Source organism: Diceros bicornis, unplaced genomic scaffold (genome assembly GCF_020826845.1).
Source record: "Diceros bicornis minor isolate mBicDic1 unplaced genomic scaffold, mDicBic1.mat.cur scaffold_200_ctg1, whole genome shotgun sequence".
NCBI classification, from domain to species: domain Eukaryota; kingdom Metazoa; phylum Chordata; class Mammalia; order Perissodactyla; family Rhinocerotidae; genus Diceros; species Diceros bicornis.
The window spans coordinates 576,100-648,188 of NW_026691091.1; the positions used below are offsets into that span (position 1 = coordinate 576,100).

At 37.3% G+C, this 72,089-nt stretch overlaps 1 long non-coding RNA gene across 1 annotated transcript; it reads left to right on the top strand.

Moving 5' to 3' along the window:
* Nucleotides 1-24,175: 24,175 nt before the first annotated feature.
* Nucleotides 24,176-43,998, top strand: LOC131402642 (uncharacterized). Its single transcript, XR_009218845.1, has 4 exons — nt 24,176-24,252; nt 33,454-33,517; nt 42,503-42,598; nt 43,836-43,998. It is a non-coding gene; the product is annotated as an uncharacterized LOC131402642 (long non-coding RNA).
* Nucleotides 43,999-72,089: the final 28,091 nt, after the last annotated feature.

Here is a 72,089-nt window from a genome sequence, read left to right on the forward strand (position 1 = left end):
AAAATATTGAGGGCCCAGCCCCGTGGCCGACTGGTTACAGTTCCATGCGCTTCACTTTGGCGGCCTGGGTTCACAGGTTCAGATCCCAGGCAAGGACTTACTCCACTCATCAGCCATGCTGTGGTGGTGCCCCATATACAAAATAGAGGAAGATTGGCACAGATGTTATCTCAGGGCTAATCTTCCTCAAGCAATAAAAGTGGAGGATTGGCAATGTATATTAGCTCAAAGTGAATCTTGCTCAGCAAAAAGAAAAAAAACATTGAAAACTTTCCACCAAAAAGGACATATCCTACCCCACCTAATAAGGTAATTAAGAAATAAAGGACATATAAATTGGGAAATAAGAAGTAAAACTATCTTTATGTGTAAATGATATGATCATGCACATAGGAAATCCTAAAGAATCCACAAAATAGCCACTAGCTCTTATAAATGTGTTGAACAAGGTCACAGCACACAATATAGAAATGCAAAGATCAATTGTATTTTTGTATTTCTATATACTACTATCAAAAATTGGAATTTGAGAGGCCAGCCTAGTGGCGTAGTGGTTAAGTTTGTGTACTCTGCTTCGGTGGCACAGAGTTCGTGGGTTTGGATCCCAGACGTGGACCTACTCGCTGCTCATCAAGCCGTGCTGCAGTAGCATCCCACATACAAAATAGAGGAAGACTGGCACAGATGTTAGCTCAGCGACAATCTTCCTCAAGCAAAAAGAGGAAGATTGGCAACAGATATTAGCTCAGGGCCAATCTTCCTCATCAAAAAAAAAAAAGGGAATTTGAGACATACAACTAGAATATACAACTATGTACTGGGGCTTTGAGAAGGGGAATAAAAAGGAGGAAAATTAGCAGCAGATGTTAGCTCAGCATGAATCTTTGTAAAAAAAAAGAAAAATGGGACTTTGAAATTGAAGTACTATCTACAACAGTGTAAAAAAATATGACATACTTAGGGATGAACTCAAAATATGAAAAAGATCTGTACAATGAAAAGTAAATAGGACTTCCGAGAGAAATTAAGGAAGACCTGAAAAAATGGGGAGATATATGTTGTTTTAAGGATCAAAAGACTCAATATTGTTATAGTGTTCACTTTACCCAATTTGGTCTATAGACTCAAAGCAATCCTAGTCAAATTCCAAAAGTGTAAATTTCATCTAGAAAACTGTAAGTTGATTTTAAAATTTAGATGGGAATAAAAAGAATCTAAAGAGTCAAGCAAACCTAAAAGAAAAAAATCTGTATATCTTATACGATCTGGTTTCGAATCATGTATCAAACTACAAAGATTTCAGATCCTGCAACAGACTATAAAGATGCCATAATCAAGAGAGCGGGTATGAGAGAGAGAATAGACACATTGATCAAAGGAACAAAGAGAGAGTCCAGAACCACACCCAAATGGTCATTTGATCTTTGACCAGTTTGGCAATGCAAATCAATGAGAGACATGACAGTCATTCAACCAATGGTGCTGGGACAACCAATGGTGCTGGGACAACCAATAGAAATATAAGGGAAAACACCCTGACAACTACTTCATACTATAGACAAAAATGAATTAAAAATGGATCGTGGACCTAAGCATAAAAGCTAAAACTATAAAACTTCCAAAAGGAATTATAGGAGAAAATATTTGAGACTTTGTGGTTACTTCTTACACAGGAAACAAAAGGTATGTATAACAGAAGAAAAATTTTGTAAATTTGAATTTATCAAAATAAAAAATCCTGCTCTTAAAAAATGAAAAAGAAGAAAAGGCAAGCCACATCTTGGGAGAAAATATATGACAAAGGAATGGCTTGTCTCCAGGATACAAAGAGAACACTCACAACTCAGTAAAGAGATGAACAGGACAATTAAAAAGTGAGCAAAATATTTGAATAAATACTTTCAAATGGGACAAATTGCCAATAAGCATGTGAAAAGATGTTTAACATCAGCAGTCAACAATGAATGAAAATTAGAGTCACAATGACCATTGCAGACATATAAGAACATATTGTCTTAAATTTAAAAGACTAATAACTGAATATTTTCAGTTAATCTAGGTGTGGCCAAGGTCAGCGAAGAAAGAAAGAGAGGGAGTGAGGTGGGACCACTATTCATTGCTACCCGCCAGTAGCAGGGGCTGTGCGAGAGCTCTGCTGCCATGATTTAATCCTCGAGTTCCTCTGAGAAGGCCGTTATCCCTCTTTACCCAGAGGCCACGTAGGTTGAAACTCAGATCCCTCTGATTCCAGAATTCTTGGTTTATCCATGATATCACGTGGTCCTCGGGGACACACAGCAAGACCATCTGCCGTGGGATTCCTTATGCTTGCCCTTTCTGGGATCAAACCTTGTCCCCAAATTTCTGAGTGGTACTAATTACAGTTAAAGGTAGTGGAAGTGAAGCTGAATAGCTCACTACAAATCTCTGGGTTCCACAGCGGAACCAGGTTCCTCTGGGTTCAGGAGGAACTCCTTGGACCCAACGCACCTTCAAGCCACAGAAAAGCAATCACCTCCAAAAGGCGGTGTATCATCTGTAAATCTTCGACAAATTTTGTTTTTAACTCTGCTTGTTTGAAGAAAAATATACCATTACTTTTAGCCTAAGCATGTGAATGCGGAAGATAGTCCAGTGAACTGGTAGAGTACCCAGGAAGCCACCAAAGATGTTCAAAGAATTAAGTTAAATGTGACTCCAGCTTAAAATATGTTCATAGAAATAGCACATTCCTGTGACTCTGCAATAGAGTTTGAATCTTTTCACACATAGCTTAGTCACAGATTTCTTACAGCATACAGGAATAGCCTCTTGGAATGGTCATTGTTTTCATGTTGAGTGTCTTGCCTGAGAATTTTTATATTCAGTTAGGGACCTGAAGTCATATACTTCTCTTACTCACAAATAATATTTCAATATGTGATCTAAAAGATTACATCTTGTATCAACTTAGTAAACTGGAGCCGACTGAAAACAAGCAATTACTAAAAATAGCTTCCAGTTTCTTAACTAGAAAATCTTCCATGGAAATAAGGGCTGTCCTTTCACACACCTGGCTGATTTATAACTGAAGATGCTGTACCCACTTGAGATCTCCAGAAAGGGAGAGTGGACATCAGTGAGGGCTCTGACATGTCTATAATCTGCTAACAAAGAAAACTTTGAATGTTTTCTTTATGTCCATATTTCTTACACATCACTGTTGCCCTAGGAAGCAACACCGCCTTCTCTGCCTGCTGTGTTCCATCACACTCCATCTCCCTGTCTCTGTCCGTCATCTTGGTATTTACCTTCCGTTCATCCTTTCTGTTCTTTTATTCTTGCTTCCTCCTTTCCTGCTGTACTTTGGGTTAACTAAGTATTTCTTTACATTGCATTTTATCTTCTCTATTGGGTTTTTTTGCTGTAACTCTTCATGTTATATTTTATTGTTACTACAGGGTTTATAAATACACATCCTTAATTTAATACAATCTACTTTGAATTAATATGACACCACTTTGTATGTAATGTAAAATCCTTACAACAGTATAATTCCATTTAACTTCTCCTATCCTTTGTGCTTTGTAGGTTACATATTTCAATTCAATGTATATTGTAGGTTCTACAGTGCATTATTATATTACTCTAAAGAATCAGTTAACTTTTAAAGATTATTAGTTAAAAAAATCTTTTATACCTACCCACATTTTACAATTTCTAACACTCTTATAAATACAAATTTCCATTTTCCTTTAGCCTGACTTTCTTTAGCAATTATGGTGTGAACCTGCTGGCAATACATTCTTTCAGCTTTTGATCATCTGAAAATATCTTTATTCTGCTTTCGCTTCTGAGAGATATTTTAAGTGGACATAGAAGTCTAGATTGATGCTTTTCATCTTTATCACTTTAAAGAAGTAACCCATTTCTTGTGGCCTACATTGTTTCTGATGGAACGGACTCATTCTTATCATTATTCCTCTCTATAAAATGTGTTTTTTAATCTGCTTGAAGAATTCCTTTTTTAAATAAACGTTTTATTTTAGAACAGTTTTAGATTTACAGTAAAATTACAAGGATAATACAGGGAGTTCTCATAGCCCCCACACCCCAGTTTACCCTATTACTAACATTTTACTATAGGATATTCCATTTGTCACAACTAATGAATCAATATTGATATATCGTTATTAACTGAAGTCTGTATGTTATTCAGATTTTCTTGTTTTTTACCTAACATCCTAATTCAGTTCACGGATCCCATCCAGGACACAACATTACATGTAGCCCTGTCTCCTCAGCCTCCTTTGGGCTACGGTAGTTTCTCAGACTTTCCCTGTTTTGGTGACCTTGACAGTTTGGAGGATTCCTGACAGATTGGTCAGGAATCTTGTAGAATGTGTCTCAGTTTGGATTTGTCTGTTGTTTTCCTAATGATGGGACTGGGGTTATGTGTTCTTGGGAGGAGAGACACAGAGGCAGGGTGCCTTTTTCATCACACTGTATCTAAGTTACATCTCAACATGGCTTATCACTATTGATGTTGACCCCAATCACCTGGCTGAGGTGGGGTTGTCAAGTGTCTCCACTGTAAAGTGACTCTCACCCCCTTTCCATGCTGTGCTCTGTGGGAGGAATTTACTATGTGCAGCCCACACCTAAGGAGTGAAGAGTTATGCTCCACCACTTACAGGGCAGAATATCTGCGTGAATTATTTGAAGTTCTGAAGATGGGAGACATCCATTCTCCCCCATTTTTAATTCATTCTATCATTTGTTTATATAAGTATGGGCTCATAGATATCTATTTATACTTTGGGTTATGACCAAGTAACTCTATTTTGTTCCTCCAGTTGGTCCAGTTTTGGCCATTGGGAGCTCTTTAGGATGGCTCCTGTGTCCCTTTGACAGACTGCATCTTTGTGCATTTTAATAATTGCTTCCTTACTTCTGTCATTACAAGATGCACCAGCCTCATCTTCTATATTTCCTACTCCATCCCTAGAAACAGCCATCTCTCCAAGAAGCCTTTAGGATTTTCTTTTTATCTTTAACTTGATGGAATTGACCATGATGTGCCCAGGTTTGGGTTTCTTTGTGTTTCTCCTCTTGTTGTAACATTACATATTGTACATTTGTTTAATATACACATCACGCTTGCAGTGTCTGGCACATAACACGTGCTCAACACATATTAGCTATTACAATTATTAGTGTAAAAAGATCTCATTTGCATTACATCTGAGGTCCTAAGTGACCTGGGAACCAATCTCCTTTTTGACCAAAATTTCACTAACTTTATCTCTTTTATGTGTGTTCTTCTCACCCTAATCACATTTCGTTTTTGCACACATAGCTGCTGTAGTAACATCTTCCCAGAAGGCACCGTGAGTCCTCCCAGAAGCCGTATTCTGCCATCCATGTGGCTCCATTGTGGTGCTTTCTCCTGTTGACCGAATGTGCTTACAAGTCAGAAGGGTGGTTGTCCAGGGTCTTCCTGTTCCCCCTTCCTCTTTGAGGATGGCTTTCAGTGGAATATCAATAAAATGCTACCTAACTGTTTATGATATTTATTTTCTAATGTTTTTATTCCTCTACCTTTACCCGCATTTCCAGCCTTAGGTTGTTAGAAATACCTTTATAATGTCTCTGAAGGCTCTTGAACCCTACGAAAATGCTAGTAATGTTGATTGGGGTAGCAGTAAGATTATCTTACAATGGAATTTGTGAGTAGGCTTTTGAATTTTTGAATCCTGATTTAACTGAGCCTCTTTTTCTCCTCTAAGAAGACTTAGAGGGAGTTAAAACAAACCAAGAGGGAAAATGAATCAAAATATCCCTTTATTTTTAATGGGATTGGGCAAGAGATCCCAATGGCCTCAGAACCCAATGTTTAGCGAATGTGCTGGACCATGTAGAGGGCACTACTTTTTTTTTTCCCCTACTCCAGGAAGGTCTGAATAGTCTCAATTCAAAGAAAGCACAAATATCACTCCTATATATTTCCCTTTAACGTCTAAGCCTTAGTGTCAGCCATCGTCAATATAACTAGAAGAAAGACTGATTAAAAAGAATCCAGGGCTGCCAAAAGCCAGGACAGACACAGAGAGAAGCCTAGAGCTGTCTTAGTTCAACTTGGCCAGATTTCCTGTGGTCACCACTTTGCACCAAATCTTAGGGCCACAGCCTTGGCCTTCTCCATTCTGTCCACTTCCACTGTGTCATCATGTGGAAGAAGAGAAAGAAAGAGCAAGTCAGAGTCTCAGAGGGCCGTCCTGTCCAGAGTGTATTTTTACAATTTTTGAAGGAAAGTGGTGGGGGGAGATCTTCAGTTTTATGTATACAAGAAAAACGTAAAAATTCTGGATTCCCAGGAAAGGTAAGACAATAGGGCATGGTCTTGTGCAGCCTCTTTTGTTGTTCTTCTCACATTTCGGGGTCAAGAAGAGAAGATGGTGATGGGCATGCATTATAGCTCCTGCTCCAACAGGTCCACAGCCAAGAACTCCACCCTATCCCAACTAACATTATAAATCATATCTGGGTGTGTTGCCTACAAAACTATCAAGACAGTGGTATAAACATACAAATGATAATTTAAAAAAAAATGATCAGTTACTTAAATACCCCAAATTCACGGCCACTTTATAAAATTTAGTAGGTATCTCTTTCCGTTATGGAATTACTTATCTCCACAGATAAGTAAAAATTTCATCGAAGTGTATCTTCCCTTATTTTGTTACCAAGAGAAAATCCCAATATATGGCCCCTTCCCCACTTATTCTGCTCATCTCTGAGTCAAAAGCTGAAAGAACAGTCTTTATTTGGAGGCTAATTTGCTTAAGTTTCAACTTCAGCCTGTGGAATCATTCATGGGAGCTGACACAGCCACCTCAGTACCCCCGGAGCCGGGTTTTCTCAAACCCAATGCTTTCACATTCCTCATCTTTCCACGGCTCTAAGAACAGTTAGTAGAGATAAGAATAGCACAGCAATGACCCCACACCCATAAAATTGAGAAAACATCAATAACAGAATGAAACGTGAAGACTGCAGCAACTTTAAATCTACGTACCAAGTCTAGACTGACACCACTATCAGTACAGTCAGCAACCTCATCTGGACCCTCCCTTCTGCCTACTGTGTCATTACACTTTGTGAGTCGTCTCTCTCTCCTTCTCTGCCGTTTTATGTAACAGTTCTTTCAAGTATGCCCTAGCATCCTCAAACCTCCAGGGATTTCCATTTCTCAGACATCACAAAGAACACAGAAGTAAGAGACAAATTTCTCTTAAAATTTACCTTCAAGGCTACACATTTATCTGCATCTTTATATATCGTGTTTTCTGTCTTTCCTCCTTCCTGTAGGCTAATTTCCCTGTGTGTTCTCTGGATCACATCTCCTCTTACCTCCTCAGACTATTTGATTTATTCAGTTATTCTCTCTCGCTTCTCTCTCTCAACTTCTTTATATTTCCTAACATGTAAATCCATATCTGTACGTTAAAACACCTCCCCTGATCCCACATCCTTTTTTAATTATCACTCTTCTGCATGCCACATATTAAGCTTTTAAATGGGTTTCAATGCGTTAATTTTTTCCTCACTTTCCACTTTTTTGCTTGTTTTTGTTGTTGTTGTTTTTCATTGTAGTAAAATACACACATATAAGATTGACCATCTTAACTATTTTTAAGAGTACAGTTCAGTGGCATTAAGTACATTCACATTGTTGTGCAGCCATCACCACCATCCATCTCCAGAATACTTTTCACCTTGTAAAACTGAAGTTCTATACCCATTAAACAGTAACTCTCCATCCCCGCCTCCCCCAGCCCCTGGCAGCCTCCGTTCTACTTTCTGTCTCTGTGAATTTGACTACTCTAGAGACCTTATATAACTGAATCATACAGTATTTGTTCTTTTGTGACTGGCTTATTTCACTCAGCATAATGTTCTTAAGGTTTATCCATGTTGTAGCATGTGTCAGAATTTCCTTCCTTTTTAAGGCTGAATAATATTCCATTGTATGAATATGCCACATTCTGTTTATCCATTCATCTGTCAATGGACGCTTGACTTGCTTCCACATTTTAGCTATTGTGAATAATGCTGCTATGGAAATGGGTGTACACATATCTCTTCAAGACCCCACTTTCAATTCCTTTGGATGTATACTCAGAAGTGAAATTGCTGGATCGTATGTTATTTTTTTAAATTTTTTGAGAAACCACCATACTGTTTTCCACAGAGATTGTGCCATTTTATATTCCCACCAACAGTGCACAAAGGTCTCTTTCACTTTTTTAGCCACTATGATCTTGTTTTACACCAGCTATTTAATTGAAACTATTCTTGACAGGATCGCTACTTAATTCCCTACCACTAAATCCAATAGTTCTTATTCCGTCTCTATTAATCATAATTTCTCACGAGTTTTCATTCATTAATAAATATTTATTGAGTGCTTACTCTGTGCCAGCCACTGTTGTACTTACTGGGGACGTAGTAACAAATGAGACAGATGAAAAACCCTGACCTTGTTAAGGTGTGTTAAAAATAAAAAAGCAAATGGTAAGTGGCAAATGTAAAGCAAAGACAATATCTGGGAGTTATTGATGAAAAGGTATTGAAAAGTTAAATAACTGGTTAGAGAGAAATCACTGAGAAGATGACCTTTGTGTAAAGACAAAAAGGAAATGTATGCCGAATGGTACACTTAAATTGGGTGAATTTGTGCTTTGCAGTTAATATCTCAAAAAAGCTGTTAAAAAAAATAAGTGGTAGAGAAATTTACAATTCGGTTATCAGCAGGAAAATAAAGAGAAGAAGAAAGAGAAAAACCAGTTTGAGAACAGGGGAAACTTTGCATTAATTAGACAAATTAGTTTTGAGGTTATGGCGAGGAGATTAAGTGTAAGGTGCGCAGTTGGGTGACAGAAATGAGAGATGAGGCCTCAGAAGAGATATCCAGATATAAGCGATACTGAGGGGCTGCGTGGAGCCCGTAGACAGTACCCAATATGTTCTCAGAGCATCACTTAATTGCTGCTCTACTCCTGATACTCAAGATGAAGTTAAACCTCTTTGAAAGTCTTATTGACTCCTTAAAATCACCAGTTCTGGTTTTTCTATTCATATTTTACACTTGAGAGACTATAACATGTTATGAGATTACAATTGTGTAAACCTATTGCTAAATTTAATTTACTTTTTGTGAGACATATAGTCATAGTTACTCACTTAAAGTAAATGCCATTTAGTAATGGTAGGATGCTGTTTTGAAACTAATGAGAATATTCTAAAACATAACACATTCAATATGTATAATTTGTTGCTTATTGTGTTTTCAGTCTTTTGTACATTTAGTCAAATATAGAGTGCCAATTGTAGACTCAAATTCAATGCATTGATTTCAAGTTTCATTTCATTTCAACAAAATGGTAAGATTTGGTCCAACAACAAAGATTTCCAAGGATTTCTGTCCATTAAACATTTCTTCTAAAGAGCTTTTTCAAAGAGTTAATGGTAACTTAATCAAATACACATGGTTTAACATTTCTTTGCAAATCCAGTGATTGAGGAGAAAAACAAATTTGTGCAAAATGTGTTTGCCAGAACCTTTCAAAAATAGGTTAAGATGTATTTTGTTGAAAATGAAAGGCTGCTGGTTTCTCCCATCTCTATCAGCAGATACCGTTGTTGAAAAAAGGAGAGCCAAACCCAAAAATGATGGGACACTAGAACCAGATGTGAGTTCTCACACAGGAAAGTGTTTCATGATGTTCCAGACAACTAACACTACCAGCTTTGGTTACCATCAAATGGAGGCTTTGCAGCTGACACAGTTCCAGCCCTTTGGTAAGTGGTCTTGGGGTTGGCTCCAGAAGGATTGTCTCCTGCACCTGGTCTCCAAGCCTTTCTGTTATTCCTCTCTAGACTAATAGCCTTCAATATTAGTCTAAATCTTTCATCCATGACAAAAACACATATTACCTTTTTTGAATTAAACAAAACTCCACTCTATTGCATAAACTTATTACATAAACTTATGTAAGCTTAGGTTTCATTAGTAAAATGGGGATAACATTGCCTTCCTTCCAATTCATTGAGACAATTGGAGGTGTTACATACCCAGTTTAGAAGAGCGACCAGAATGAGGACTCCTCATTGTGAGTGGCCAGGACTCAAGGGTCTTTGCTCCCCAGACCCACTTCTCTCACTTCAGCACAGCTATATTTTGGAGTATTTCCCTGTGACACCACGCTTGAGTCTAATTTCTGTGGCATTCCATATTTTTTAGGTTGTAACAGAAATCCAATTTGAACTAAAGTAATGAAAATAGGATTTATTGGAAGAGTACAAAAGTAGAAGACAAAATTAGTGAAAAATATAAAGGAGGTAAGGCATCTCCTAGCATCACTGTCAGCAATCTCTCTCCCAGTACCCACCCCTCTTCCTCTCTCTCTATCTCTCTTTCTTTCGATCTCTTTGTATTTTGTCTTTGCTTTTTGTTTTTCTTTCTGTCTCAGCTTCATGCTCTTGTACGTCTGATGGCTTTCTTCACACAGCTGAGCACACAGCTGCTGGGAGCTCAGGAGTCACATCCTTAAAGAGTTGGGAGAATGTGAAGGAGATTTGTTCCCCAGAGAGTTGGACAGGAAACTCCTGGAGGGTGCCGACTGGCCTGGAGAGTCAGGTGTGTCTTCCTGGACCAACCATTGTTCTGAGGGATGGAGTATGCTGACTCACCCAGGGTCAGGGCCCACCTGGAGCCAGAGAGTGTGGAGACTGTGAGGGCAGCACTCCTCTTTTTCAAGAACCAGATGGTCAGACAGGAGATTTACCAAGGGAAGAAGGGTTACAGTTTCAGGCAAAATAATTTTTGTTTACTGTAGAAGTAGTAAAAAATACTAAGCTGCAATTAATAGCATTGTGCGTGTATGATTCAGATAGCCATTCCTGTCTTCAAATAGGCTTTCTAGACACATCAAAATGTGAAAATAGTTGAACAACACGAGTTTCTCAAATTATTAAAGTATTTTAAGAAATTAGGATAAAAAAATCCTTGCCCAAATGATGATGACAGTCTATTCACAGTTGTAAATGAGCCAAGAGAGAACGTAAGTCTGCATAGATTACTCAGAATTTTCTCCAATAAAGAGGTCAATCTGGAGTGCTCTTGTCCTCAACGCTAACCCTTGATTCTCCCCTTAGAGTGCTGAGAGCACTGGATTTCACTCCTCGCTCTCATATGTTAGAAATGAGATCTCCTCCTCCTTCTTCTATCCTCTGCTCTCCTTCACTTATAGATTAAAAGTATTTATTAAGCACACAGTAGGTGCCAGCAGGAGTCCAGGAACTGGTTTATAGTGAATAATATTACACATGGAGTTGATTCCTTATGCAGTGAGGCTAATGGAATGCCTTCTACATCCTGGACATTCTGACTAAATTGTATTGTCCTACACACACTGTTAATACATCCTTCATTATTTTCCTTGCAGGCATTTTTATACAAGAGTAGTGAATTGTTTGAACATTATCTTCCGTTCTCAAAATATTTTCAAAAGATGCTATTTCCTTTTAGTTAAATATAGTCGTGTTCAATAGTGTTTGAATCGTGCACTTCATTGGATGCTGGGGGCAATCTCAGCCACCCTTCTCTGCTTCCTCTCCATAGCACTCTTCACTGTCAGATACACGATACAACTGACTATTTATTACACTGAATGTCCATCTGCTCCACGAGAAGGCAAGTGCCACGTGGTGGGGGTTTCTCTTCTCTGTTTGCTCCGCTATCCCAGTGCCAAGAAAAGTGTCTGGTGTCTAGCAGGCTCTCAAATTATATTTGTTGAATTGGGCAAAAATAAGACACAATGTCTGTCTTTGAAGAGATTTCATCTAGTTGGGACAGCAGAAATCTAAACTGTGACAGCAGATGCAGACATGGCCAGTGGAGGGTTCTCCATTCAAACTGGAACAGGAGAGGTCAAGAGACAATCTTAGCTGTTTTCTACATAAATCAATGGGAGTAAGATTGTAGATCTGGGTGCCTCATGTTGAAAGTTATGTTTTCCTAATAACCGCACTGTCTTTGAAAAGTAAATTGTAAACTAGATTTTGTGATTTAACAGAAAGCTGTCTTTCATTATGAACTTAGAAGAAAATAATAGAAAAACGGCCAAATGGGATACTTAAAAAACTCAATCTGCATTGAACAAAAACTGCAAGGATTAATAATTAAAATGCCTTTTGCTCTGAGGAAGTCTTAGCCTTTTCCCCTCTGCAAGTACAGGAATTTAGGTCAGGCAGCTGAAGGTAATCGAGAAGGCCTCCCCCTTTGAAAGAATACTGAGATTGGGCCCCCACGCTCGGGTCTGATAAGACAGACAGTTAGAATAACTTAGTAGGAACCTTCTCTAAAAGCTGCATCATCTGGTGGGCCATAGAGAGGCTGAGAGCAGGGCTGTTTTCCAACAACCACCAGAAGATGCTAGGGGAGCCAAATGAGGAATCTTAATCAGGTAAATATTAAGACTAAACTGAAAAATTGGAGGGCAAGAAGTTTACCTTACGCCCCATGACCAGCACTTGGAAAGTGGTCAAGGATGCTTTTCCCTTGAGTTGAGGTCGCCTGCCAGCATCTACAGGTGTCCTGGCTGCTCAGTTTCTATGAACAAGTCTTATCTTTAAAAGTGTATCTTGGGATCAGTCTTTCTCACCAAGAGAGTTACTAAATTCATATTGTTTGACATCATTCTGCCCGCGTAGGAAAGAACATGGGGAAACTGCAAACTAGATGGTGAGTTTGAAGATCTCAGGTATCTGTTGCTAGGAAAGTTACCATCACTTCCACTTAGTAGAAAACACCAAATTACTCACCAAATGTAATTCATAGAATCTCAAATGAAATAACCAATATTTAATAGTGGTTATCAAATGTGAATGTGCCAAAAGAATACAAAACAACATTTTAAAAATGCATGTTTTCAAGAATTGTTCTAAACATGCACAAATTAACATACATGCACACATGTACACACATTAATTTACACTCACGCACACACATACACGTACATGCAAATACATACAAATGTACGCACACAGATATATACATGCATACATCTATAATTTGTTTTACTAGGTTTAAAGTGGAAAGATTTACATTTTTATGAACATCCCGAGGCATCCACAAGTGGACAGTCTTAGCAGGCCTGCGCCATGAGAAATCCTGCTGTGGGAGGTGGCCCCTGCCAATTCATTTGATTTCTGTGACTGCAAACACAGAAGAATGTAGCAAAATTATTGAATGCCTAGAGCAAGCCTGTGGCCACCTTGCTACAGGTCTGTTTCTACTACCCCCAACCTAGTTTCCTCATTGTGGTGGGAGAAGGGAACTAGCAATGATATGTCAGATGCAGAGAAAGTGATTTTCGTGCACAGTCTCATGTAATTCACACAGTGACATTGACACTGGTCACATCATCTTTGTTGTACAGCCAGGAGAATGAAAGTTCAGAGTGATTAATAATATGCTGGAGGCCACACAGCCTGTTGGCGGTTGAGCCTGAGGCTCTGAGCACTTGTCTGTTGACTGCCCCGCACTGTGTGCAGGGTCTGATCTCAGGAATTGATTCTGAGACCTGGTGCCATCTGAAGACTAGTGGGGTTTTGGGAGGTTTGTACTCTAAGCCTGGTGGTCATTGGACAAGGACATGTGTTTATTTATCAAGCTGTGAATTTGAGATTTGTGTGTACTTTGCTGCATGTATGTATAGCTCAATTAACAGAACAACAAACATTTGTCCTTGGAATTAGACACAGGGGTTAGAACAAACCTGTTCATGCGTGACAACAAGGTTCCTGGACTTCAGCCCAGTTTTAGAGCAGTGGTGGCTGTGCAAGTGCTGTAGAAATGAATGCAGCCTGGAAAGACTTGATGACTTCACACTTTTGAAATGTTTAGAACATGTAAGCATAATATATCTTTATAAAAACTACATCAAAGTGATAACTTTGCCAGTTTATGGAGAAGACCATTGCTGGTGATGAATTAAAAATGAGATAAATTGAGGAACAGGTGTTATTGAACCAAGTGAGCTCGCCTCCTGGTGAGTTAAATAAGACTCGACACGAGTAGAAGTTGTCTCACAAAGTAAAGTGTATTTGCAGCAAATAGGAGGCCACGAGGAATCATTTCTGAAGTCATGGCATCCCTGAACAAAGGGAAGCAGCAACTTTTATTTCGTTGGGGAATGAATATTCAAAAGGGAGAGGTGGGTATTCACTTGTAGAGGCTCAGTTGGAGAACATGCGTCCACATAATGAGGCCTAAGCTCCCCCTGGAGAGATCTTTGCTTTAAAAATAAGGCAAAGGTCGTGGGCACAGCTCCTGTGATGAGGCTTGGTCAGTTTCAGGATGGCTGGTGGTTACATCTCCCTTGAGTGCCTCATTTGGTCAGTTTCAGGATGGCTGGTGGTTACATCTCCCTTGAGTGCCTCATTTGGTCAGTTTCAGGATGGCTGGTGGTTACATCTCCCTTGAGTGCCTCATTTGGTCAGTTTCAGGATGGCTGGTGGTTACATCTCCTTAACATACAAAAGGAAAAGAAACAACTTGGAAAAACAGTTCATTGTTTCCAAACCCACCCTTGAGTTTCTGAGGAACCTAGTCAGTGACACGGGCACACAGTACAAAATGAATTTTCAAAGAAAACTGAAAAGAAATGAGAATTGATGGGGAAATGAAATTGGTGGGTTCTTTTAAAAGCACATAAAACATAGAGTCAAAAACTGCTGTTCAAAACGTTTTTGAACCAAAACCTCACCCTATGTAATTCTGTGGTGATTACATAATCAGGGAATCCCATAGAATTGCGAGTTCATATTGTCTGAAGGGTGGATACAAGACAAGTTCTTAAGGGAGATGACATCGTGTTTTTTCCAAGTAGGATCGTCTGGATATACCAAAGTTTATTTATCCACTTACCTGCTGAAGGACATCTTGGTTGCTTCCACGTTTTGGCATTTGTGAATAAAGCTGATATAAACATCTGAATGCAGGTTTTTATGTGTACCTAAGTTTTCAACTCTTTTGGGTCCATAGCAAAGAGTGCAATTGCCAGATCGTTTGTTAATAGTATGTTTAGTTTTGTAAGAAACCTCCAAACTATAGTCCAAAGTGTCTGTACCATTTTGTATACCCACCAGCAATATATGAGATTCCCTGTAGCTCCACATCCTTGCCAGGGTTTGGTCAATATTCCACATTTTGGGCATCCTGATAGGTATGTAGTGGTATCTTAATGTTGTTTTAATTTGCATTTCTCTGATGCCATGACTTGGAGCATCCTTTGGCACATGCTTATTTGTCATCTGTGTATCTTCTTTTGTTAGGTGTCTGTTAAGATCTTTGGCCCATTTTATAATTGGGTTGATTGTTTTCTTATTGAGTTTTAAAAGTTCTTTGTATATTTTGGATAACAGTGCTTTATCAGATGTATCTTTTGTGTAAATATTTTCTTCCAATCTGTGACTTGTCTTCTCATTCTCTTGACGTTGTCTTTTACAGAGCAGAAGTTTTTAATTTTATTGAAGTTCAGCTTATCAATTATTTCTTTCATGAATTGTCTCTTTGGTGTTGTATCTAAAAAGGCATCATCAAACCCAGGGTCATCTAGGTTGTTTCCTATGTTATCTTTTAGCAGTTTTGTAGTTTTGCTTTTAGATTTAGGTCTATGGTCCATTTTGAGTTAATTTTTAAAGGGTATAAGGTCTTTCTCTAGATTCATTTTTTTGTATGTGGATGTCCAGTTGTTCCAGCACCATTTATTGCAGAGATTGTCTTTACTCCATTGTATTGCCTTTGCTCTTTTGTCAAAGATCCGTTGACTATATTTATGGGGGTCTATTTCTGGGCTCTCTATTCTCTTCCATTGATTTGTCTGTCTGTCCTTTTGCCAATACCACACTGTCTTGATTAGCATAGCTTTATAGTAGTTGTTGAAGTTGGGTAGTGTGAGTCCTCCAACTTTGTTCTTTTTCTTCAATATTGAGTTGGCTATTCGAGTCTTTTGCCTCTCCATAAACACTTTAAAATCAGTTTGTAGATACCTATAAAATAACTCACTGGTATTTTGATTGGGATTGTATTGAATCTACAGATAAAGTTGGGAAGAATTGACATCTTGACAATATTGAGTCTGCCTATCCATGAACATGAAATATCTCTCCATTTATTTAGTTCTTCTTAGAGTTCATTCATCAGAGTTTTGTAGTTTTCCTTATATAGATCTTATATATATTTTGTTAGATTTATACCTAAGTATTTCATTTTGAGGGGTGCTGTTTTTAATTTCAAATTGTTCATTTTGGGTATATAGGAAAGTGAATGACTTTTGTATATTAAACATATATCGTGCAACTTGCTATATTCACTTATTAGTTCCAGTTATTTTGTAGATTTTTTTTGGATTTTCTATAGAGATGATCATGTAATCTGTGAACAAAAATAGTTTTATGTCTTCCTTCCCAATCTGTATACCTTTTATTTCTTTTTCTTGCCTTTTTTGATTACCAAGGACTTCCAGTACCATGTTGAAAAGGAGTGGTGAGGGGGTCATGCTTGCCTTGTACCAACTTAGTGGGAAAGCATTGAATTTCTCACCATAAGTATGATTTTAGCTATAGGTTTTATGTAGATAGTCTTTTTCAAGTTGAGAAAGTTCCCCTCTATTCTTAGTTTACTGAGAGTTTTTATCATGAATAGGTGTTAGATTTTGTCAAATGCTTTTCTGCATCTGTTAATATCATCATGTGATTTTTCTTTTTTTCCTGTTGATCTGATGGATTACGTTAATTGATTTTCTAATGTTGAACTAGCCTTGCATGCCTGGGATCAGTTCCACTTAGTTGTGGTGTGTAATTCTTTTTATACTTTTTCAGATTCATTCTGCTAATATTTTGTTGAGGATTTTTTTTTTTTTTTTTTTTGCTGAGGAAGATTCACCCTGAGCTAACATCTGTGCCAGTCTTCTTCCATTTTGTATGTGAGTTGCTGCCACAGCATGGCTGACGAGTGGTATAGGTCCACGCCCAGGAGCCAGACCTGTGAACCTGGGCTGCTGAAGCAGAAGGTGCCGAAATTAACCACTATGGCACGGGGCCAGCCCCTGTTGAGCATTTTTGCATCAATGTTCATGAGAGATATTGGTCTGTAGTTTTCTTTTCTTACAATGTCTTTGTCTGGTTTTGATATTAGGGTAATGCTGGCCTCGTAGAATGAGTTAAGAAATATTCCTTCTGCTTCTGTCCTCTGAAGGAGATTGTAGGGAATTGATATAATTTCTTCCTTAAATGTTTGTTAGAATTCACCAGTGAACCCATCTGGACCTGGTGTTTTCTGTTTTGGAATTTCGTTAATTATCGATTCAATTTCTTTAATAGATACAGGTTTATTCAGATTGTCTGTTGGTTCTTGTGTGAGTTTTGGCAGATGGTGTCTTTCAAGGAATTGTTCCTTGAAATTGCTCCATTTTATCTAGCCTATCAAATCTGTGGGCATAGAGTTGTTCATTATATTTCTTTATTTACTTTTAATTTCCGTGGGATCTGTAGTGATGTTCTCTCTTTTATTTCTGGTATTAGTAATTTGTGTCCTCTTTTTTTTTTTCCTTAGCCTGGCTAGAGGCTTATAAATTTTATTGATCTTTTCAAAGAACCAGCTTTTGGTTGCGTTGATTTTTCTCTATTGATTTTCTGTTTTCAATTTCATTGATTTCTGCTCTAATTCTTATTTCTTTTCTTCTATTTATTTTGGATTTAATTTGCTCTTCTTTTTGTAGTTGCCCAGGGTGGAAACTTAGATTGTTGATTTTAGATCTCTCTTCTTCTTTTTTTTTTTTTGGTGAGGAGATCAGCCCTGTGCTAACATCTGCCAGTCTTCCTCTTTTTTTTTTTGTTGCTCAGGAAGACTGGCCCTGGACTAACATCCATGCCCATCTTCCTCCACTTTATGTGGGACACCACCACAGCATGGCTTGACAAGTGGTGCGTCGGTGTGTGCCCGGGATCCGAACCGGTGAACCCCGGGCCACCGCAGCGGAGTGCGCGCACTTAACCGCTTGCACCACCGGGCCCACCCCTCTTCTTTTTTAATATATGCATTCAGTGCTATAAATTTCTTGCTATGCACTGCTTTTGCTGTATCTCACAAATTTTGAATAGTTGTATTTTCATTTATCTCAAAATATGTTTTTTTGTGTGTGTGAGGAAGACCAGCCCTGAGCTAACATCCGATGCCAGTCCTCCTCTTTTTTGCTGAGGAAGACTGGCCCTGGGCTAACATGCGTGCCCATCTTCCTCTACTTTATATGGGACGCTGCCACAGCATGGCCTAACAAGCGGTGCGTTGGTGTGCACCTGGGATCCAAACTGGCGAACCCTGGGCCGCTGCAGCAAACCACACGTACTTAACCGCTTGCGCTACTTGGCCAGCCCCTCAAAATATGTTCTAATTTCTCTTGAGGTTTTTTTTGTTTGACCCATGTGTGATTTAAAAGCATGTTGTTTAATCTCCACATATTTTGGGATTTTCCAGTTATCTTTCTTTTATTGATTTCTACTTTAATTCTATTGTGGTCTGAGAGCAGACATTGTATGATTTTTATTCTTTTAAATTTGTTAAGGTATGTTTTATGGCCCAGAATGTGATCTGTCTTGGTGAATGTTTCATGTAAGCTTGAGAATAATGTGTATTCTGCTGTTGCTATGTGAAATCATCTGTAGAAGTCAGTAATATCCAGTTGATTGATGGTGTTGTTGAATTCAACTATGTTCTTACTGATTTCCTGCCTGCTGGATCTGCTTATTTTTGATGGAGGGGAGTTGAAGTCTCCAATCCTGATAGTATATTCATCTATTTCTCTTCCCAATTCTATTGGTTTTTGCCTCACTTAGTTTGATGCTCTGTTGTTAGTTTCATACACGTTAAGGATTGTTATGTCTTCTTGGAGAATTAACTCCTTTATCGTTATGTAATGCCCTTCTTTACCCCGGATAACTTTTCCTTACTTTGAATTCTTCTCTCTCTGAAATTAAATAGCTACTCCAGCTTTCTTTTGATTAGTGTCAGCATGGTGTGTTTTTCTCCATTCATTTACTTGTGATCTATGTATCTTTATATATAAAGTGGGTTTCTTATAGACAACATATAATTAGGCCATGTTTTTTGATAATCTTTATCTTTTACTTGGTACATTTAGACCATTGACATTCAAAGTGATTATTGATACAGGTGGATTACTATCTACTATATTTTTTACTGTTTTCTATTTGTTGCCCTTATTGTTTGTCTATTTTTGTCTTCCATTCTTTTTCTGCCTTTTGTCTTTTTAATTGAGTATTTTATATGATTTCATTTTCCCTTTTTTCTTAGCATATCAGTTACACTTCTTTTTTTTTTTTTTTGCTTTTTTACTTGTTGCCCTGGAGTTTGCAATATACATTTATAACTAACCTAGTTCACTTTCAAATAACACTATACTGCTTCACATATAGTGTCAATACCTTATAATAACAAAATAACACTAGTTCCTTCTTTCCTTCCCTTTTATCTTTGCTGTTATTCATTTCACGTATATATAAGCATACATAGGGTATATTCATAAACATAATCAATTACATTGTTGCTATTATTATTTTGAACAAACTGTTATATATTAGATCCACTAAGAATAAGAAAAATAGAGCCAGCCCTGATGACCTACAGTTAAAGTTTGGTGTGCTCTACTTTGGCGACCTGAGTTCAGTTCCAGGTGCAGAAACACACCACCTGTCTGTCAGTAGCCATATTATGGCGGCTCATGTAGAACTAGAAGGACTTAACAACCAGAATATACAGCTATGTACTAGGGCTTTAGGGAGAAATAAAAAAGAGAGAGAGGAAGATAGGCAACAGATGTTAGTTCAGAGCAAATCTTTCCCAGCAAAAAAAAAATAAGAAAAATAAAATTTTTATCTTACCTTCACTTATTTCTTCTTTGGTGCTCTTCATTTCTTTATGTAGATCTGAGTTTCTGTCTTATATTATTTTCCTTCCCTCTAAAGGACTTTTAGCATTTCTTGCAGGGCACGTCTACTGGCAACAAATTCTGTCAATTTGTATTGGCCTGAGAAAGTGTTTATTTCTCCTTCACTCTTATAGGATAATTTTACAGAGTACAGAATTCTAGGTTGATGGTTTTTTTTTTTTTTATTTTTTTTGTGAGGAGATCAGCCCTGTGCTAACATCCGCCAATCCTCCTCTTTTTTTTTTTTTTTTGCTGAGGAAGACGGCCCTGGGCTAACATCTGTGCCCATCTTCCTCCACTTTATATGGGACGCCGCCACAGCATGGCTTGCCAAGCAGTGCGTCGGTGCGCGCCCGGGATCCGAACCAGTGAACCCCGGGCCGCCGCAGCGGAGCGCGCGCACTTAACTGCTTTCGCCACCGGGCCGGCCCCGGTTGATGGTTTTTTTATCTCAACACTTTAAATATTTTACTCCACTCTCACTTGCATGGCTTCTGAGAAGTTGGAAGTTGGATGTAATTCTTATCTTTGTTCCTTTATAGGTAAGGTGTTTTTTTCCTCTGACTTCTTTCTGGTTTTTTTGTTTATGTTTGATTTTCTGTATTTTGAAAACGATATGCTGAGGTGTAGTTTTTTTGGCATTTATCATATGGTTTGGTGGTTTGGTGTGAGACATTAATTTGGGGAACTTCTCAGACGTCATTGTTTTAAATATTTCTTCTCTTTTCTTCCTTCCTTCCTCCCTCCCTCCCTGCCTCCCTCCCTCCCTTCTTTCCTTCCTTCCTTTCTTCCTCCCTCCCTCTCTCTGTCCCTCCATCTTCCCATTACATATATGTTTCACCTTCTTTAGTTGTCTCACAGTCCTTGAACATTCTGTTCTGTGTTTTTGTCTTCATTCTCTTTGCTTTTTAGTTTTCAAGGATTCTGTTGGCGTATCCTCTAGCTCAGAGATTCTTCAGTCTAGTCTACTAATAAGCCCATCAAAGCCATTTTAAATTTCTGTTACAATTTTTTGTCTCTAGCGTTTCTTTTGGTTCTTCCTTAGGATTTCCCTCTCTCTGATTACACTGGCCATGTGTTCTTACATGATGTCTCCTTTACCCAGGAGAGTCCTTATCATATTAATCATAGTTTTTTAAAATTCAGTCTGATAATTCCAACATCCTGCCATGTACTTGCTTTGTTTCTTCAAATTGTGTTTTTTTGTCTTTTGGTATGCCTTGATAGCCAGACATGATGTGCCAACTAAAAGGATCTGCTGTAAGTAGGCCTTTAGTGTTCTGGTGGTGAGGTGTGAGGGGGAGGGAAGCAAAGCACTCTGTAGTCCTATGATTAGGTCTCAGTCTTTTAGTTGCCTTATGCTTCTGGACTGTGGACTTTACAAGTGTTTCTTAGTTTTTTCTCTCCCCTCAGAGAGGACAGAATGGCTATGGTGGGCTTCCTTTTGTGGAAGGCTAGAGCTGGCTGGAGGTGGGTATTCCCCTTCCCCAGGTCAGTTAGGCTCTGATAATAGCCCAGCAGGTCAAGCTCTGCTTGACTGGTTGCCCCACAATGGCAGGCCTTGTTAAGAAAAACTGAGTGCTTTGGTGTCTCTCAAAATGGTTTCTTTTCCCCTCCCCCTGTTGGAAGCCAGAGAGGATTTTTCTCTGATATTTAGTATGGAAATCTAGTTGGACTCTTGGAGGTAAATCTCACAATATTGTGGGAACCCCCTTATGACTGGGTCCTCCTGGAGTTTTTAACTCTCAGTTTTTAACTGAGCAGTTTGTCAGTTACAGTTAAGGTTTTACTACCCCAGTGCTAGTTCCCAAGTTGGTTTCCCCCGTGAGTCTCTGCTCCAGGAAGCCGTGACTGCCTGTATTCACCTGTTGTCTTTCCAGTCATAGAGCAGCAGTTTGCTCTGTGTCCTCTTTTCTCTTATGGATCCAAGAAGAGTTGTGGATTTTTCAGTCTGTTCAGCTTTTTACTTGTTAAGACGGAGTGGAATGGCAGTTTCCAAACTGCTTACTTGCAGAACTGGAATGTAAGTGTTATTTTAGTTTTCCCCACAGGGCTTGTTAGCCAAAAATGCCTTTCTAGCCACCTGTTATACCAATTACACAGCCTGACCAGACTGCCTTACTTGGGCCTAACCCTGTTCCTAAAGTTCTTCTAAGAGGATTAAGAAAGAGGTATATGGACTATCACTTGAGAAGTTTATCGTGAAAGGAAGAAGGTTTGGATGGTTTCAAAGCTTTAAACATGGAGACCTGACAAAGTATAGCATATTTCCTGTATGTGTTATAGAATCTAAATAACTTGAAAGACCCTGGAAGAGGCAAAGACACCAGGTTTTGTGAAAATGGACCAGAGTTTTTATACAGGCAGGTTTTCCTTAGGGTATGTAGACACGGTAGCAAGAGGTTGGGAAAGCTAGGGAGACCCTCACCAATAATCAAAGTAAAAAAAAGTTTACTGTAGGTATGTACTGCTCCACTCTTGGGTAGACAAGTTGTGAGATAGATGCATGTTTTGTGGAAAGCCAGAATTATCTTATGTTCAGTTCTCTTTCTGTGAGGCCCCAACATCCTAGGTCCTTTTTGTCCACTGAAATGTGTGAGCTGTTCTTGGCCCTGAGGGCAAATATCTCTCTGTTGGGATGGAGAATGGAAAAGGCAGGTGTCAAGTGCCCCAGCTGTCTATCATTTGTAAGAGAATCTGGGTAGACTGCTCCCTGCTCAACTCTTGATCAATGTATATGTTGACTCTGGCCGTAGAGACTTTCCAGAGACGCTAGATTACAATGAAGAACCATTTTGAGGGGCTATGGTTTCCTCTGCTCTGATTTCTTTTTTTGTGTGTGTGAGGAAGATTAGCCCTGAGCTAACATCTGTCGCCAATCCTCCTCTTTTGGCTGAGGAAGATTGGGCCTGGGCTAACATCGTGCCTGTCTTCCTCTACTTCACATGGGACGCTGCCACAGCATGGCTTGACAAGCGGTGCGTCGGTGCGCGCCTGGGATCCAAACCCGCAAACCCCGGGCGGCCGCAGCGGAGCGCGCGCACCTAACCACTACGCCACCAGGCCGGCTCCTGCTCTGATTTCTTGATCAATTCCTTCCTACTGCTTTCTGTCTTCCTGTAATTTCTCAAAGTTTCTGGTCTACTGGTGGGACCTTACCTTGGTTTTCAGTGTTATTATTCTGTCATTCTGAAGGTATATACATTATATTAATTATGTGTGTGTAGGGTGGCAGTTGGGAATATATATTGCCACTTGAGAGGGATCTTGAGATGAAGGCTAGGCTCGATGCACATATTCAGTTTGTCTTATTGAACCAAACATGATGACTAAATTAAAAACCCTATAATCAGGACCATAGCCCACTTAAGATATTGCCTTTATTAAAATGACTAAAGTTTTATTAAATAAGAACTGACCGTAATCTTTGCTTTCCGTAGTTACTTCTGAGAGTGTAAACTTCATCAAATATTTGAAATCCTTACACGGAAGCTGTGACTCCCGACCTGTTGGTTGGAGCCTACCTCCAAGTGCAAGCTTTGAGTTTATAAGAATGGGTACCTATAGCTGTCGAAAAGGCAGGAGGAAAATTAGATTCCAGGAGTAATAGACCCAAGACTCCTGGTTTATTCAACATGGGACTGGCTCGTTGCAGAACTGAGAAATACCTTTTTATCTCTCAAGTTTTAGGCTTATTTAACATTTCATATGGCTATTTTAGATTCCAAATATTATTATCTAGTATAAAAGAGTGCTTTATGTTTTTCTTAATTCTTAAGATGCACAGTAGTCATGAACAGTAATAAGTGTATCATTGAAGAATTATCGTTGGAGCATTGATAGGATTTAAATTCTGTATCTGTACGGTATAATATTAGGTTCTCATTTTAAGCTTTATATTTGAAAAGCCGGGTATAGCAGAATATTAATAGTAATGTAATAATCACAAGAGTTTCAACATGGTAAAAAAGTGCTAGTAGGCAAGTATGTATTTGGTTTTCAAACGGTATCTAATTGTTCTTATCAGTATCGAAAGATCCTGTTACTGCATGTGTCCTTATGTTTTATTTCGTTTCTTTTAGGTCTCTTTTATTCAAAACCTTGTATTTTGTGTAGAAAGAGTTTAACGTGTGCCTGATTTTGGTGTCTGGGAAAGAGGAAGCAAATATAATAATGGCAGCACAGAGCTACATTCGAGGTAATTTGTTTATTTCTAAGGGTTTTTTTTTTTAATTTAAATGTGTGGAATTTGAATATGAATAAAAATCAAAAGTATTAGATGGGAACTGTGGTTTCTATGTTAATTTCATCTCTTTTTTTTTTTTTCTATGTGATGCAGATGAAATTCACTTAAAATTAAACCAGAAGAGTCTGCTCTCAGTGCCGATAAACAGATGCAGGAAAGGAGCAGGGTGTCTTTCCCAGCCTCCCGTGGTGTTGGTACATGCATATCAGCCTCCAGTCCACGGCTTGGCCTTGCTGCTCAGCCAAGTCATTTTCTTTTTCCTCTTTACAATGACACTCTTTGAAAGATCAAGGAAATTAAAATTGCCAAACACCTATGTATATACATTGCATGTAAAATTCCCTTCCATGTTATAGAGCTGATTTTTGTCCTAATCAGAGATACTTATACTCTTCATATAAAACTTAACATTCATTGTTTTCTCTGAGAGGTGTGGTCACCATCTTGAGCTGTGGTTTAGGGGGTTTGAATAAACAAGAATAGTTGATAACTTATGTTAGTAGTTTGTGAATTTCCTTTACTCTTTAGGGTGAGGGAAATAGCTTTAATGACTGATTGCACCTTTCAGATGTTGTAAATTTTTGCCCAGGAGGTCATCTTTTAACTAAAAAGTGTAGCTCAATGAGTCCTATCCATTTCACACTAAAAGATTTAAGAATTTAAAGGTGATTAACTATAGGTCAGTTTACATCATTGAGACTTGAAGTAGAGAAACAGTTTAAGAAACACTGGTTAAGAGGAATCCACAGCTGTATATTTTTTTGGGTAGAAGAACTAATCACACAGAAAACTAAGCCAATATAAGATATAAACTAAGATATAGAAACTGGCTCCAGATCTCTAGCTGTGTATCATCTCCATGCCTCAGTTTCTTCATCTATAAAATGAAGATAATAATAGTTTCTACTTTATAAAGTTGTTATAATGATTGAGTTAATATATATGTAAAGCATTTGAATACCTGGCATAAGTGAGCACTAGAATACAAGTGTACTCACACATTTAAGAATATTTTAATAACAAAGATTGAAACAAAAAGGACTTCAGTTAACTCTGGGTTAACTAAAATACAAACATTTTTCTGTAAGTTTTATGATTCATATGAGGCATTTTTATAGTGCACAGCAGAATAGTAACAATCAGTGAAGAAGTCAGTGAAGTGGAGAAATAATTTGTGGGAAAGTTCAGTTCAGACATTAAACAAATTCTGGCAAATATTAAAAATAGGAAGATAATGTTATATTTCAGCCATAATCCAAATTAAGTTCTCAACATTTTCCAGATTATCAAATTACAAGAAAGAAAGTGGATTTGATTAGAAAAGGTGATTTTTAAAAATTTACCTTTCTAGCATTTATGATTTATCAGACCTTTTATCTGCGTTTTAATAACCGTTTGATACATGCCAATGTTATCCCACTGACATTATTTTCAGTATAAAATATTTGGAGTAGCATTTTTTCTGTTTATAAAAAGTGTAGTAAATTCAGAAAGAACCTTGGGTGAAAGATACCATCCTAGAAAGTGAAGGTGTTGGAAGGTTTCTAGTGAAAAAACAGGCTCCAACTTGTTTTCTTGTAACTAAGGTGCTAATCTTTAATTGAACCATTAAGGATTTTATTTCAAGGCTTGGAAGATCATTATATGATGTTCTTTGCTACCTTTTGCATGCAAAATTAATCTTAATTGTAGCAGGCCAATTCTATTCAAATGGATGGGTAATGAAGTTTGCCATTAGGTTTGGATGATGGGTTTTATACATTTAACATTGATCTTTTAATTTTCTATGGTATAACACTTTACAATTCTCCATAAGAATTCTAAACATTTTTTTCAAATGTGTCTGACCTCAGATCTCCACAAGCCTTCTTGGATGTGTCACCTCTGGTGCCAAAAGGGTCTATTTTGACACTGCAGGCGGACTTGGCACTGACGGACGCAGCGATAGCGGTAGTCGTGGGAGGCCAGTATCTTTCTGTGCTCAGGCCTGGGTAGTGGAATGTGGAGCTGCTGCTTAGCCTGTTGCTGCTGTAAGACATCCCAGAACTGTCTGTGCCTGGTTGGATCTGATCCTTACTGCTTAGTGCAATACCCTGTTATCTCCTTAAGCTGTCCTCCTCATTTCAGACAGCCTGAAGTAGTCTACAGTAACTCTTGCTGTAAGTACCCACACCACCCTTTTTGCCTTCTGGCTTTCTTTGCCGTTCTCCCTCTAGCTGTGTACTATACGGTCCTCCTTAGCAGGAGTCAGAGAAGAGACAGAGCACAATCTGACTGTTGCCTTGGTGCTCACTAGGGCCTTGGCCAAAGCGACTGGCTTGGTGAATGTTCCTTTCTTCCCTTATCACACTGGGCACATCCCTTCTAAGCTGCAACTTGATCAAAGAAGGTTACCACCCCTAGGCCCCCAAAAGGCACACATAGTATTCCGAAGTCAGAGCCTCCCTTTTCAGCATCCATTCTCAGTGGTCCTTTAATAATTGCAATCTGTGGCACTGTCCAGTTACAGAATATATTTTATTTAGGTCGGGCAGGGAACATTATTGCCTTTTATACGGGAAGAAACTAAGGTTTAGAAGGTTTAGCGATCTCCCCCCGACCCTGCCTTTAAATGATACACCCCAGTAAGTAGTAGAATCAGAACTGGATTCCAGGTGATTGGCCTCCAAGTCCAAAGTTGTTTCTGCTCTTTCACGTTGTATTTTCAAGTCTTAAAAAGTTTTTCTAAAGTTTGAAAGAACAGTAGGGTATATGCTCTTGGTGAAACTGTTATAAGTTTCAAGTATATCTTTGTTTAGTAATCAGTACAGCTTGATTCAGCTTAATGCTTTGATCAGACCCTTCCTGATCTGCCCTTTTCAGCCCCAGGTTTGCTGGTATCCCTTTTAGTCCAAGTTTTTGAATTATTTAGTATTTCTTAGATAAACCCTAGAATTTTTTTCTGAAAGGTGATCTCTTTACATTTATCTGAACCGCATTCTAGCAGCTGCCTCACCCTTTTCAGGGCTTTAGGAAAAGGATCCATTGCTCTAGGCTCACTATGATTTTCTTGAAATGTTTCCTAAGCAAGTGTTCCCTGCTTTCCTGGTTTTTCTGTTGACTTGACTTTCCTCAAGTGACATGCTCCTTTCAGTTTCTCCCAGGGTGTCTGGAACTGTGTCAGCTAATTCTCCTCTTTTCTCTTGTTCAGTCTCTAACAAATGCCTATGTATTTTAAAATCCTATATTATTTGATTTAATTACATTTTCCTCCATATATCTTTTTGGTACCTATTTATTGTAGCACTAATTCTTAACCCCCAGAATTACGTATCCAAGTAGTCTTCTCAGCTGCTCCAAGTTGAATTAAAGTATTTTAATCTTTATATTTCCCCTTCCTCATTTATGTGAGGATATTCCTACACCTTGGGACTACCTTTAAACCAAAATTCTTTGTTTTGGAGAAGAGATGAGTCATCTATAAGATGTGAATTGAACCTTCACCAAGACTAACTTTGAATTTTTTGGCTGTTGGGAAGAAAAAGGAAAATTGTACTTAATAACTTAGTAATGTGGATATCTGCCCAAATAGAAAGAAAAGTTTTTGAAACATTAACTCCTAAATAGAACTTTCTATTTAATAGCATAATTTCCTTTTTTACTTTGTTAAATCTAATATTTGCGGTACAAAGAAGACTGTAGAAGCAAAGAGAATTTAGAAATTTAGATCTGATTTTTCAGTTTTTTTTTTTTTCATGGTTTTATGTTCTATTCGCTTGGCTTTTCCAATAAAGAAAGCCATCACTAAAATATCAGATAAGTAACCATCATATCACCACTTTACTCAGTTTAAGATGTTTTTAGTGACCATTTTATTCCACACAGTGCTTGTTATTTAAAGTAACTACTTAATCTTCTTAAATCATTTTTGATGTTCCAGTCATTGAACTATGATAGAAGCAACTATCCCTCCGTTCTGCTTCATTTTATGTATTTTTGCTGTACTGAACAATTCATCAGCACCCATTAAAACTATAGTCCTGTCAAGTTCTTGCTGTTTCAGGGGATATGATTGGGTGGCTCAGGGAACTAAAGCATAGTGTTAATGAGCAGGAGGATGTGAATTTAGTTCTCATGCTTGTCAATGAATTTTTTGGATTCTGTGGTGGGTTGTCAATCACTGAGTCCAAACCCATCATCTTTTCTAGAAAAGCTTTGAAATATGCAACAAACCACTTTTATTACAAACTATCTCCCAAGCGAACATCACTTCATTTTAGCCCTGTTAAATGAATGTTGAGGTAACACTTTTCAAGACCAGATTGGTGAATGTTCTACTGGTAGTATTCACCTAATATTAATATATTCAATAACTAATTATAGAGTAATTTAATTTTCTGAGAATGTCTTGTGCTAGTAAAATATTTTTAACTCTTACAACAGTATGTATTATATTTGACAGTAAAATGTAAGATCACATTAGGAGTATGTTTGAGTTTCTAAATAGCTTGCTGTAGCCAGAGATTTAAATAACCAGTGGATAATAAAGTAACATATTTGTGAATTTCAGTTAAGTCCAATTATTTAACCAATTGCATTGGGAAAGAAAGTTAAAAGAGAAAGAGTTCCACATTTACTCTAGTCCAGGTACAGTGTTTGTTTTTTTTTGTAATGCTTTATTTAGAAGACAATTTCAAAATTCATCCTTTAGCTGTCTTGTTAAAGACAAAACCTTGAGTTAGCTACATCGTGTATCTCCTCCAGTGCAGTATTTCTTTTGGATATTTGCCTTTTGAATAATTTATTTATTCTCGCTTCTCAAAATACTACAAACAGTCTTCATAACACATGTACGTCACACTGTAAGTGGAGGTTTTCTGGTATTACTCAGTTAAATGCATGTAAATGTTTGTGCGTTGGGGACTATAAGGGAACTCCTAGGACATCAGGAACACATTCTTAAGCAAGAACACCAGTTGACGATGGATGTTTTTGCATGAACTGTCAGAATAGATGACCCCTAGGGGCTCTCCTAACCCTTAGGTTCCAGGAGTCTAGAATTCTTATGCAGGTACTATTTGGTTTCCATTTGGAGCATGCAAGGCTGAGTATGATTGGCCTACTTATTCTGGGTACGTGATAGAATTAGGAACCTGACTTAGGTTCTTTTCTGGTTACCTATTGTTGCCAATAAACTACCCCCAAATTAGAGGCATAAAACAACAACAATATTTTATTAGTATTAACTCTCATAGTTCTGAGGGTTGCTGGGCTAAGCTAGGTGGTTCCTGCTCAGGGTCTTTTATGCATTTTCCGTCAGTTGTGGGTGGGGTTGGAGTCAGCTTGATGGCTTCCTCACTCAGGTATCGGAATGTTGACTGGAACCTTGGCAGGAGCTGTCTGCCACAAGACTTATATGAAGTTTTTTCATATAGACTTCCTCACAACATGGTGGCTGGGTTCCAAGGTCCAGCGTCACAAAAGAGAGGGCCAGGTGGGGGCTGTATTGCCTTTTATGACCTAGCTTTAGAGGTCATGCAGTATAACTTCCACCACATTCTATTTGTTAGAGTCAGTAAGACCAGGCCATATTCTAGTGAGGGGAATAAGAGTCCACCTCTTGATGGGAAGACTGTCAAAGAATTTGCAGACATGTTTTAAACTGGCACATATTTTTCGCTTGGACTTTATTCCTTCAGGTTCTAGGCCTTGTCATTTCTCTGTTTTCTTTTTCCTACCTTCCTGTGGGTTCTTCAGCATTTTTTAGAATTGCGTATTGATTTATCTGTAATGATTTTGAAGGTATCTTTTTGTATAGCTTTTTAGCGATTGCTCTAGGTATTACATTATATATATAAACTGAGTGTACCGCGGTCATTATTTCACCCACTGGAGGCAAATATAGAAGTCTTACCTCCATTTATGTCTTGTTACGCTCCCCCATTTATATTATAGTTATCATAAATATTTTTCCCACATGCATTTAGAACCCACAGTGTTACAACTGTTGCTGTAATTGTCAAACATAATTTATAAAACTCAAGAGGAGAAGAAAAGCCTATCGTGTGTACCCATATTTTTGCTTACTATATTTTTTCTTCCTTTTTGATTGTTCCAAGGTTGATTGGTTGGTTGGTTGCTTGCAATCATTTTGTTTTGAGAATTTACTTTAGTCATACTTTTAGGGTAGATCTACTGGTGACAGATTTCTTATTTTTCTTTCATCTGGGAATGTCTTGTGTAAATAAATAAACAAATAGGATATATTTACTGGTATAAGATTCTGGGTTGACAGTTCTTCTGTTTCAATGCTTGAAAACACTTGCGCCACATCCTTTTAGCCTTCATGGTTTTTGGTAAGCAATTCATTGTCATTCCGTTGTTTTTCCCCTATAGGTAAAATGTTGTCCATGGCTACTTTAAAGATTTTTTCTTTGTCTTTAGTTTTCAAAAGTTTTGATGTGCCTAGCATGGATATATTTATTTTATTCTGATTGAGTTTCACTCGCTGCTTGAATCTGTAGCTTTTTGTTTCTTGCAAATTGGGAAGTTGTCTGCCATTATTTCAAGTACTTTTTTTTTTAGCTCTGCCCTTTTTCTTCTCTCCTTGAGGGAGTCCAATGACATGAATGTTAGATCTTTTGTTATAGCCCCAAAGGTCCCTGAAGCTCTCTTCGTTTTTTTTTTCTAGTCAATTTTTTTCTCTTTTGTTCTGATTGGATAATTTCTATTGTTTTATCTTCCAATTTGGTTATTGTTTCCCCTTTCTCCCCCATTCTGCCATTGATCCTGTCCACTGAGCTTTTAATTTTTATTATTGTAATTTTTCACTTGTAAAAACTTTGTTTACACTTTTCTGTTTCTTAGCTGAGGCTTTCTATCTTTTCACTTGTTTCAATCATATTTATAATTGCTCATTGAAGAATTTTTATTATGGCTGTTTTAAAATCTTTGTTAGATAATTTTAACATTGCTTTCGTCTCAGTGTTAGCATCTATTGATTGTCCTTTTTCATTCAGTTTGGCTGGGTCTGGTTCTAGACATGATCAGTGATTTTTGATTGAAATGTGGACATTTTGAGTATTATGTTGTAACACCCTGAATCTTATTTTAACTTTCTATTTTAGCTATATTTTTTTGGCACCACTCTGCCAGGGGAAGGGGGCAGGGTCATCACCTCATTACTACTGGGTAGGAATGTAAGTCTAGGTTTTTCTTTGATATCCAAGATGGAGACTCTTCATTGTTGCTGGGTCCAGTTGGGATGCCTAGTTCCCCAGTAGGCCTCCACTGATACCTCCTTGGCTAGGAAGGATAGGAGTGCCTCATTACTCATTCCCAGTTGGCCTCTACTTATGGAACAGGGAGAGGATATGGCCTCTTTGCAGCTGGGCATTAGTGAAAGTACTGACTCTCCATTGGACCTCCTCTGATGCCATCCCAGCAGGAAGGGTAGGTTCACCTCATTACTGGCAAGCAGGTGTGGAAGTCTAGGCTTTCCGTGTGTTCTCCACTGACGCTGAAGTGTGAGGGGGGAGACTTCTTAACACTCATTGGTAATGAAAGTCTTGGCTTCCTTCTTGGACTTCTCTGACACCACACGGCAGCTGAGAGGGTTGCAGGTTGGGTGCAGTTCCTTATTATAGACTCAATGTAGAAGTCTAGGTTCCCCACTAGCCTTTACAGGAGTGAGTGGGGGTAGGGCCACAGTTTTCTTTTCTTGAGTGGTTCTTCTCTAAATTTTAAACTGTCTAAATTTTGAGTGGTTGTTGTCTATTGTGTTTTGCTAGGCTATCCTTTTCCTGGTCCTTTAGCTAGAGAGAGCAGGCTTTTGTTGGGGCTTTTTTTAATACACCTACTGGCATTTCCTGGTTTTTGGCTTCTTTAGCTCTAAGTCTGGTATATTGGAGGCAAAAAGGAAACTCAGGGAACTTACCAAGTGTTGTTCCTAGAATCCTAAGGCTCCTAGCCAGTCTGCCTTTCCATCTTTCTGAGGCTTTTTATTTTTGTTATGTGATGTCCAGGGTTTTTTGTTGTACTTAGTGAGAGAAATAGGGAAACTTATGTCTACTCCACTTCCCCATCCATGTATTTTAAAAGGTTTCCCACCTATTTACTATCCTGTATTAAAAGTAATGCATACTTGAGAACATTTCATGTAAACAACCCATTGAAAATGTAGATAATGATGATTCGAATAGCTTAGAACAGTGGTTCTCAAATTTAAAGTGCATTTAACCCCCTGGGGGGCTTTTTAACACTGATTGTTGGGCCCCACTCCTGGAGAGGAGTGAGAATTGGCATTTCTAACAAGTTCCCAGATAATGCTACTGCTCTGGGGACCACACTTTGATAATCACTCCTTTAGAGAAATGCTGAAATGATGACTGATCATTAATTTTAAATGATATTAATAGCATATGCATTTGCTTTTAATAAAAACAGAAAAAATGCAATAAGTAAAATAAACTGGATATTAGATCTAAAATATTTAAATGTTATTTATAAGATGACAGTCATATTTTTAATGAAATTTGTCTTCCCATTTTCCAGCACTATTGTATGTGGCATTTGAGAGGGCAAAGGAGTACGTATTTTATTATAAACAGAACAATATAGCAAAAAATGAGAGGTATGATGATCAGTTGTTTTGTGAGCATAAAGTAATGCCTATTTTATTGGACTCTAAGCAAAGAGTATTTGAATGGGTATATTAAACCCCACTCCGTGGTAAGTGTATGATGTGCAAGAACTTTTTTTAAGGCTCAGAGTTGATATCAGAAAAGCTCTTTTACATTGATCTGAGCTAATGATGCGCAACCTTGTTATTACTGTGCACATATTATAATATACCTTCCTCTAAAGTTCATCTTTTTTTTTCTTGAGTTAGTGAATATAAATGATACTGGAATTAAAACTACTCCCATCAATAGTATGACCATTTGCCTAGATCAAGGTGAACTTAGAAATATTTTTCCCAGAAGATCACTAACTATAAAAAAGAGAAATTAAAATAGTGAAATGTCAGACTGCGATCTCTTAGACATTATTCTTCCTACAGAAGTTGTTCTAAGTTTTAATAAAGAAACTTACTTGTGAATATTCATCAGATAATGGTTCTTATTTTGTAGCCAGATATATTAGAGTTATAAAGTATTTCCTTTTCTCTTTTAGCTCTGTTGGCTTAGCAAAAGCAGCTCTAGAAGCAATTAATGGATTCAACCTCTTTGGCAACCAGGTAAAAAAAACAGCAATAGTAACAATAAACTGTGATTGTTTATTTGAATTATGTTTTTAATTAATTTGGCCATTCATTAACCAAGTTGTTCCTTATGATCAGAGAATGTCTGAAATTTATGTGGCAGACCATGGTTGAACAGACTTTCCTTTGAATATGATTTGCCGGTTAAATTTTAGTTTTCTAACTAAAAAACATTGCTTAATTAGAAAAAAAAAAAAATCTCTTCATAAAGAATTCTCATTGTCTTTGTTCCCTAGCTTTTTCCTCAGGTCTCTTGTTGAGCTTTCACAGTTTTAAATATTCCTAGCCTTATATATCATATATTTTCCATATTAGTTCTCATGTTGGTTTCAACTTAATGTAAATCTTATGTAGAGGGGAATTTGTGTAATATGTGCAGCCAAAGAATTGGAAATTTTAATCCTAGCTTAACCCTCAACTGGCTGTAATTATATGTCTAAATCTCATTTTCTTCGGGATAAAAGAGAAATCCTAAGGGTTGCCTTAAATTTTCTTAAAACAAGATCTTTAACAAGTTTCTGCACCCAATCAAGTGACCGTGGATTGAGTTGTCAATGAAAGGGAATAAAATGTAGGAATACAGGTTATTACTCTGGATCAAGAACTAGGCTAATTGTCTTTAGCAATTTTTGTAAAGATTCTTAAGATGGGAGGGCAAAGGCGGTTTCCAGCTGATATTATAATTAACCTTAAGTTATTAAAATGCTTGGTGGTCTAGTGGTTAAGATTCAGCACTCTCGTTGCTGTGGTCTGAGTTCGTTTCCTGGTCAGGGAACCTCACCACCCATCTGTTGGTTGTTATACTGTGGCAGCCATGTGTTGCTGTGATGCTGAAAGCTATGCCACTGGTATGTCAAATACCAGCAGGGTCACCCGTGGTGGACAGGTTTCAGGGAAGCTTCCAGACCAAGGCAGACTAGGAAGAAGGACATGACCACACATTTCTGAAAAAATTGGCCATGAAAACCCTATGAATAGCATTGGAGCATTATCTGATACAGCACCAGAAGGTGAGAGGATGGAGCAAAAAGACCAGGCGGGGTTCTGCTCTTTGGTACACAGGGTCACTAGGGGTCGGAACGGACTTGATGGCACTAAAAACAACAACCAATTAAAATGCCGAGTCAGTAAAAATACATTTTAGAAAGTTATGCAGATATGCAAAAGGTAACATGGTTTTTGTTATGGCAATTGTAATACTATGTACCCGAAGTCTTGAATTTAAGAAAGTTTTAAGTTGAAGTGTTATAGTACAACTGCCTCTCTTTCACTCCCTACATCCACAAACTCACTTCTGTTCTCACTCTAACTTCCTCTTGGAGGATGGACTCTGCTTACATCCAGGACATGAAGAATGAAGAATGAACATAGACATGAACGGATTGGGAAGAGGGGAGCAGCACCTTATTTTGGGTGCCCAAGACTAAATCGCCCACTTCCCACACTCTTCCTCCTCTCTCAAGACCTCTGGCTGGAGAAATGGAGAGATCAGAGCTCATGGGGGTTTGAGGGGTGTGAGCCTATCGAAATCATGATTATTAATATTATGCCTCTCCTGGAGATTCTTGGTGCCTCTGGCACTGATCTCTTGGCTTATGTCAACATTTCTTTCTCACTGGAAGAGTCAACATACTCATGGAAGTCCCACATGTATCCTTCAGTACTTCTCATTTCCTTTTCACCCTTGCCTCACTCTCAGTACATTCATTTAAATTAGTGTGTACGTGTGTATGTATGAATTTGTGTGTGTATATGTGTGTGTGTATGTCTGTGTTTGTGTTTGTGTATGTATATAGGTATATTAGATAGATAGGTAGGTGGGAAGGAAGGAAGGAGTATGGCATAAAGGTATAAAGGCATAAACATGGCATAAAGGTATGGCATTGTAGCATTATTTACGATGGCCAAGATATGGAAACAACCTAAGTGTCCATCGATGGATGAATGGATAAAGAAAATGTGGTAAATATATATACAATCATGTGGCGCATTGCGATGTTTTGGTCAACAATGGACTGCATATATGATGGTGGTCCCATAAGATTAGTACCATGTAGCATAGGTGTGTAGTAGGCTATACAATCTAGGTTTGTGTAAGTACACTCTGTGATAGTCACACAATGATGAACAGCATACAGTGTGCCTAAAAGCACATTTCTCAGAACATATCCCCATCATCAAGTGATGCATGACTATACAATGGAACATTATTTAGCTATGAAAAAGAATGAAATCTTGACATTTGTGACAACATAGATGAACCTTGAGGGCGTTATGCTAAGTGAAATAAGTCAGACAGAGAAAGACAAATAGCATATGATCTCACTTATATGTGGAATCTAAAACAACAAAACACCAAGCACATATATACAGAGAACAGATTGGTGGATGCCAGAGGTCGGGGGTGGAGGGTGGGTAAAATAGGAGAAGGGGGTCAAAAGGCACAAACTTCCAGTTATAACATAAGTCATGGGGATGTAATGTGTATCATGGTGACTATAGTTAATAATACTGTATTGCATATTCGAAAATTGCTAAGAGTAGATCTTAAAAGTTCTCTTCACAAGAAAGAAAATTTTTGTAACTATGTACGGTGATGGATGTTAACTAGACTTATTGTGGTGATCATATTGCAGTATATACAAATATTGAGTCATTATGTTGTACACCTGAATCTAATATAATGTTATACGTCAATTATACCTCAATTAAAAAAAAAAGAATGGCATTGTATTTGGAGTCAGGAGACTCACTGTACGCTCTGTACTCCCACTAGTGAGTTCTGTGACATTGGCTAGTTGTTTACCTGTCTCGGCTTCCTCAACTAAAAAAATAGAGATAATGATACTAGGACCTAACTCAGAAGGTTTTCATGCAAATAAAAAGCTTAGTATAGTGCTTGGCAAAGATTAAACCCTCAATAAATATTATCTCTTGTTATTGTTAATGAAGTACTGGTAATGTTAAAGAACGGAAATGAAGAGATTGGACTGAAAAGCTTCTAGAGAGTATTTCAAGGAGACTTAGAGGAGTCATGGACTAAATCAATAGTGTTACAGCAGCAGTCTGGAAAGATACAGGTCTTGCTCTTCTGCCTTCCATGGCATACCAAGTAGTGTGCTGAATGGAGTTTTGTGTCTAGGTTGGACATTATAAGGTATTGGTCAGCTCTTTTTTGCAATCGTGCCATCTCCTTTGATGTCCCTGAGTCTTAGTGTATGTTGCTTATGTGTCTGGTATATATACTACATATATGCCTCCACCTACATAGAAGCCCACACGTATACATGCTACCTTTCCTAACTACCCATGTTTCAGGGCTCTGTCTTCAGCCTACTTTTCCCAGGAAGCTTTCATAGATCTCTTAGCCATAACTCTAAAAGCACTGAATTGCTCTACTATACTTTCTGATTCTGAGTTATAAATATACTGCTAGAATTGTTCCTCAGCCATAATGTCTCAGTCTTGGCTGCACAGTGGAATTATTTGCAATACTGATTGCTGGGCTCTACCCCTGGAGATTCTGATTTAATTGGTCTAGGGGGAGACCTTGGCCTTGAGATGTTTCCAACTGCCCAGGAATTGTAATGTTCAGCCAAGGATGAGAACGACTGCTCTAAGCAGAGTTAATATTGACCTTGGTTAGCTCATGTCCATTCCCAGCAGAGCTGTGTGCCAAATGTTTGCCGAGTTGACTATTCGTTGAGTATTTTGGATGGAAATATAGACAAATAATGTCTTATTCCTTTAGCCACATAGATGTCACATGTTGCAAGTGGAGCTCTCCATGTTCCTTTTTTTTGGATAATATCAAACAGTATCCTAGTTTTACCAATTCCCTTTCATTTTTGTTTCTGATGTGGAGAATTACAGAAACCTGACTTTGTTAATGTTAAAATTCCCACCTCTACAGCAAAGTTAAAAATATACCTGCTAAATAGTAGCACATTTAAGAGTGCATATGATCTTTTCAGTGTTTAATCATTTTATCATATTGCTCCATGTCCTTCAATGGGCTGTGGTCTAATTAGAAGTCAGTGGCTGGGAAAAGAACTGATGTAACAAAGAAATGTTTTTATTCAAATGAAAACCTATAGAAACCTCCTCAAGATTTGAGGGATTTCAGATCAGATGAATATTCTCAGCTATTTCCAAAAACTGTTGATGTAGTGTTTTAGAAGACCTGATCATGTGTCTTTAACTAAATTAATTTAGAGCTTTGAAAAAGTACACCTATTGATCGCAACTCAGACAATCTTAGATCTTTGGAGCTGGAAGGGCCCTTCTCTCAAAATGAGTGGTCACAGAGTTGAGGTGGCTTTTCACTGGTCATGCAACAAAGAGGCAGAACAGGAATTAAACCAAAGCCACTTGGTAATGAATCTGGAATATCAACTATTAGTACAGGAAATCTTAAATCTTGAATGCTTTCTACCTTTAGAGGTGAGAACTGTGCATTTGCTTTTGAAAACTTTTAAGCCATTTTCTTCTTTTTTAAAAAATTTAATTTTTTTATTGAGGTGTAATCAACATATTAGTTTCAGGTGTACAACATAGTGATTCAGTATTTGTATATATTATGAAATGATCACCATAATAAGTCTAGTTAACATCCAAACCCACACGTAGTTACAAATTTATTTTTCTTGTGGTGAGAACTTTTAAGATCAACTCTCCTAGCAACTTTCAAATATGCGGTACAGTATTGTTAACTGTAGTCACCATGCTGTATATCACGTCCCCATGAGTTATTTATTTTATAACTGGAAGTTTTTACCTTTTGACCACATTATTTTCTTCTTAATTGTTGAACTTCTGAATGAGACATCCACTTGGCAAACAGCGTGAAAGGCTTGCCTTTTGCCCTTTTTGTGCTTCAGTGTATGAGATAAGATAAATGTTAATTTTTATTTTTATGGAAAATTGTTGGGTGGAATAAGCTTTTAGCTTTGATAATGGTTATTATGTGTTCTTACACTTCCTTTCTTCTTTTTTTTAAAATGTCAGACTTGTCTTATTATTCAAGGAAAAAACCTTATCATTTAAATCTTCCCTGTGAAAGCAAGTTATTTTTCTTTGGCAGAAAATATCTAAGAAGAAAATGTGATAAAATGGCCTAATGTCTTTAGTGATAAGTTTATAATAAAGGCTAATTTGGAGCATTTAGAAACATACTCATCAATATGAGAATCACATATTTCATCATACTTTCAAATATGTTCTCTATAAATATAGTGACATATATAATATTTAAGTGATATTTGACACTATTTAAATAATAATTTTTAAATAAATTATAATTCACACTCAGCAAATGTCATAGACATGCTAAGCAACAGTTTTGTGGTTCCTGGGTCTGAGTCTCAGCTCTCCCCTTTCTGAAACCCTAAGAATTACTACTCAGGTTCACCTCGCTCTGTAGTTGGAAAGTTCTTTTAACGCATGTGAGTAGAATCTTCTGTAGAAAAGAGAAGCATGGCTTGTGAGAGGGGCTGCTGGAAGCTACTGTTGGGCCAGTAAGTAAAAGTTGACTATTTACATGCCCATTGCCACCACAGCCATGATGCAGAGGGGTAATTCCCATCAGTAAATATCCTTTCTGTAAGAATCCTGCTCTCCAGGCTCTGCCACGGAGCTCAAGAACAGCTTAATGCTGAACTAGGGAAGAAAGTCTCCTGATGGTAGTTCTGTGGTATGATTTTGCATTCAGAAGAACAGAAATCATGTGTAGTAGATACACTGAGTGGGTTCATCTTGTTTTATGCTTTGATGCTATGTGGCAGCAAGCCTATTAGCTCAGGTTCAGAGAAGTGATTGATGGGGTAAAGAAAGGCCCAGACAATCCTTCAAATCATTTCCCTTTGAATTGAGACTAAAGAGATCAGCAGTGTCTTATGGTCATAGATGTCACCCTTGGCTTTAGGTACCATCTCAAAAGTGTTTGTTGCAGTCATGGAGTCTGAGGTAGATGGTTCAGTGCAGCTCTTCCCCACCATTGGAACTCAAGTCCCCATGACAGTGGTTAGGTTGAATCATCTTCTAGTGTATTTACTAGAAAGTAGTCATAGAAACTCAGTTTGGGAATACAGTTTGAGCTATCAGTCTTAAAATATGCTCTGTAGATGGAGTCAGGATATGATGGTAGAGTTGTGATAATTTCAGGAAATGGAAGATGAAAATAAAATATACAGTGTTAATCAGATACTTTGGAGTGACATATACATATAAAACATCCTTTCATATTCCTGGTTTTGATTGGAGAAATCACAATACTGACAAATGAGCTGAGGCCAGAATCTAAAAGGTAATGACTAGAGAAATTGCTCATGTTATGCAGAGCATTCAAAGCAATGCAGACATATCAAACTTCCTTTGAAATTTGCAGGCATAAAATTAATGTGTCTGATGATTTAAAGTTGGTGATAATTAATTCCATAAGTAGGGTCTCCTTGATGACTTTCTTAAAAATTTGCTTCTGAAGAGGAATAGGTGCCCATGGTCTTAGGTGAATTTTATGGTGAATTTTATCTTCCTGTGAATCTTGGCCCTATGCCTAAGCATGGTATATTTTTTAAGAGGACAGCCACACAATATAGTTAACTAGCATTTGCTCTCACTGTTAAAATCCAGTAATATTATGAAATTATTTTTCCCTTTGTGCATATTTCTTAGAGGCTGGCAGAGGAAGAAACCTGAACAAATACTTTGATGAATTTAGATAAATAAACCATTTATTCGTGGCCAGAAAATAGAAATTGGCTTGTTTATATTAATCAGATAATGGCAAGAATTGCCAAATTTGCTATTTCACTTCATTATTTATAAATTACACTAGTTAGATTTTATCTTTTAAAAATTCAGTTCAAGGCAGACTGATTTGGCATGCAATTAACTTTATTAATTATGAGCCTAAAGATAAATTATAAGTCCTGTTATTTTGTGTATTCACAGGCTCCCAACATCTCATACCTATTCATTTCTCTGCTGTTTGTTCTAACTACCCTGCCTGCTCCCCTTCCCACAAAAATTCAGATCCTAGCTTTGGTCCTTGCCTTCTCCATGAAGTATCCCAGGTTCCCTATTTTGTTTTTTTTATGTTACCTTTAGAGATTTATTATCATTATTATTCTCTCATCTAAGCCACTCACTTGGTACATAGGCCCATATCTTGGTACATCGTCATGTATTGCCTGCCATGTGCAGTCTTTTTGTTTTGTTTAATATTCATCTGGTTAGGACTGAATATCACCTGGGTCAGCTCCTTGAGAGCAGAGGTCAAGTTCTATCTTGTTTTCCTCAAAGCAGAGAACACATCACTCTGACAGTGGCAGATACCGCATGAAGCTTTGTTGAATTCAATTTTGTCAGTGGATATGAAAACTAGGGAATTTCAAATAATAGAAAGGACAGTTTAGTGTTAATCTGGTTGTAGAATGACAGCCTCACTCATTTCTTCTTCATTTATTAATTTACTCGTCAGAGTTAAAACAGATTTAAGAAATGATATTATGAATGAGAAATCATTCTATTTTTTTTTTTTGGTGAGGAAGATCAGCCCTGTGCTAACATCTGCCAATCCTCCTCTTTTTTTGCTGAGGAAGACTGGCCCTGGGTTAACATCTGTGCCCGTCTTCCTCCACTTTATATGGGACGCCGCCACAACATGGCTTGCCAAGCGGTGTGTTGGTGCGCGCCCAGGATCCGAACCGACGAACCCCATGCTGCCGCAGCGGAGCGTGCGCGCTTAACCACTTCCACCACCGGGCCGGCCTGAGAAATCGTTCTATTTTATGAGCTAATACTCATGTATGTACGTGGGTTAACAGGAAAAATGTACATATAGTGAGTCTGATATTTGGAGGTAGGGCCTAGTACCACTAGACATTGAGTTTCAGTCTAGGTGATTGATTTGAGGTATTTTAGTTTCAGAGTGAATGCGTCTTTGAAGTTGGTGAGAATTAGAATGATAGTTCTCTTCTTCCCTTCCCCATGTGTTTTTCTGAGTATTCTCTTATAATGGAAGCTGTATTTGTATTCCAGTTTCATTCTCTGTGTTTTCAAAATGTTTAGCTCCCCAGTAAAAGAACAAAGCTATGTTTACTTATGGCTATGCTCATAAATACGGAAAGCACTAATGGCTAAATATTAAATTTTTTTTAACTTGGTTAGCAGACCAATTGACATTTTTTGTTACACCTGTCTTTTTGTTCAAGTTTTTTGGCTCTTACTTGAAAGATATTTTTTATTGTGGGAAATTGTATAACTTAGTGGTTAAGGTGTGGGCTTCTGTGTTAGAGACTTGATTTTGAACCCGTGCTCTATTAAACTAAGATTTAGCATCTTTTTCAGTAAAATGGGGATAATAATCCTCTATATATGGGGATTAAATGAGATAATCCATGTGAAGCATAAAGCACAGTGCCTGACACACAGTGAATATTAGCTTTTATTTGCATTTTTATTATTTGAGATTCTCCTGTCTCTATATTTTAATCAAGTAGTTTTTATATCTATAATTCTAGATTGTATCTAAATTTGCTTAGTTTGATCATATAATCAACATTCTTTATTAGGACTGTACAATTCAGATTTTGTGAACTCAAATTGGTTCTTGTTTTATTCCTTGTCAAAAATGTGAGTAAACTATTTGTATTTTTATTAACATGAATATCCTTAATTGATTAGGTATCTTACAATCAATACATTTTGATTTATAAGAAGACTGAGGAGAAATAGGGAAATGTAAAAATAACATTTTTTATGATTATAAAATGAATGTTTATTGCAAGAAATTTGGGAAGTGCTGAAAGTATAAAAAAAGAAAATTAAAATCTTCTGTAATGCCACTCTCAATGCAACCAGTGTTAGTGTTTTTGTGAAATTTCTTACAGTCAAAATGCCCAATGTTCTACAAGTCGTTTTTTCTTAATTTAGGAAATGTTTTTCTCTTTCTTGTTCCAGGGCTGTTCTTGGTCGGTTATATTTGTGGATCTCGATGCTCACAATCGCAATAGGCAAACTTTGTGCTCACTCTTACCCAGAGAATCAAGATCTCATGTGAGATATTTTTATAATAAATTAATAAGAGCTATCGTTTATGATTGTTATGTAATTTTGTTTACTTTTCTAAGAATGTGTTCCAGAATGTTAGAGGTTGCCAGCAGAGAAGAGAAGAGAGAATAGACGTTGCCTCTCACTTGCCTGGTCTGTGGAGGTCTTGTTCAGGAAGTGAGCAGAGCTGTGGACACAGCTGCTTTGTCTTTCGAGTCTTTTGTAGAACAGGAGAAAAGTAGACCTTTTATTTTTTCAGGAGGGAGTAGCAACATTATACCAAAATGAATTTTTTTGTCACAGAATATTAGAAAAATATTTTTCATAATTTATATTCCTTTTGAATAAAATTATTTTTCATGCTTCTTTTCTCTCATTCGAGTCACAATTTTTTTTGGCTGATAAACTTTTATATGCCTATAGTACGCAATTGCGGATTTTTATAGGGGTTATTTATGGCTCTATTCTTAGAAAACACTCAAAATGGAATAATTTAATTATTTAAAAATAACTGTTTTATAGAAGTAATGCAGGATTATGATCAAAGAAAAACAAAACCCACAAATAAGCAAGTAATAATAATATAATATCCACTCGTTATTCCACCACTCAGTTATAATCTTAGGGTGACAACATTTGTGTTTATATGTTTTTATATATTTTTATATACATATATACTTTTCATTTTATAATACTGGGAGAATATTGTTCATAATATTTGATAATCTGGTTCTATGAATGGACATGTTTCCAGATCAATAAATGTTTCTACAATATAAACTTTAATGGCTGCTAATTTACTTATCTAATTGTTGGACATTTAGATTGTTTTGTGTTTTTCACTGATACCAAAAAATTGTTATGAGAAACTAAGTTTTAATGATTAGTTATTGGTGTTAAATTTTTACACACTGCCTTAATTAATATCTTAAAGTTTGAGTCCAGTGTTGAACCTTGAAAATACTCCTTATTGGTGAATAAAGTTTTATCTCCTCTGTAAGCTTCGCTAAACCATACCATATAAGCGTCTGTGTGTCCCTTGTAGCACAGCAATCTCACTGTCAGTTAAAGACTTTTATTGACTTATTTATTGACTTATTTCTTATTTACTTACCTTTTATTATCTATTCCTTATTTATTGACTTATTTTTATCGGCTTTTCATCTCCATGATTCTCCTTGGGCTGTGTTGATCATATCACTGCAGGCACTTACAGTCCCTTCTTTTTTTTTATTGCTGCCAGAACACAGATGCTGCCCTGCTCCCCTGCATCACTTATCCTGCATTTGCCCTGGATGATGAAGTTCTGTTTAGCCAGACACTTGATAAAGTGGTTAGAAAATTAAAAGGAAAATATGGATTTAAACGTTTCTTGAGAGATGGATATAGAACATCACTGGAAGATCCCAACATACGCTGCTACAAACCAGCTGAAATGAAGGTATCAAAAACTATTCCATATCAGGGCATAACAGAGTGGTCAAAAGCACCGATTGAGGAGTCAGACTTCTTGGGTTTGACTTCTGGCTCTGCTACTTACTAGCTGTCTGGCCTTGGGCATGTTAATTAACCTCTCTGTGTTAATATTCTTCATTGGTAATATAATAGTACCTACTATTATTGGTCCTATTATTGAGGTTCTTGTGAGGATTAAATGAGTTAGTATATATAAAAATGCTTAGATCGGTGCTTCGCACATCGTAAGCACTTGATAAGTGTTAGCTCTTACCACCAGTGAAGCCCATTTGCTCATATGGAGCCATATTGATTCATCGGGTGAATAATTCTTCTTTCACACTTTCAGAACTCTGCCTGCCTGTTTCATACCATTTGTCTCATGTAATAGAAAATATCTATTTGTGATCCAATTTTCAATCTGTTAAGCAAATGCTCTTTTTTTTTTTGTTTCACTTAGACACTTCCCTTTGAAATATAGTCCTCTAAATAATTAGTTTTAAAATATTTTCTATTTCAAATATACATATGTACCACTATATCTAGATTTATACTAGGTGTTTTTAAGCTGTCCAGAAAACTATAACACCCCCCAAAAAGGTAAGCGTGCCTCCACATTGCTGAATACAATTAGTGGGGTAGATTGAAAATTACTTTTGTAAGCATTGTCATAATTTTGACTCATTCACTGAAGATAGGGAAAATCCCATGAATCTGTATATAAAAAATGTCCAGGCAGCATGGTACCTTGTAATTTGTTTGACAATTAAATACTCTTTTAAAATTTAGTATACATTTAGTTTTGCAGAACAGCGAGACACACTATTTATCATTTTATTTAATTTCACAACTGACTATCATTTGGGAGCATTAGGAGCCATTGTATTGTGTACATCTTTGAAACCTTACAGCAGTCTGTTAGATTAAGCCAAAAGATCCGTTTATCTCTTAAACACCTTGAGATGTTTCTTTTCTATTTAATACCTTTCCTGTGCTGATTTACAGCACTTACATTTGAACTGGACCCCCTGTAACTACCACCCTGCATACTTTCAAGTTTGGATCAGTCCAGCAGGCTCTCTCTATTTCCCACCTATTGCTGAGCACCACTGAGAAAGGCCACAGCAGTGTGGATAGATGCCACCCCGGATTTAGGACATCCATCTTGGTTCAGTTCTCATCATTGCTTTCACTGCTTGTTAGTTCTGCTATGTGACCCTGCCAGGGACTCCTCTTATAAGCTTCTCAAAATTTTTTCCATTTGTACTCAAGTTCCCAGACTTGACTTCTCACTTTCTACTTGTTAGCCTTACATTTCTGTTTGGCCTCCTCCACTGCATCTATCCTTCATCCATACTTACCTCCATCTCTCTTGTCTCCCAGAAGTTGCTGTCTGTTCTTCATTCTAAGGCTAACCCTCCATATGTACACCTCATCCTGTTCTCTTTTAGTTCCTAGGATTCTTGGTGTATCATTTGTCTTCTTCCCTGATAGATAGGTGTCTGTTTTTATCTCTTTCTTTTTGTCTCCTCATCTTCCCTACTTCTTCCTTCCCGCTGTTTTGCTTCCCCAACTCAAATCAGCTTCTTTTTCTTCACATAAACACAATGAAGTTCATCATTAAAAAAACAAGCAAAAACTCTCCCTCACCACTCACCCCTGTCTGCCTCCCATCGCCTCTCTCTTTGTGGCTACACTTCTGAAAAGCATGGTCCATTCTAGGTGTAGTACCTCGTTTGCCTCTACTCACTCCTTCACCTTATAACCCTGCTCCTCTTCCCAGTACTTCCGGTAGCTGTGCTGGCTTCAGTCAGTTTAGGTCACTGGGTCATAGTGGATGCTTTTCTGGCCTTATTTCACTTATTTCCTTGGCATTTGGGTGTCTTAACTGAGTTCTCTTACTTGGAACGTTTTCTGTGACCCCATTCTCTTCCTGACTCTGCTTACTTCTCTCACTGTCTTTGTTAGTCTCCTCTGCAGGTTCCTCTTCTTCCACCTCTTAAATATTACTCTTCTCCTGGGTTCCATCCTTACTCTTCTGCTATTCATGCAATCATAGCTATCACTGTTAACTTTAGTGTCTCTGTCCCTAACTCATACTTCTCCCCAGGAGTGCCCTACCATGTATCCACCTGCCTTCTGGACGTCCTCCCTTGGATGCCCTGCAGTCTGCTTATGTGCGTCTCCCGCTCTTCTGCCCAGGTCGCAAACCTGAGAGTCATCCTAGGCACTTCATTCTCACTCACCCCTCGTTGTCACTCACCAAGGCTGACAGATTTAACCTTCCTCTCTATTAACTCCTTGGTTTAGGCTAGTGGTTCATAACAAAGAACAGTTTTGCTCTCCCGGGGGCCTTTGACAATATCTGCAGACATTTTTTCATTGTCACCACTTGGTGGGTGCTACTGGCATCTGGAGGTAGAGGCCAGGGATTCTACCAACATCCTGCAATGCACAGGATAGCCCCTACAACCAAGAATTATTTTGCCCAAAATGTCAATAAATGCTGAAGTGGAAAAACCTTGGTTTAGGCTATCGTCTTTTCTCTTTGGATTATTCCCAGCAGCCTTCCAATTGGTCTCATTTCTTGCCCTAAAACTCTCTTCAACACTGCCTGCTGTCCATCTAGCAAGTAAATCTAATGAATAAATCTGATCCTGCTCAGTATTCAACAGTGGTTCTGTGTCGCCTCCAGATCAAAGTCTTAGTCTCTTAGCATGACCTGCCAGGCTCTTCTTGATCTGGCTGGCCTGGCCCACCTGTTGGGCTTCAGCTTTCACTATTTCTTCCTTGCTTGTTCCAGAAATACTGAATTGGTGGTAGTTTCTTTAAGAAACTTTGTGCTTCCATGCATCTGTAGTTTATACTTTTGTTTCTCTGTGTGGAGTTCCCTTAGCTCATCTCCCTGGAGAAATCCATCAAGCATTAGCTGAAGCATCTCTTTTCCTATACACCCTTCCCTGACCCCCTAGGCAGACTTGGGTCTTTCATTCCCTGTGTTTCTGGTATATCACGTATGTAGATTTCATCGGGTGCTACAGTTGTTCGTTTACGTGCCTGCCTCTCCCCTAGGCTGTGAGCTCTTGAGGGCAGCTTCTCTGTCTTTTTGTCTTCACAGCCCTCTGTCTAGTTGGTGCCAGGCATTGCTGAGTACTTAGCAAATGCTTATTGAATGAATGACTACTGTGTGTGATGGATTAAATGAATGAGCGTTTGAATAATAAGAGTTCTGAGAAAAATTTTTAAAAAAGAACAATGAAACTACTTATAAATCAGTCCAATTTTGTTATTACTATAAATGAATCTTTTATGTACATCCTAACTATAATTATTCTAATTAATATAATTTTCTAATTAATTTAGTGAAATTTTTAATATTTTATTTTTGTTTTAGCTATTTGATGGCATTGAGTGTGAATTTCCCATATTTTTCCTTTACATGATGATTGATGGTAAGTGAGCTTTCCTCCTGAAATTTAAGCTATAGGATATAAGTGGTTTAAAGAAGAGAAAAATGAAATATGACTCCTTTCAGCTAGCAAAATAGACTGCACACAGTGATGTTAACTGCTCTGCATTTTTGTACGCTACTCTTCTGCTTTCTGAGTGAATATTAAATCATTTTCTGTAAAAGAATTTAAAGAATTAAAGAAATACTTTATTTAAAAAATGATGCAAACATATTTTCATATTTGCAAAGAAGTTTTTTTATGAATAGAAATCACGAATACCATAATTCGTAACATTGTGAATATCTATAATATTTACACATATAAATAGAGATATTTCAATTAAAATTCTGTTTTCGATTCTAAATGCTAACATGACCTTCTAAAATCAATTTCCTGAAAAAATATCACGCACGTTTGCATTACCTTTTTCAATTTTATTTTTATCATTTATGTAGAAATTACCAAAATAATTATAACTGGGCTAATAGATTTTCCTAAGGTAAAATTTCTGTGGTGCTTATTGAGCTCAGATGCTGTTGGATTTTATATTTTACGTTTTAGGAGTTTTTAGAGGCAAAATCCCAACCAAGTAAAGGAATATCAGGACCTTCTGACTCCAGTGCTTCATCAGACCACAGACGGTATAGTTGGCTTGTTTTTCAAGAAATTCTTCCTCCTGATATTTCCTTCACATTCCTTTGAAAAGCGTAAATGATTGCTTTTTAAACAGAACAGTTTATTTAAATTGAAAAAAATGAATGAGATCTTGAATGAATTAGAAAGAATAATTTATTAATTTGCTATAATAAATTTGTTTTTATAAAAGGAGTTCATTAGGCAATACAAGGATGGAGACGAATTTAGGTCGTCATGGCTGTAGTAATTGGAAAATAGTTCACTGGATAGGCCCGGGTTCTTCATCTGTTATCTACTGTGTAACTCCACTCTGTGTAGTGTGGCAATAATATAAAATGACTGATTTGTATTCAGGTCACCAGAAATGGTATGTTCAGGTGACTGCTGCCCCCTCCAGAGGGCCAGCTAAAGGCTCTGTCCTAGCCTAAAGGTACTACCATTGTCAAGAACATTCTGGCCTCCTCTTTGGAGTTGCTTCTAGGGCTTTTAGCATGTTATTTTGAATGTCTGCTGTGATGCTAAAATGTCATCCTTTGAGGATGGGTTTAATATTTTAGAAATGGTCAAAAGGCCCCATCTTATGAGTAGTATGTTGGTTGCAGTTAAACACTGTCAGGGCCCATAAAAGAACATAACTGATTTTTCTGTATGACTAGAAAACTAGTTATCAAAGGAATTCCAAAGGAGAAGTTCCAAATATCTTTGGGGTTTGGAAGTATTAATAAAATGAGAATATGTTCTCATAAGTGAACATCTTTGAAAACATATTTATCTGGAAGTTAAAAATTATGATTTGTTGGGGCTGGCCCAGCGGCGCAAGCGGTTAAGTGTGCGCGCTCCACTGCAGCGGCCGGAGGCTCACCGGTTCGGATCCCAGGCGTGCACCGACACACTGCTTGTCAAGCCATGCTGTGGCAGTGTCCCATATAAAGTGGAGGAAGATGGGCACGGATGGTAGCCCAGGGCCAGTCTTCCTCAGCAAGAAAAAGAGGAGGATTGGCAGATGTTAGCTCAGGGCCGATCTTCCTCACAAAAACAAATATGTATATACGATTTGTTGGTGAAAATGGATGGCTTATGGGCACAATGCATGAACTGGCGGTTACAGCACTGAGCCCTGTTCCTATCTCACATGAAGTTTGTGATATTCTTTAGGGTTTTCCACAAGTACCCTAAATACTTCACAGTATGTACTCACCCTTTAAAATACTTGTAATGTTAAAGTAGTGAAATGTTTATGGATAAACATTGAATTTGAAATAAAAATTAATTAATTTATTTATGTCTTTATGCTCCAAATAATTACTTGTGCAATATGAGAAATAATGTAATGCGTGTGGTAATGCATATGATATTTAAAATCCCTCGAATGAGATCTTTTAGTACTCAGTGGTAAATCATTGATGCCTTGAGGTGGTGGTTTAGTGTACCACACTTTAGGCTTCATCACATTCAGAGAGTGGTGTTCAAACTATTCCCTGTGAATCATAGACCTTTTTACTAGTTTTAGACACAAACATCGTGATTGATTGATGCATGAAGAAGGAAGCAAATTTTAGGGAAATGAGGGAAATTAAGTTTACTATGGGCTGATATTGCAAAAAGTCTTCTGTAGCACTCTACTGGAATTGGGTTTTTTTCCCCCTTTACATCATCCACAGAGATTCTAGTCTTTAAATAATAATTTTTAGTTTCACCAAGGAATATTTTTAAACAGTTTGCTCACAGGGTATGATGGATTTTTTCTCTTCAGTGATATTGAATGGTAGATAATGGGTTTAATGATTAAAATGAGGATTTCTTCCCTCTAAGCAATGGCTCAGGGTTATAATTCTTCATTTAAGATTATACAGTATCTCATTTGTAAAACTTCCATAGACTAATCCTATTAAAAATAGCTTCTTCAATGGCTCTAAATATTTGCGTACTGTATATTTGTTGGTTCATTTAAAGGTGTTAAAATTAAATGTTGTTAAAGGAGATATGTTAACATTGTTGGCTAAAGCGTAACATATGCTGTCAAATTAGTGTTTTAAAGTCAAGAAGCTTTTTCCGCATTTTGCACTTGCAATTTCTGAAAGGAGCCAAAATATCCAATTTTCTGTAGTCTATCAAATCTGTTACCTCCTCTACAACCTTTCTCTCTCCCTTCTAGTTATTGCAATTTCTTGAAGAGAAAATTTGGGAAGGACACTGATTCGTTATATTTTAAATATTTATTTTTAAACTCCATAGGTTATCCTGTTGTACCAAAGCACTACTATGTGCCAGCTGATTTTGTAGAGTCTGAAAAAGAAACCCTGGTAGTCAGAAGCGATTTCCTAGCAACTGTGGCCGTGATGGAAAACTGTTTCTTTGGGGACAAGCCCTTTATATCATCGCAAAACTCCTGGGTAAGTGGAGAAGGTTGGGAACAATGTTATCTCTTGTTATCAAGTCGTTAGAAATAAGTATGTCAGGGGCTGGCCCAGTGTATTAGTGGTTAAGTTCACACACTCCTCTTCGGTGGCCTGGGGTTTGCAGGTTTGGATCCCAGGTGTGGACCTACTCACTGCTCATCAAGCCATGCTGTGACAGGCATCCCACATATAAAGTAGAGGAAGATGGGCATGGATGTTAGCCCAGGGCCAATCTTCCTCAGCAAAATGAGGAGGATTGGCAACAGATGTTAGCTCAGGGCTAATCTTCCTCACCAAAAAAAAAAAAAAAAGAAGAAGTAGGTCTTTGCAGACATTTTTCTTGTGTTTGCCTGGCGTTTCATGCTGCTAAGAGGTCTTGGGGGAGTTTCTTAGTATGTAAAGGTATATTAATATGTCTGTTTCACTGAATGATGATGGACGGTTTCTGGGAAGAAAGTCAGATAGTGTGGGTACCATTATCATTTAGAGGGCTGCATTCAGCTTAGTGGATAGGTTTCTAACAGAAGCCTATGGGAACTTTGAGTTACTTTTATATAATGTAATAAAATTCTGATTTAATATAGCAATCATGTTTGGTCATAGCTTTAGTAAACCACTTGCCAAAAGGAATTGGTTATCCCAGAGTTTTCTTCTTTCCGGTAAATACACATTGGCAATTTACTCAGTTTGCTAGAGGCTTAACGGGAGCATTATTCATAATTCTTTGAAGAATTATTCTTTAGCTTTTCCTAAAACTTCAGCTGAATAAAAGTACTCTTTGGACACATTGAAATGAAGGCTAATTTAACGAACACAAAGAACTATTATGCCTCTTCCTGTGCGATTCCTTGCTAAAATTTAAAATATTATTAGCATTTCCATCAAAAAGGCTATCTTATTAGAGGCAGAATTCCTTTATGACAAAAAGATTATGAAACAGGCTGATCGTGAATACTGTACCTGTACTAAAAGAACTGCTTGCTATGTGAAATACTGTTGTTGTCTTTGTTGTCCCCAGTACTACTGCATAAATGCTAAATTTGTGCTGTAGGAGTTATTGTCTTTGGTTTCTTTTTTTTCCATTCCATTAGGGAAGAATGTTTCAAAGTCCAGATTTCCAATTCAAGCTTTACACAGATGATATATAAGGGCAAATAGAAGCTAACCAAAGAAGAGAAAATTAACTTAATGCTGTTTCCAGTTTGTTCTTTTCCTAACTGTATTTTCTGGGTCTCCATATAAACTTAATGCTAATTTTAAAACCTGTAGAAAAATTTTCTTCCTTTAAAAGGGCAGCTTTTTAATAAGGAGTTGATATTATTTATACAGGTTTTGCATTTAGATTTTCCAACAGACAAATATATATAGATGAAGTAGTGTTCTTAGAATCAAGCCTAGTTGGTAAGGTTATCTCTGGGTAGAATGTTATTTCCTTCTCACTAACATGAATATGAAGAAGCCTTGTTGATACTCACAGCTAAATAAAACATATTATAGTAGAGGAGTAGCTAACCTACCTAAGGACAAGAATTTTAACATCAGAATCCTAAGTACTATACTTGGAAATTACAAACGAGCATAACGAAGTTTTTCTGTGATTCAGAGGCTGAAAACTGGTGCCTGGGATATGGGATTTGAGATCTAAACCTTCTTCATTCTGCTTCTTGCTGTATATTCAGCCTGAGCTTGATACAGTGAGAAAAAGTGCTATTTGAGCAAAGCCTGTGGATAAAATTGAGAAGCCTAGTGAATTGGGAATGCAGAATTGACTATACTCTACATAAGCAAATTGAGCTTTAAAAAAAAAGAAAAAAATTGAAAACAATATCAATCAGTAAAAAAGCATTGGACCTTCTTTACTCCAAAATTAATGTATTCAGTGTAGACAGATTTTGAGTTTAGATACCATTTTCTTATCTTAAGACCAGAGTGAACAGAAATAGTGTAGGTCATGCCTTGATCTGTTTCACGATCAAAAAGAAGAAAGAGCCTTCAAAGAAAGAGTCAGTTTCTTTTCTTCCCTGCTGAGCTTCTACAAAGGCAGTAGAGAACATGCAGAGGGTGTGTTGCAAACTAAGAAACAACATGCTTGTCTTCCCTGAGAAAGAGATGCTGCATATTCTTTAGCACTCTTACCTAGCTGTGTGTCTTCTGGTTGACAACTCACTCTTAGCTATTGTATACTTGCTCCAAGAACCAACACACTTCTGTGGACGTTAATCAGCATTCTAGACGCCACATTTACCAACAAAGGCTTATTTATTCATTAAAGAAGCCTCAGTTGGATATCTGCTTGGCAACATTTTATGGACAGTTAATTGATTGGAGTTATGTGAAAATAATAGAACAGTAAATCTTTAAAAATATTCTGGAATATATGACTTTTACTAATTCAGGCCAGTTTGTATCCAGTGAAATCCACTAAGAATATTTTGTTCTGTGTGTGCCTTAGTGAATAATTATACAACAAAACTATGTGACTTGTATTCCACTGTTAGAGCAAAAAGACTCAATATGGTGTTTCCTGGCCGAAGGCTTGACCTACCCACTGTGTTCTTAGAAAATAGTTAATTATTACAGTATTTCTTTTATTTTCTTTAGAAAATTTAGACTTTTAGAATATCAGTGTTTGCTATAAAATGGGTGAATAAATTGTAAACATGTTTATTTTAAACCAGAGACATATTTTAAGATACATTTGTCTTGTCTTAGAATAAAGTGATCATTTGTTATACCTACAATTGTTATTTAAATTTGGAAGTTTAGAAACTATCCATGTAAGAGATGATCAGTCTGTAGAAAGCAGTGTACTTTTTGAGTTCTTTGCAAAAATAACTGTAAAAGTATTTATCACATAAAAGTTCTTTGGATTGCATTTCTTTTCTGAGGTTAAGAAAAGTAGGGAAATGTAAGATAACATAAGGTTAATGACAACTTTACTCTAAAACTTTCCCAAAGCCATTACTTAACTTTAATATGTTTTCTTAGTATTTTCTAAAAAGAGAAACTAACATATCAGTTGTTTAGCTTTAAAAAATATCTGACTTCTAGATTTTATCTTGTCTTTTCAATATACATGCAACTGACTTTCCTTTCTCTGTACGTAGGACATTGACAGTGATGACCTTCATGTAGGTCCTACTGTAAGATCCCAAATCGTTAAAGATTAGAGCTTTATATACTGTATAACTTAAGACAGGTGAATAGAAGGATTTTTTTAGAATGGATACTTTGAAAACATTATTAGTAAACATCAGGAGTTAAAGTCAGTCATGTTCTTTGATTAAGCTTGAATTATTGAGTAATTTTAATAAGTACACCTTTCTCTCCAATATACACAAACTCCCAAAATATTCAGGTGAATGAAATTTTTCTTGAGTTTTGTGAAGACTTTTTGTCTTTTTGGCATGAATGTTATTTAATTTCCTGGGAGTTTTATTCAGAGACTTTTAAAGTGATAAAATGGATATAAAAGTACTTTAAAATATCCAAAGTGTTATGTACATATAAAGTTCCCAACTTAATTTCTTGGGTACCTAAAGTTCTTTGGTAAGTCATTGTTTCAAACTCAATTTATTTTCCACTAGACTATATTTTAAATGAGTATTAATACCTAGCAAACTTGTAGCCATGTGATATAGATTATTTCTCTGACATTATCGTCTTTTTCCTCCACTTCCTTCTCCCCTAGTTTCTCTTCCTTTTTTCCTTTTCTTCATGTTTTTCTTTGACTGTAGTGGAAAGATCAAGAGTTTTGGGGTCCTAAACTTAGGAACTAGGCAGTTCATCGTTTGAATATAAGTTCTACTACTTACTATTTATATGACTTGAAGAATTTTCTTACCTTCTGTGATCATCAGTTTCTTTATTTTTATGTCAGAAAGATTAACTGATGAGGAAATATACATAAAGCATTGACTGTGGGACAACTACATACTTCAATGGTTCTTCTACTTCCTGCCCTTCTACCCTCCCTCCCTCTCTCAGCCACCGTTTAGGATATGGTTTTGTGAAAATATGTTGCATAGTTCTTGTTAACCAGGCAACTCAGGATGCTCCTGGGCCCTCCTTGCTAGTACTCTCATTGCCACAAAACATCACAGGAAGAGAATGCTTGCCTAGTTGCTCCATAACCATTCATCTGCTTGATGATTCAGCTACTATTTGTAGAGGCCTGCTCTGTGCTAGTCACTGTGATATCCAGTAGCTCTACAGCAAGAAAGGAATGTGACAATCTAGGAAATATTTCTGTCCTCTGAGGGCAGCCTACTTATTCTGATATACTGCTTCCTAATTCCAGTGTTTGTAACTAAGATAAGTCCATTTGCATTTGATTTCATTCATGATATTTCTTGCCCAACTGACCTCAAATATAAAAGCCACTTATTAAGCCTGGAAATTTAATGCTTTTAAAAGTTAAAGTAAATCAGTGATCACACCCCTAGTGTGCATGAGGTCATACGAAACTGAGGTCTTGATTTTCGTTGGTCCGTTGACTTCAAATGCAGTTGACTTAATTTTATTGCTCAGTATAGCACGTGTTTTGTTACTGATCAGTAAAGGTAAAATGAATAGATAAGAGTACAGATATAGTTATAAATTGTGGTTGCTGAAAGATTTCCCATCTGTTACACTTCAGGAAACTTCAAGCAGAAAGACATCAATTTCTGAGCACTTTTGTTATCCTTTTCATGGTATCCTTGTGATTGATAGTGACCTATAATGGGATTTCTGTGCAGTGGGCATTATAAACATCTTGAGAGCACATGTAATACAGTATTACTTGAAAAGCTTCACGTAGGAAGATTTTCTTCTTTTAGCTTATTGTATAAATGACTAGCTTTCTTGAAACTGAAATTTTTAGTTGAATTGCTACTAGGTCTAGAAAACTTGTATAAAAAATTTATGATTCCACCCTCAAATATCTTAGTGACATTGAATATGAAAGCAGTGATGCCTAGAGTTCGAGAAGACTGCATACATATTGTCAAACTATTTCCCAGAAATGCTAATAATAATACCTGCCTTAAAATGTGTCAGATTCTGTGCTCTACCCTTTACAAATAATGTCCTAAGTAATCCTCCTAACTCCTCTATGAGATGGGTACTCTGTGTCATAACTGAAACTCCGAAGAGCTCAGCACCTCACCCGAGGTCACCCAGCCCGGGACTGACAGAGACTTGATTGATTTATTCAGGAGTCTTCGAGGTGCTTGCGTCACCTGTAACCTTTGTGGCAGTAAATATGCTTATTAAAAATAAAAACTTTGGTAACCTAATAAGAATTAATTTGTATCCTGTTTTCATTTACATGCTGATTGTTAAAAACATATTTCTTAGTCATTTCTGTATCCTCTGTGAATTGTCTGGATATCTGCTTTGCGCATTTAACCTTGGTTTTACGATTTTTCTTATCAGTCTACATAAATGTTTCATATGTTAGGTATACTAAATCTCTCTGACGTTTTCCTAGTTTGTTTGCCTCTAAACTTTGCTTGTTCTGTTTTTCGATGAATGAAATTTAAAGTCTTTATATATTCAGGTGTTTCATTGTTTTTCTATTTAACTTTTTGCCATAGAATTTAACATTTAATCTTTGAAAGTTCATCACTGTTAATCAATTGAGTTAAAAACATATATTATACATTTGAAATTTTTTGGTACAATGTATTCGGTTGAAGATCTACATTTTCTTTTTCTTCATAGCTCATTTCTTAATACATGTGTTGCTAATATGTGTCCCTGCCCCTGAGAATCAACCAGGCTTTGCAGCACAGAATTTTACTCCATGAATTAGCTGCTGAGCCTGTTTTAGTGTGTCCTATGTGATTTTGGTGTCATGATAAAAAATTACTCTGTTAAATTTCCTTTAAATTGTCATTTCATTAAAGAAACAAAAATTCTCCTTAATATTTTCTTTTTACCCTCAATAATTATTGTTAGAGGTGAACCCAGGGTATGTTTTATAAGCCTTTCTATGCATAAAAAAGTGCAAATATTAATGAACCTAATCTGTCTTCTAAGGATTTAAAGACAGCTACTCCTATTTATAGAAATGCTTGATTTTCTGTGAGCTTTGGTACTGTATTGTGAAATGTAGAAAGCCAATTGCTCTTTTCTCCTGTTGTCTCATTTTCCCTTTAGCGATTCTGTAGTTGGTTGGGTGTAAGTTCTTTCAGGCTTCTCACACTTCGCCAGAAAGCTGCTGTCACGGAATTAGCGCAATGAGGAGCTCCGTTTTTGCCTCCTGAGTGATAAAAATCAGTGCAGTGAAAAAAATGTATGTCTGTTAACTTGACCTTTTAAAATACCTGTCGCTTTTACCTCTATGGAAATTAAAGTAATGATTATGGCAATTAATGTTTCCAAATTTGTTAACTCACCAATTTATTATTTTGGTTAATAAGTCTCTTGAGTACCTACTGTATGCCAGATGCTGTGCTAGGTAGTGGGGTACAGCTATGAGTGAGAAGCATACAGCCCGTGGAGACATAGACAAGCACATGGTATAAGTGGGGGAACATCAAGCTAGATACGCAGGTGCAGTACAAAGAGAGAAATAAGAAGGAAGTACAAAGAAATAAACTTTCAAAAGACTTGGTTAACTATTTGATTCATATCAATTTTGATACGTTAGCATTTATGCTTTCCAAGGATATAAAGATTTCTTAATTTATCTGTCATCATTTATAAATAACAAAATAATAAAGATAGAATTTCATTTCTATAGAATGACAGTGAAACATCAATTATGTAAAATGCTTGTTGGTAGTGGAAATTTTTCCACATCTCAATGATCAGACAAATGAAATAGGGAAACAATTTGCTGCTATTTAGACTATCATGGTCAACCTTGCATCATGAGCTAAAATGATAGTAATAAATTGGAATTATATGTTGATATTTGCCATAATTAAGCCTGTATTGGTTTGTTTTAAATTTTGCAAAAGTATATTTTTTTTCAGAGAGAAGAATGTTCTGTAATATGCTCCCTGATTTGGGTAGGAAAGTATAACATATCAAGGTCTAAATTGTTTGTTTATTGTTTCTTCCTCCTGGTGTCTCTTCCATCTGTATTGTATAGAATGTCAGTGTTCTCAAAGGACAGAATTGTATGTGGTTTAGAACCCCGACTCCAGAGAGAGACTGCCTGTGTTGGAATCTAAGCTCTGTCATTTACCAGCCATGTGCAAGTTGCTTAACCACTCAGTACCTCCATTTCATCATCTGTAAAATGATAAAGTTGTTGTGACGATTAATGAATTAATACATGTGACATACTGCCAGGGATGTAGTCAGTTCTGTGTGAGTGTTGCTAGGGCTGCTGTTGCAGAGGCAGCAGTGGCTTCTGGGGCTGCTCCTCCTTTTTTTGTTATTCTATTTTTAATATCACTTTTATTATTATTAAAAACATCTTCCAAGTGTTACTATAAACACCTTTGGTGATTTTGCCTGTTGGATAACATTGCACATGTGCCCTGAAGTTACCCTCAAATGGAAATATAATGAGAAACATTCCCAAAACTGCAAAGAAATTTATAAGCATTTTTGTGGTTAACTCCCTGTTCTGTTTTTCAGAATTATTCACTGTCTAAAAGCAGTACCTAAAAAGCTATGGAAAATGAGGTGTAATTTTTTTCTTTTTTTTAGTAAATATTATACGTGGGTGAATTTATACAAAACTCAGCGTGGTGTCGTTTTTATGTGATCAATATAGAATTGAAGATCAAGAGTGAAATGAGCACATTTTCATAACTTAAGTGCGGTAAAAATAAAAAAGTGTGCTGACTCACTTTAGAATAGTTGGATTCCTTTTTCGATGTTATTATTTAATTATGTTTCACATGTCTGAGCATAATAAGATAACTTGATAGATGTGCAAATGCTGGGTCAGAGTATGCTTGCTGTAAATTTGGGTAATACTGCCAACTTGTCCTCTGACGAGATTATGCAGAATTATATTTGAGTTGTGGTTTCCCACCACCGACTCTCTCCTCCCCAGCTTAGTTTCTTCCAGGCCCAGGGAGAATCCCTGCCTCAGTGAGTCTCAGGTGCTGATGGGCCTCTCAGGTGTGTTAGAGCAGAAGACAGCAAAGAACCACTGACTTAGTACCTTCTTCTCAACCTCCCCTCCCAAAAATCTAAGTGGCGTTCCTTGTTGTATCCTTGGATTTTATCAAAAGTTGCCACAAGGGACTACCACATGAAAAGAGCTTCCGTGTTTACAGTATAGCAGCAGTTGGAGACATTACCGTCATGCTGGTCAGCGCCCCAGAAAAAACGCCCCATCTCAGAAGACTATTAGAATTTAGCATCAGCAGACACTTTGACTCCCCTTAGTGAAATGATTTCCTTCCTTGAGAATGCAAATGCATTATTTTTAGAACAGCTTTATTGAGGTATAATTTACACACCATACATTTCACTTATTTAAAGTTTACAATTCGGTGGTTTTTAGTATATTCACAGAGAATTGTGCAACTGTCACTACAAACAGTTAATTAATTTAATTTTCATCATCCCCCAAAAAACCTCATACCCTTTAGCAGTCACCCCCCACTTCCCCCCAATCACTTCACCCTTCCCCCATTCCCCCCAGCATCCTGGCTATATCAGACAATGTTCTGCTGCTATTCATGGTGTTTTCGTGGCCAGATTTTTTGGAAGTGGGTGGCCGGGTTCTCCTTCCTAGTCTGTCTTAGCCTGGAAGCTCTGCTGAAACCTCTTCACCATGGGCGACCCTGCTGATATTTGAAATACCAATGGCATAACTTTCAGCATCACAGCAACACCCAGTCGCCACAGTGTCACAACTGTGACATGGGTCGTGTGGTTCCTGATCAGGAAACGAACCTGGGCGACCGTGGAAGAGCACCTGATCTTAACCACTAGACCACCAAGGCTGACTCCTCACCCCAGCACTAGACAGTCATTAATCTACTTTCTATTTTCTATAGATTTTCCTGTTCTGGACATTTCATGTACCTTGACTCATAATGTGGGGCCTTTTGTGACTGTCTATTTTCACTTTTTTTCATTGTTTGCAAGGTTCATCCATGTATCAATCAACACCTCATTACTTTTTGTGGTGGAATAACATGCCATTGTATGTATATACCACATCTGATTTATTTATCCATTCCTCAGGAGATAGACATTTGGGTTGTTTCCACGTTTTTGCTGTTATGAGTAATACTGCTATGAACTTTCATGTACAAATTATTGTTTGACATTGTTTCATTCATAAAATGACATGTTTTTAGCTTTCTTGGATATACCTAGGGGTGGAAAACCACTGAATTGTAAACTTTAAATAGGTGAAATGTATGGTCTATACCTAGGGGTGAGTCATATTGTAACTCTGTGTTTAACATTTTGAGCAATTCCAGACTGTTTTCCAAAGTGGCTAAACGATTTTGCATTCCAACCAGCAATGTATGAGGGTTCCAATTTCTCTACATTCTCTCCAACCCTTCTTCTTGTCTGTTTTGATTATAGCCATCCTAATGGATGTGAAGTGGTATTTCATTGTGGTTTTGATAAGCATTTCGCAAATGACTAATGTTGAGCATCTTTTCATGTGCTTATTGGTAATTTGTAAATCTTTGGAGAAATGTCTATTCAGATATGTCTATTCAGGTACTGTGGCCATTTTTAAATTAGGTTGTCTTTTTATTATTGAGTTTTAAGAGTTCTTTACATATTCAAGGTACAAGTTCCTTACAAGATATATGATTTGCGAATACTCTCTTGCATTCTGTGGGCTAACATTCTGCTTTCTTGATGGTGTCCTTTGAGGCACAAAAGGTTATAATTTGGACAAAATCCAATTTATCTCATTTTTTCTGTCATTTATGGTTTGATGTCGTAGTTTTGTCTAATTCAAAGTCACAAAGATTTATGCATATTTTCTTCTAACAGTTTTATAATTTTAGCTCTTACGTTTAACTTTTTGATCTATTTTCCGTTTATTTTTGTAGATGGTGTGAGGAATGAAGGTCCAACTTCATTCTTTTGCATTTGGATGTCCAGTTGTCCCAGCACAATTTGTGGGGGAAAAAAACTTATTCTTTTCCCTCTTGAATTGTTTTGGCACCCTTGTCAAAAATCAATTGACTGTAAATGTAAGGGTTTATTTCTAGACTCTCGATTCTATTCTGTTGATCTGTGTGTCTTATCTTCATGCCAGTACCACATTGTCTTAATTACTGTAACTTCTTTTTTTCAATCTGGATGCGTTTTATTACTTTTTCTTGCCTAATTTCTCTGGCTAGAACCTCCATTACAATGTTGAATAGAAGTGACAAGAGCGGACATCATTGTCTTGTTCCTAATCTTTGGGACATTCACTCTTTGATCATGAGTATGATATTAGCCATCAGTTTTTCATAGATGCCCTTTATCAGGTTGAGGAAGTTCCCTTCTATCCCTAGTTTGTTGAATGCTTTTTATTAAGAAAGGATGTTGAATTTTGTCAAATGTGTTTTCTGTGTCTACTGAGATGATCATGTAGTTTTTTGTCCTTTATTCTATTGAAATGGTGTATTGCAAGTATTGATTTGGGATGTTAAGCTATCCTTGCATTTGTGGGATAAATCTCACTTGGTCATGGTGTGTAATCCTAAAATGTTACTGGCTTTGGTTTGCTAGTATTTTCATTGAGGATTTTTGTGTCTATATTCAGAAGAGATTTGGGTTTGTAATTTTCTTTTCTTGTGGTGTCTTTGGTTTTGGTGTTTGGGTAATACCAGCCTCTTAGAATGAGTTGGAAAGTGTTCTCCCTACTATTTTTTGGAAAAGTTGGTGAAAGGTTCCTTTTAGTTCTTCTTTAACTGTTTGGTAGACTTCAGCAGTGAAGCCATATGTTCTGAGCTTTTTTTTTGGTGGGAAGTTTCAGTCACTTGTTACAAATCTGTTCAGATTTTCTGTTTTTTCTTGAGTCAGTTTTGGTAATATGTGTATTTCTAGGAATTTGTCTATATCGTCTGGGTTATCTAAATTCTGGGTGTACATCTGTTCATAGTATTCTCTTATAATCCTTAAAGGTGGTAGTAATGTTCCTTCTTTCATTCCTGATTTAGTAATTTGTCTTCTTTCTTTTTTTCTTGGTCAGTCTAGCTAAGGGTTTGTCAACTTTTGAGCTTTTCAAGAATCTTCTTTTGGTTTAATTTATATTCTTTATTGTTTTTCTATACTCTATTTCATTAATTTGCACTCTAATCTTTATTATTTCCTTGCTTCTGCTTGATTTTGACTTAGTTTGCTCTTTTTCATCCACTGTCTTAACGTGGAAGAATAGGTTATTGGTTTGAGGCTTTTCTTCTGTTTTAATATAAGCATTTACAGATACAAATTTCCCTCTGAGCATTGCTTTACCTATATCCCATAAGTTATGTTATGTCTTCATTATTTTAATCATCTCATCAGGAAGTACATTAGAAAGTATTTTCTAATTTCCCTTTTGGTTCTTCTTTGACCCATTGGTTATTTAGGATTACGTTGTTTAATTTCTACATATTTGTGAATTTCTAAAACTTCTTCCTGTTATTGATTTCTAATTCATTCTATTGTGGTCAGAGAACATACTTTGTATGATTTTAGTCCTTTTAAATTTATTGAAACTTGTTCTATGGCCTAGCATATGGAAGACGTTCCATTTGCATTGAGAAGGATATATATTCTGCTCTTATTGAATGGAATGTTCTATAGATATATATTAGGTCTGGTTGGATTATGGTGTTGTACAGATGCATTTTTGATAATGTCATTTCCCTTCTTTTTTTTCAGCTGATGAATTAATCAGTCCTAAAGACATTGATCCTGTTCAGCGCTATATCCCACTACAGAATCAACGTAACGTGAGCGTGAAGTTTTCCAATCAGGTAAAGAGAGATTTTATTTCTTGATTTAGACTCATTCAAAGACATTTAAAGCTTAATTGAAGAAGAAATTTTATTCTGAAGGGGTTTTTATTGCTTTTTCCGAGGGCGAAGATTCTCCGTCTCTGGTTAGTTAAAATTTACTTGTGGTAAAGGGCTCTTTTTTAGTGAGGGAGTATGAGCCAGATATGTCTAACAAGATGTTTTCCAGGTACACATTTTCCTCTTCAAAGTGGGTAAGCTTAAGGTGTCAAATGTCTTTGAGAAGATGCAGTACCTATGGGAGGCAGGGAGATAGATGAGACGGCACCATATTGAAGGGAATGGGGTCTGGTGAAAGGCCCTGTGCTTGACGTCTCTCCAGCGCTGTGTCTCTGTGACGGGACAAGTGACTGACAGAGTTCTTCTTAGTACTTGGTGATGTGTCGGGTGAAGGAATAGTTCTCAGTTTTTTACATTTAGTAGCTATGGATTCAGATTGTGTTGTGTCAACAACATAAGTGTTTGCAGGATCAGCAAGATTGATGTAGACTTGAGCAAACTCTCAAGTATTAAATGATACCAGTAATGAGGACTGTTAAAATGAAAATGCTGTGGATTATGGAAACTGCCTGAGGAGAAAGGGAATGAACTTGAGTGTGTGCCTGGGATTCCAAGCAGTTAACATTTATTTAATAAGAACAGCATCAGAACTTATAGAAGACATGTCTACAAAATTGAAATGCTCCTTTTATTTTAAAAAACATACATATACAAACACACACACACAGAAATAAATGTTTGTTTTAATGAGAGAAAGGAGAGCCAACCAGCTCCATTACATTCTATCACGCTATTTCTGAGTCTTTTGCTGGTCTTCAACAAAACATGTTAAGTACTCCTTGTGGTTTATAGATGGGAAGCTATTTGGGAGACTTGTAAATAAATGTTAAGATTTTCTCAAGAACATAAAATCCCTATGTTAATATGTGATAGAAATTTTTCACTGGCCTGTTAGCTCCTACACAAGGTGGGGATTTAGCCTTTATCTTAGTTACCACTGGGGTCAGTGCAGTACAAGTGTACATTCTGTACAGATTTGAGACATGCAGTTTATCATTGAAGAAATGATAAAATAGGGAATACATTTAACTTCATATTACCCAGTGCTGTGACTCGGAGCCATTTTAAGACTAGTGTTTATCATTTACATAGCATTTCACATGTGTGACCCACTTCTCTAGGGCAATGAAATCTCAAATCCTTTTCTTAGAAAATAAAGTAATAGGTCACAGATTTGAGGTGTGGGGGCAGGAGCCAGAGAACATCAAAGCACATGGCTAGCAAAATCAACAATATAAACAATTTTTATGCTTGATACTTATAAGGAAGGCTGTGGGTTATTTTTATTTTTTGACATCCAATATGCTTGCAGCTCTTTCTCTCTCACTCAAGAAAGCACATCAGAGTGAGTGAGAGTGACTTTTATAGAGAATTTGCTTTACGTGTATTTTTTAACATTGAAATCATTTTCTGATGTTGCTATTAAATTATCTGTGGCATGCCTCCCTGGTGGAGCCACATCGCAGCTAAGAGACTTGCTCTAGGGTAAGGACAAAGGCTCGTCTCCTGCAGCCATGTGGTAGATTACGTCTGTGCAGAGTTGTGTATGGTTTCTGAGAGGGAGATGATGGGGAGGATTGGCAGCAGAAAATTGCGGGGAGCTGTCATGCCCCACCCTACTGGCAGCTTTGTTGTGGTAGGATATAAAATGGTGAGGTGCCCTTGTCACTTTCTCAGCCATTTAAGCGGTAGCCAAGACTGGCGTGCCCATGTCCATTGCTGGCTTGGGTGACATGGACTGGCGAAATATAGAGGTCAGATGTAGTCCTCTGCTTGAAATGGTGTCAGTGGCCTCTTGGTCATGATTGACCAGGTCAGACTTTGCAATTAGCTGATGTGTGGGGGTTGACCAGGTGCTTTAAAGTCTGCCAAGTGTTGGAAAAAGTAAATAGAGAGGAGTAAATTTCAGACAATTCCTGAAAACGAGTGAAATCCCAGACTTGGAAGGAAGATGTATCGGGGTCCCCATGACCACCCTTAGCCTCAGAGATTCACTAGAAGGACTCACGGGACTGGGAAGCTGCTGTACTTGCACTTGGGGTGTATTACAGTGAAAGGGTACAGGGTAAAACCAGCAGAGGCACGTGGGGCAAGTCTGGGTAAACCAGGCACAAGCCGCCCAGTGTGCTCTCCCAGTGGAGCCGTGCGAGACGCAGTTACGCAGCAGCCACGTGTGACAGCGTGCAGAGCGTTTCCAAGCAGGGAAGCTTTCTCAAGCTGGAGTGTCCAGGCTTTTCACTGGGGGTCAGTCCTGTGGGCGTACAGCACCCGCATGACTGACCTCGGTCATTCAAGCTCTAGCCCCTTAGAGAAAAAGCAGATGTTCCCCATAAACCACAATGTTAGGGGAAACCCTCTGGACAAACCACAGCACAAGCTGTGGCCCAAGGCCTCAGGCATGCAAAACACTCTTTCTTATCTGACAGAACATTCCAAGAAGCCGGCCAAGGGCCCATCCTGAAAACATGCCTTTCTTGGGAATGTTCAGGGTTTGAACAACACAGACCTGCCGAATCAACTCATTCCTTCACAGAAGGGTTTATGGCAGAAGGAAGTTTCCAGAATCCAGAAAGCAGGGAGTGTGCTAGCACTGTAGAAAGGTCCATTCCTTCAAGTTTGCATAGGGCTATTGGCACATTGCAAACCCAAAACGTTGAGGACTAAATTGAGAACTGTTGATTTTCTTAACAATACCCGTAGCAAATTCATTTCAGGAAAAGGGAATACTTTTGTACCTGGGGGTAAGACTGAGGTTGGAGAAGTGTGGTATCATCTAGGGTAACCCTTCTCACTACTCACTCTTTAGTCAGAAATTGCTGTTTCCTCTTGATGTTAGTTAGAGAATAAAACAAATCCCATTTTGTAAGTAAAGTTTAGAGAAGTAGAAAGAAAAGCATTGTAAGCAATAGCAGATATACTTGAACGTATTATGAGATTCTGACCAAAAAAGAAAAAAACCTTTTGGAGGTCTTCGAATGTAAACTCCTAGAGATAAGAAACTATGTTTTATTCATTTTTGTAGCTTCAGGACCTGTCCTAGTGGTCCTGAAGTGGACTTCTCATGCAGATATCTCTAAATCTGTTTCTCTAATTGTGATTCTTTCCTAATATTTAAACTTGAATTTCCAACTACCTGGTAATCATCTCTCCACAGATCTAGTATTTAAAACCCGATGTTTCTGGTTGTATACTTATTTCTAACTCATCAAGTTGTATACATTAAATATGCACAGCTTTTTGTATGTGCATATTTCTCAATACAGTGGTTTAAAAAATTTAAAAAGAAGTAAAAGCCAACATTTCTAATGCCAAATTTGTTGTCTTCTCTTTTCAAACCTGCCCCTCTTTCCACAGTCCCTATCTTGGATAAGAAAGGACTGCAGTAGTCTCTTCTCACACCAGTAGCTTCTGTATTCAGTTGATTGTCATATTGGCTTTGCCTTCGCAGTAACATCCACATTTGTCTCTTCATATTCATCCGCACTGCCATGTACCACTCAGACTTTATTACTGCTCAATGGGATGATTACTATAATCTCTTTGTCTCCAGTCTCTCCTCCTGTTTATCATCTGTGCTTGAGAACACATGATCTTATAAAGCGTGGGTGCATTCATGTTATTTTCTGCTTAAAACCTTCCCTGACTCTCTGCTACCTACACGATAGATTCTAAACTCCATATCCCGACATTCGAGGCCCCACACGGTCACCTCAGTTCCTTGTTTTTCACCTATATCCTGCAATTTCTCCAAATTTCTCCCTGCTCTTCCTTCGCAGAATTGTTGATCTAATATCACACCCTGCCCTCAACCACTCCCAGACCTCCACACTTAGTGCAACCTTCATCCTGAAACCCTGGCCTCTTTTTGAGTCAGAATCCTTAAAATCCAAGCCCCATGCAGTGCCTTTTTCTTTGACTACATATAAAAGTTATATAAACGCAGGGGCCGGCCTGGTGGCATAGTACTTAAGTTTGCACGCTCTGCTTTGGTGGCCTGGGTTCACAGGTTCAGCTCCTGGGCACGGACCTACACCACACATCAAGCCATGCTGTGGCAGTGACCCACATACAAAATAGAGGAAGACGGGCACAGATGTTAGCTCAGGGCCATGCTTCCTCAAGCAATAAGAGGAAGATTGGCAAGAGGTGTTAGCTCAGGGCCAATCTTCCTCACCAAAAAAAAAAGTTACATAAATGCATATTGTAAAATGTGAAATAATACAGATAAGATTACAGTGCAATTGCATTACAATCCATTGGGAGTATTAACCATTCCACCATTTCTCCATCTCTAGAAAAGCCTTTTTTAAATCTATATCTGTTTTCACCTCTGTCTCCAAATTTCTGAATAATGTAGATGTAACTCCTGTGCTTGATGTTTTACCTTTACACAGTATCTGTTGTTTCTTTGTTTTGGAAAGATCACTTGTATACCCCAACCTCCCTTCCATCTTAATCTCCCAATATTTAGTAGTTATTTTTAGTTCTTTTATTTATCACCTTTATAACTTTAAACGATGTAATAAAACTACATTTTTTGGGTCATCTCCTTTTGGGAACTTGTCCTTATTTTTGATGTCCTAAAATTTCATGGGAACCTGTTTTTGTATGAATCTTATTTTCATTTATTTTGCTTGGCATTTGGTTGCCCCTTTCATTTTGTGACTTTCTTCAGTTGTGGGAAATTTTCTTAAATTATATCTTTGATAATTTCCTTTTCTTTATTTTCTCTATTCTTTCTATTAGTGCTCTTATTAGTGAGATCTTAGACCTAAAGGAGTGATCCTCTGAATCTCTTCTTTTTTTTCATATGGTTTCTATTTCTTTGTGTTTTTTTTTGCTCTACATTCAGGGAATCTTCCTTAACTTTTTGTTCCAGCTCTTCTGTTGAATTTTTTTTCAGTCACATTTTAATATCTAATAGCTCATTCTTGTTCTCATTTTCATAGCTTTCTAGTTTTTATTTAAAATTATTGTCACAATTACTACAAATTTGGAGAGTCAAAAATTTTTGAGGTATCAATTGAATAAAAACTTTTTTTAACTTTTTATTTTGAAATAAATACAGATCCACAAGAAATTGCAAAGAAATGTCCAGGGAGGGCCTGTGAATCCTTCACTCAGCCTCCACAATGTTAATGCCTTATATTACATAGTACAACAGAAAACCAGAAAATTGACAGTGGTACAGTCTATAAAGCTTATTCAGATTTAACCAGTTATACATACACTCGTGTGTGTGTATGTGTGTGTGTGTAGAGCTCTGACCATTTTAATCACATGTGTAGCTTTCTGTAACCTCCATCATAGTCAAGATACTTAATTGTACCATCACCGTATCATAATAAGGCTTCCTTGTGTTACCCCTTTTTAACCACACCCACTCCCTCACCCCCAGTTTTAACCCCAGACAACCACTAATCTGTTCTCCATTTTATAATTTTGTCATGTCAGGAATGTTATATAAATGGAACTATATGATATATAACCTTTTGGAATTGTTTTTTTTCACTCAGCATAATTCCCATGAGACTGATACAAATTGCTGCGTGTTATGAAGTTTGTTCCTTTTTATTGCTTAGTAGTATTTCATGGTATCACTATACCATCGTTTCACCATTCACCCACTGAAGGATATCTTGTGGCTTATTTGACGTTTCTTAGAATTCCATTATGATTTATTTATAATGTTTTTTAGTGTATTGCTTTCTTAAATTTTCTTAGTAGTTGCTCTAGGAATTACCATATACATACTTAGATTATCAAAACTCTACTGTATCAACATTTTACCACTTTAAGTGAAGTGTAGAAACTTTACTTCCGTTTAGTTTTCTTTCCCTTTTTCACTTTTTAAGCATAATTTTCTTAAGTATTTCCTCTGCATTAATTGAGCAGCACATCAGGTTGTGTGAAAATTTTTGCTTCAACCATAAAATTTGATTAAAGAAACTCATGAGGTAAAGGAGAGTCTGTTCTGCTTATCTCAACTTTTACCATTCCATTATTCTTTCCTTTCTGAATGTCTCAGCTTTCTGGAAAAATGGTTTCATATAATATGTGGTATTTTGTGACTGGCTTTTTTCACTTGCATAATGTTTTCAAAATTCATCAATCTGGTAGCATATATTAGTACTTCATTCCTTTTTACAGCCAAATAACATTCCATTGTATGTATATACCACATTTTATCCTTTTCTTTCTGTTTAGATAGCTTTCTCTTGATATTATTTATAAGTAGGTCTGCTAACGAACTTATTAGTTTTCCATTGTCTGATAGTGTCTTTATTTCCCCTTCATTCCTGAAGGATACTTTTGTTATATACAGGACTCCTGATTGGCAGTTGTTTTCTTTCAGCACTAAGAATTATTGTACCACTTCCTCTGGCCTCTGTAGTTTCAGATGAAAAATCCCTTGTCGATTCAAATTTGTGTTCTTCTATAGGTAATACGCCATTTCTCTCTGGCCTGACACCAGCCTGAGCTGGTGTGGGTGGATCGGCCCACTCACTGGTTCCCAGGTGTGGCACTGGGGCTGGGTAGGCTTGTCACTGCTGTGGAGCTGCTGCTGCTGGTGGATCAGACTGCCTGCTGGTGCCCTGGTTCTGAAGTAGGGGTTGAGCTGGCTCTTGGAACTTTACTGCCGCTCCTGCAGGTGAATTGGACTGCCTACTGAAGCCTGGTTTGCCAAACAGGGATCTGGACAGCTCACTGGGGCTTCTTTGCTGATGCTACAGTTGTATTGGCCCACCAGTGCCCTGGTTGTGAAGCAGAGGTTGGGTGGGCCCATTAGGGCTTTGCAGTTGCTGCTAAAGGCAAATTGGCCAACAAGTATCTCAGTTGAGGAACTAGGGTTGGGGTCCCCACTTGGTCTCTGTTGTGCTTCCTGTTTCCCAGTCCTTTCGCCAGAGAGAACAGACTTTTATTGTTTTTGTGTTTGTTTATTTTTTTGTCTATGCCTGTTGTGTCAGGCTGCAGGATTCCCTGGTGCTCAGCCCAGCATATGTGGGATCTCAGGAATCGCACTGTATTGCCATTCTTCAAGTCCTGAGGTTCTTAGCCAGTCCAGTCTACCTTCTTCTTTCCAGCTTTCAGAGTCCTTTAATTGTTATCCATTGATTATTTCCAGGGTAAAAAATTGTAATTAGAGTAGGAGGGAAAACTGAGTCTACGCATCTTGTTCCCATTTCCCTTTTTTCAATAGATACTTTCTCTCTGTAAGTCTTTCTGTAAGTAAAATTTGGAGTTAAGATTTCTTCTGTTCTTGAAACATCTTTTTTCTCCAGAGTAATTGTATAAAACAATAACAGCTATCATTTATTGAACTTTTTTTTTAATAAAAGCTTTATTGGAATATAATTTACATCCTATACAAGTCACTAATTTAAGGTGTACAATTCAATAATTTTTAGTATATTCATCACAATCAATTTTAGAACATTTTCATCACCCCCAAAAGAAACCCTGTACCCTTTAACAGTCACTCTCCACTTTCCTCAACCTTTCTCTCTCTCCCTACCCTAGCCCGAGGCAACTACTAATCTACTTTGTGTCTGTGTGGGTTTTCCTATTCTGGACATAGCATATAAATGGTTTCATATATGTGATATTTTGTGACTGGCTTTTTTTACTCCCATAATGTTTTCAAAATTCATCAGTGTTGTAGCATGTATCAGTACTTCATTCCTTTTTAGGGCAAAGTAACATTCCATTGTATGTGTACACCATATTTTATTTATCCATTCATCAGGTGATGGACATTTGGGTGGTTTCCACTTTTGGCCATTATGAATATTGCTGCTATGAAATTTTGTGTACAAGTTTTTGTGTGACATGTTTTCATTTTTCTTGGACATTATGGAATTGCTGAGTCATATGCTAACTCTATGTTTAACATTTTGAGGAACTGCCAGTCTGTTTTCCAAAGTGACTGCATTATTTTGTATTCCTACCAGCAAATTATGAGGGTTCCAATTTCTCTACATTCTTGTCCATACTTGTGATTATCTGTCTTTTTGATTATAGCCATTCTAATGGGTGAGAAGTGGTATATCATTGTGGGTTTTTTTTTTTTGCCTTCCCTGGTTACTAATGTTGTTGAGCATCTTTTCATGTGTTTATTGGCAATTTGTATTTATGTTATTTGGAGAAATGTCTGTTAAGATACAGTGTCATTTTTTAATTGGGTTATTTGTCTTTTTATTATTGTATTGTAAGAGTTCTTTATGTATTCTGAATATGAGTTCCTTATATGATCTGCAAATTTTTTATGCCATTTGGTAGACTGTCATTTCACTTTCTTGATGGTGTCATTTGAAGCACAGAAGTTTTCCATTTTGATGAAGTCTAATTTATATGTTTTTTCTTTGGTTGCTTGTGTTTTTGCTGTCATATCTAAGAAACCATTGCCTAATCCAGGGTGATGAAGATTTATGCTGATATTTTCTTCTAAGAATTTTATAGGGTTAGCTCTTATGTTTAGGTCTCTGATCCATTTTGAGTTAATTTATGTATATAGTGTGAGGTAGGGATCCAACTTGGTTCTTTGCATGTGAATATCCAGTTGTCAAAGTGCCATTTGTTAAATCTCCAGAGTAATTTTTTTCTTTTTTTTTATTGTGGCAAAATATACATAACATAATATTTACCATTTTAACCATTCATAAGTGTACAGTTCGTTGGCATTAAATGCATTTACAATGTTGTGTAACCATCACCACTGTCTATACCCAAAACCTTTTCGTCATTCCCAACAAAAACTCTCTACCCCTTAAACAATGACTCCCCCTTCTCCCCACGCTCCAGCTCTTGATAACCTCTATTCTGTCTTCTGTCTCTATGAATTTGCCCATTTTAGGTACCTCATATAAGTGAAATTATACAATATTTACCTTTCTGTGTCTAGCTTATTTCACTAAATGTAATATCCAAGGTAATTTTTGTGTTTCATTAATGTGATGTTTCTCTTTCTTCCTGCTGGTTATTTTGTCACCTACCTGATGATCTTCATTTATCCAGTCATATTAATGTGATGGATGATCTGATTGTATCTTACGTGGTCTCACTTAAGTGTCTCAGTGTCTTAAGTGGTCTGCCCCCACACCACCTCAACAAGAGGTGAGGGAGATGGGATTAGGAGTTTTGTCTCTCAGGGTTCAGACCCTCATCATTCTTGCCAAATGCCAGAATGTGAAGGGGAAACTTTGAGGAGGCTCTTGCCTACACTGGAAGCATTAACTTGCGCCAGTCAGTTTGTTCAGTATATTAAGAGAAAAACTTGGTTTTATTGCTGACTGTGGTTCTCTGTGTGGGGCATGAGGCTGGCCACTGTGGCCTTTCATCAGTTCTGTGTCACACCCCACTTCTCCCATCTGCCCTCCATTGTGCCTGCAAACCAGGTGCCCCTCTGGGGCCCCTCTATTCGGTGGATCAACTCCCACACCTGTGGCAGCATTTTGGTGATACTCTAAGTGGTATAGTTTGGCATATATGGGCTTCCTCTGCTCTGCTTTATGCATTAATGCACTTCCATTTGCCGTCTCTTATACTAGAAATGTGCTGAAATATCTTATTTGAT